This window comes from Saccostrea echinata, unplaced genomic scaffold (assembly GCF_033153115.1).
Source record: "Saccostrea echinata isolate AGI-Se365-2 ecotype Australia unplaced genomic scaffold, CSIRO_AGI_Sech_v1 ptg000033l, whole genome shotgun sequence".
NCBI classification, from domain to species: Eukaryota; Metazoa; Mollusca; class Bivalvia; order Ostreida; family Ostreidae; genus Saccostrea; species Saccostrea echinata.
The window spans coordinates 2,814,123-2,886,211 of NW_026889782.1; the positions used below are offsets into that span (position 1 = coordinate 2,814,123).

The window sequence follows — 72,089 nt, forward strand, 5'->3', positions numbered from 1 at the left end:
GCCTTTCACAGAATATTCCCTTCAAAACAATCCTTTGCCAGATGAATTTGAAGCGTAACCGCTTTTCAAGCCGATTTACACCTAGCGTAATTTGTCAAAATCTACGACGTACAGTTAGTGCAATATTTATATTCGATTACATTCGATTGTCCGTCTCAAATGTATATATAAGTAATAAATAACAAGTTTAAAAACTTCAATGGGAATTGAAGTGGGTCGGTACGTGATCAAATCTTCTGAGAAGGCCTTCGGCCTTCACAGGATTTGATCACGTGACCGACCCACTTCAATTCCCATTGAAGTTTTTAAACTTGTTATTTATTTCTTAAGTGCAATTAAGCACCTCCTACTTTATGTTTTGATCGGACAGATATTTTGGGTTCCCATAGTAAAAAATGGACTTAACCATTATACTTATGTGGGAGCAGGAAATGGTATTATTTTGTGAGCTCACTGCTCACAGTACCTCTAGTTTCAATAAGAAACCTTTGCAAAAAATTGCTTAGTACCTCTAGTTTCGATATAAAACCTTTGCAAAAAAATTACAAAGCTGGCATCATTAAATTTCCCTGTCTTTTAAAACTTGATCACCCTCTTCTATACAAAACTCATACATCTGGGCAAACCAAACGCTTACAACGAGCTTCCCAATACCCAAAAGCTGCTAAGAAAATTAATCCAGTTTTCATGAAGTAAAAGACGGTGTTTCATTTTTAAGCGCTAAGCGCAGAGCAAAGCGCTTACTGGCATCTTAATACTACTTCCGTTCGCGATCCAGCGCCACTAAGCAAGTTAGATAACTCCACTGAGTCTTCTAAAAATATGCAACTGGAAATCCCCAACTCTCTTTCGGCTATTTTAGTGTAATACTGCGTTACGTGCAGTTCTAATAATAGGTGTCAATTAGTAGGGTAGATAGAATACATTGTACGAATATCCGCTGTTAGTGGATAAAGGCGGTTCTTATCTCTATACACTGTAGTTCATTAAAAAATCATGTCGGCACTGTGTAACATGTAGCTAACAATTGCAGCAGTGATAATATCGAAGAAGTAAAAAACCATCAATGGTGCAAATACCTTAAAAAGGGTTAATTATATGTCCTGTAATATAGTGATTGTTTGAAACCCAGATGGGATTTTAATAACTATTTAAAACTCTAACTGGAATAAAGTTATTTATTTATTTAGTAGAAAATTTCGCATAAAATTGATATACAATGTACTTATGTTCTATATGATTTATATCCATATTTACTAATATTTTTTCTTCTAGACCCTTATTTCAGACAATGTAACTAAAACAAGTCTTTCTATTATCACCTTTGCATCATGCAGAGAGCTATCAATGATGTTGATTTTCGCATCTCAGTATCAATTAGTAACAGACTTGAATGCATTCATGGACTGTCTATATTCGTGTAATCTAAACTTGTTTCGCAAGGAAAGGCAGTTTGCGGCTGTACGTACATGTACATTGTAGGACACATAGTGGCTGAATCCACTTAGAGAGGAAAACTAATTTCTCGGAAATATTGATAACAAATATGGTGCTTTTTGTGTGCTGTGCGCAAGATATGGGGAAAATACAAAACCTTACTTAAACGTTCTCAGTAATGGGACAGGTGTGTGTGCGTTGTCGATTTTGTCTGCTTAGCAACTTTATGAGCACTAAATAAAAACAGAGTGAAACAATGTTGTATACCTTCATGAAGATTGGAAAGTGGAGTTTCATATTTGTTAATACTTGAAATCAATATACTATCTTCTCTTTTTTGGGGTTGTTGAATTATATATCATGGAACTAGCAGAAAAAATACGGGTCAATTATTTTCAGGATTTCTTTCCAAGGAACACACCAGTGCTTTGGATATTTTATTCTTATCAGCATGTTTTGAGTGGTAGTTATAATAATATATCATACCTAAACAAGTTAAGATTAACCTAAAGCACCAAATCCGTAAAAATTACCGATGCATTTTAAAGTATTTTAACAATAAAGAGTGAAAAAAAATACTCGAGTTTTTAATGACATATTTTTATTCCGAAGAAAAAAAGCATAAATTTTTATTTAAAAAAAGGTGTTATTTACAAATCAGCTACACATTGTGAGATCAACAGAAAAGACTAATTTTCGACGCAAATACATTATAACACATGTACATGAAAATTAAAGATAAAAGGATAGCACTGAATGTGTTTTCATCAAACGAAGACGACAAATATAATATCCTTATACTTATTGTAAATATACCTATTATCTCTGACAAAACTATGTAAACTCTTCAGGTGCTAATTTCCTAGATTTTGTCACATGTTGATGCCGATATGTTGCACAGCGCGATGAATGTGAAGCGTAAAAAAATGTGTAATGCACAGCTGTAGCATGTTCAAAACAAAATGTAATAGTCTATTCTTATTTATTATTAATTAATACCGGAGATTGTGTAAATATCTTACACACTCCATTGAATGTATTTCTTGTAAAATCCTTTCTATAAAATAATTAAAAAACAATTCAGACAGAATATTTCGTTATTTTAAAGATCTTTTATTCATAACTTTAAAAAAATGTTATCAATAAGGATTTTTTTTATCGATATGCAATAAAAAATAACATCTGCATTTTCTAAAAATAAAATCACAGTCACCATTCATAGGCGCTTGGTTTCAGTTCAAGTCGGCACACGATTGAAGGGCGTTATTCAATCATTTTTGAAGCTAGATCTCATCCTACACCGGTAAGAAAAGTGTATATAATGATTAAAATCAAGTGTGAATCGAGACACCCCCTGAAATCTAAGGTGGCAACTGTCGTACCTTAGTTCTTGGTCCTTTTTTATATACAATAGATATATTTTTAAAACGTGCTAATTTCAGCGATTTTTTATTTTTATTTTAATGAGTGTATTCAGACACACCTAGAAAAACACATAATACACAAAATACACCATGCATGCACCTGAAACCAAGCGCCTATGTCACGTACAGCAAATCTTCATTTTGAAACACTAGTGAACACGTAATGAATTTATTATTAAAAAATTATCACCAGTGCTGTAGTGTCTCAGGCTAATAAACTGATCATGAAACTGAAAGCAACGGATGTGACGATTTCTAATTAATGTAAAATGTAGAGGCGCCTCGGAATTACACGAAAAGCCTAGAGAGGTCAACCTTGTTCTATCTGCAAAGATTTAATGATGTTAAAGAAAAAGAAAACTAGAAGCGAGTGCTGCTCATAACTGCAAACTATCTCTTAAAGGAACGCTGGGGCGAAGAGTAAAATTCGGACTGTGCACATTGCTCCAAATGAACTTTTTTCCATAATAACTTCCGGAAATGCAATTTAACACAAATAGACAGTTTCTCCATAACTGTGGTATTGCTCTTTCTTGCCATAAACAAAGTAAACTTCAAAAATAAAAAAAAGTGAGTTGCTTTAATCGAATTTGCTGAGAGATAGTAAATTTGACGCTCAGGCAAAAAACATTATGAATTTTATCTTGACTTTAAAAACATTTATTCATTTTTTGGCAGTCTGTTGAGTGAAAATGTAAAATTTGTTCCAAAAATATTAATTGACAAATGTATTTCAAATTCCTAGCGTATGATACATGTAACGTGGAGAAATGCCTTGAATAAAAATATGTATGACTAAAATTCCAAGATATTAAATTTAACGAATGTGTAGATTTGTAAAACTTTCTATTAAATATCTTTTCACCACAAGAAACAGTCTCCCATAAATCTTGTTTCTTTATGATCTTATGACCAGTTTTTAAATTGAATGTTTTATAATTTGCATTGTTTAATTTAAATATGTTATAAAAAATGAAATTGTAATAAATACTTTTGGAGTGAGAGGTTATTACTGAACTTTTCTTAAAAGCCAACGAGTAACATACCTTATATAGCAACGTATATACGACATCATGTGATGTCACAGTCTCGAACCTTCAAACATATCCTCGTGCGGTTTGAAGAGGCGGATACAAGGTTTATTTTGAAGTAAATGTGTATCAAACAACTGTGCTCGCCCCTAGCGTTTGCACTGTCAACATATTACTTATTCCAATACAATAGGCAATTTAAATTCAAAATAATTCTAATGAATGTCAAATTGCAAACATTGCTTAGCGCTTTCCAGTACTTTCAGTACTTTGATTATATATTGTTTACATTTCTACAAAAAATGGTACCGTTTGTGATTCTGGTATTTTTTTTTTAATTTTATGGTGGAATTAGCTGATTATTTCTGAATCAATGGAAAAGTTTAACGTCTAAATTTCTTTATTGTACATGCGTCAATTTGTCTTTGTCCTGGATAGCAAGAAATAATATTAGAATTTAAATAAACGAGTGTAAGTATAAATAAGTATGCCAGAGCACATCAGAAAACCAAACTATATGTAGCATAAAATATGTTGAATATTCAAATCAAATTTCCCGGACATTGGTCATTGCATCTTATATGAACGAGTTATGTCAGTAGAGAATGAAATGTAATGTATTGAACTATAATGTTAGCTTATTTTTCCATGACAGTAACCGTTTTAAACGAAGATAGTCTTAACAATAAATTGTTAGGGAGTAAAAAAGCCACTTAACGAGGTTCGCTCCTGAGCTTTTGAGCAGATTTATATCTTAACCTATATCTCAAAAATTCTGCATAAAGTTTTAATTCTTACAATAAATTTGGATTCTACAATGTCAATTAAACTATATTCAGTTAAAACTCCCTATTTTAAGCTTAAAATTTGCACTATTTTAGTAATATCTAAAAATTACCATCACAGACCCCCACTTTTTATTTTATTTTCTGAATATATAAGATACTTTTAACCATTTTTCTTAAATTCAGTAAAATGTCATTACTTTGAAATGATTTTTTTGTTTGTTAAATTTTAACGTTGGTCGCGGGGTTACTGACCTTTTAAAATTGCCCGAAGACATACCATGAAAATTTGCTACATGAATCCTCTGATTTTATTTTATAGTATCTGAAAATTTAAAATTCGTCTGCATCGTTTTCATGTAATTAACCCCCAAACATACCATTGTTTTCGCAGCCTTTTCAACGTTATTCTATTGTTTTATATAGAGAAAACGTATTTTTTACTCGTTTTTCAGACAAGACTTGATATTAAAAAATATCAATATCTCTTAAATGGCGCAGACGAAATTGTTGCTTTTTTTAGCAAATGTCATGGAGATAATTTCGAATAAATACATGTAAAATAATTCATATGTCTTCGGGTTAGTTTTCTCAGAAATTAAATGCAGATATTTGCTTTTGAATAGCGAAAAACACTTTTTTTAAGAATTACGCTACTGACTCTCGCGACGTCATGCTTGACGTCGTGTATATTTGACCGATTTACACTGCATATAAAGGAAATAAAAAACAAATGAAAGAAGAAAGAAGTTTATATCCTTATACATTTTAATAAAGTGCATTTATGAATAAATTTGGAAGGGATTAAAAAGGGGGGATGAAATAACAAATGAATGCGTATATACCCGGTACTCAGCAAATTGACATAAATACGTGACAATAGCTTGAAGAAAATAATTCTCTCTTGTCTTAAAGACTTTTAAATTTTTGTTAGATAAAAGTCATATAAAATACATGTAATCTGCATTAGCTTGATTATCGTGTGAGCATTTCATTAATTCCCAGTTCCAAGAATAGAAAACTTAAAGCTAATGCCATAGATATGATTGATTGTAGACAGGATGTATACATATTCTCTCATTTACTTCCTGGAAGTAAAATCACAATGACGTTCTAAATTAGGATGATGCTTGTGAAAAGTACCGAGCTAGCCTTTCAACAGTTAAACTGATTTTTTTAATTTTCCCTTTCAGTACGTCCTTAAGCCCATCTTCCCCTGCTCTATGAAATGTAATCTGTAGGTGCTTCATGGACAGTCCATGCGACGCTAAGCTTGAACACTGGGTTTTTGTCAAAATATTATCCCTAATCAACTGGTCATAACTGTCTATATTTTTTTGTTTGTTTTGCGCCTTTTTAATATGAAGTGCGACATGTTCGACGGAAAATGCAGACTGGCGAAGAGAATCTGTAGCGCTGGGTATTTTCAGCAACATATGGCGAAGAACCATTACATCGTTAACAGCATTGTGGGCTTGGACCGGTAGCAGGTCTGTACCAAATTGTTGTACCAAATGCTGCAGCGTATAAGATGATTGGTTAGGGAATGCTTTTTTGGAAGACTTTTATAGAGTCGGAAAAACCAACAATAGTTTTAAGATGATTGGCAATTCCATGTCTGTAGAATGCAGATACTAAGATCCGCGCATCAAAAGACGCATTGTGAGCCACGATGAGAACTGAGCTATACTTATCCATCCATTCTGCAAACTTCAACAGTGCCTCCTTTTCCGCTGTGGATCTGACCGGAACCATGTCGGAATACATGGTGAAGCCATGCATTTCGATACCCGTCAGTCTCGAAACAGCTGTAGGAATGTATCCATTTGGAGGTCTTATGTAACTGGAAAAGGTGTCCTCCGTACCACAATTTCTTGCGACTATCTGAATTATTAAACTATCTGACGCTGAAAGGAAAAATACAATATAGTCTTTCAAGCTTGTAAAATACACTGTACACTAAAATTCACACGCACATAAAAAATAATTGCCTTCCTTAATATTTTTGTAACATGATATAGTCCAGTGGTTTCTAAATCAGCAACAATGATATTAGAGTTTTCAGAAGATTGTAGTAGAACATTTGATGGCTGTCTTTCAGATATGGGGATTTCTACAATAAGATCATCTAATTCATCATTCGACGCTGAAAAGTCTATATCTGTTGCGTACGTTGTACCTTCGCAGAGTTCCATTGTTGCCTCCGATGTCTGTGTCTGTTCCCTCAGTTTTAAACGATCTACTTTGGCTTTGTAGGTACTCTGGAAAAGTTGATTCTTTGACCTTTTTTTATCGAGCAAGCTCTGTCGTTTTTCTGTTTGTTTTCCAGGAGACAGGTTGCATGCCGAGTTAACCTTTTGAAGAAAACAAATTAATGCAAAATCTTACCCCTACTTAAGATATTCATTAGCTATCTTATCATTGTAATACGGATTATCTATTTTTAATTGAAAAAAAAATTAGGGTGGAAATTTTGCACTTAAAGTATATTTTGTCATGAATATTTTTACGTACGAGTATACATAGATGCTGAGTACTCTTTGGCAGGGATCCACGCCCCCCCCCCTCCCCTTCCACACCCGATAAAACGTTTGTAATAACCGGATTACTTCAAAAGACTGTTTTTGAACATTCCAAAGGAATGCTTTTTTTTCGTGTTTGGACACAGTTTGTTTGTTTATTTGTGTGCGAGTGTTTTTGTTTGTTTTTTTGTTTGTTTGTTTTTTTTTTGTTTTGTTTGTTTGTTGTTGTTTTTTTGGTTTGTTTGTTTGGTTTGGGTTTTTTTTTTGGTACTTATTTAACAATTTTTGAGTTTGTAATGTTAATTGGTATCATTCAAGGGAAATTCCTGAATTTGCTCTTGGCCTCTTTTGTAATTTGACTGTTTAAAAATGTCACCCCCCCCCCTCCCCCATCCATGAAACGGAAAAATGTTGATCCGCCCCTGTTACCGTATATGATTATAATGTACTTTATTAAAATATTAAAACAGCTTTACCTGCAAAATATATTTGTGACCTCTATGTCATCTTTGTTTTACTGAATAGCATAAGTAAAACATTTCTTGAAGTATTTTATAGTTTTGACAGAGAGACCTCCATGGGTTTCTTTGACCTTGTATAATGCGTTCGACAAGTTCCGAACTACATGGTTTTTATCGCTACATTTTGTTATATTTGAAACTGCCTTTTTAGTTCTCAAAAACGTAGTGCTGTCGTCATCCATAATTAGTTTTCGTACATCCAAGCCTTTCTCTTTCAGCGACTTTATGCATTTCACGGTAAGAAAAGGTTCCATACCTTTAGCTGAACCGCTCCAGTTTTTTCGACAGCTGTGAGATTTACATAAGCCTCTTGATCTCTTTCGATACTGGCATTTTCTGCAAGACTTGCACGCCACACCGAAAGAAAGGCATTTTTTGTGTTCTTTCCAACTACCGTTACATGTCCTTCAAAACAAGCATAACAAAAAATTAGTAATGAGACGAAATTGGAACGATTGTCACTGTATGTTTCATTGATGGAATAGCCACTGCTCAAGGATATGCTTAACGGTGACCAGAAATTTTATACAAGTACATGTATTTAGAAAATAAGGGTGGGGGGGGGTTGTGTTGCTGAAGTTTGATTTTGAAATACAGGTATTTAGTATTAGCTTCACTTTCATATTTACCAGATAAACTATTATAATTGCGTCCCGTTCCTCTCTTTTGCCAGCCACCATCGCATGAAACTTCAGCGCCCTTGTCGCAACGTAGATCCGGTGCGTCTCCGCTGATGAAGAATATTTTTAAGATTAATTTTGAAAATGCAAGAAATGATAATTAGCTAATAAAACACCACTGGAAAATAAATTTTAGACATTTAACTCCTTCTTATATCAATTTTGTTATAAGATGGCCCCACTACAAGTATTTAATGCATTTTATGGAGTAGTGTGTGGAAAGGGGGGGGGGGTAAATAATTTTTTTTATGTATTTGGGAATATGTTATGTAAATATACCTATTAGAGCATAGGATTTCAGTCTGTATTGCAGCATTACAAGAATTCTCTGCAACATCCTCCATAACACATCCTATTTCTCTTTCTCGTTCTTTTAGAGTTTTGTGATGAATGGAAGGGAGGTTTAGCTCAGCGAGAATATTATTAACCTGCTGTTCCCCTATACCAGCATGCAATATTGCTACAATCAATATAAACATCTTTTATCCCCCGTAAACAGCTGTCAAAAAAAAACAAAAAAACCAAAAAAAAAACAAAAAAAAAACCCGAATATTTTCTTTTTATTACCGGTATTTAATAATTGACAATTCTTGATATTTTTATTTTTCTAAATTCTTGTACATAAATACATATTTCAAAGTAAGTTTTATATCTTTTGTAAATAGTATTATTAATGTGCATTAATACGTATTTACGGATTTAAGTACTATAGTACTCTTGTTAAGGGGAAAAATACCTGCAGCAAGCTTTTTGTTAACATCAAAGCATCTTAGCGGTACTTTCCCATTCGAATTCGTCGTGTGTCTCTTGCCGGTAGGCACTGAATTCAAGTTGTTGCATTTAACACACTTTATGTACAGAATAGATGCCAATCCATACTTTCTCTCGTCAACACAAGCATCTAATCTTAAGTTGTCTTTGCAGAAAACGCACTCTTTCAAACCTTGAGCCAATACGCTTAGCTCCACTATTCTTCTCCCCTCAGCCCAGGAATTATTTTTGTCTTCTTGTTCATCTGTACCGCTTTGCTCTTTCTTACCATCATTTACGGAAGTGTTTTCTTTTCGTTTTAGATTTTCGAAGCGATTTCTTTTTCGTTCAGAAATAAATTTTCCTTTGTGCTTCATGGTACCCGAGTCGTTTTTCACTTGTGACGTTGATATATTTTAAAAATGACGTAATAAAATTTGCGCCAAACTTTTTAAATATATTTTGTTCGATTTTTTTTTTTCATTTTGTATCTTAAAACAAATATTCAGCAATAAAATAAAGATGTTTACTAATTTTATTATCATGATAATTATGTTTGTAGTTGTTAAAATTGCTGTATAAATACCTTGTGATCACTTATCGAGATGAACAAACAAAAATAAACAAAGAGAAAAGAAGAAAAAAGAGAAAAGATCGATAAATTAAAAAAAAAAAATACGAATAAATAATTGCAAAACACTAGCTCTTCTTCTTGTAAGTTATTATCTGTGCTTTCGGTCTAAACCATTCAAATATACAATTTTATTTTTTTAATTAACTACAGTTGTATAGCTATAAATTAAAATACTTTTTCCATTACAGAATATATTTCTTACATTTTAATTTAGTATGCATACTGTAGAACTACAAAAACCAAAGGTTTTGTCCTCTAAAATGTGAAGTCATAATCAAATGTGCACAAGAAAGTCACTCGGATCATAAGAATTGCGTACCCAGTTTTAATGACGTCAGCAAACCCGCGACCCTCGTTAATGCCAGAAAAATGAAATTTTTTGAGTGCAAAAAGGTCAAATAATTGAACATGCGGAGTAATTTGAAATGTTTTTTGTTGTCACTAATTTTGATGTGTCTCTTCAAGATGAAATAAGGCTGTGTTTGTTCCCATAATTTATTTGAATAAAAAATGTTGGAGGAAAAACTGTAAAAATTGATTTATGTGTAAGACGTATTTACAGTGCAAAAAGGTCAAACTAAATGCTCTGTAGCGCCAAAAGAAGCGCATTGACCCCCATTTTTAGTTTTGATTTTTAATTAAGCTATGTGTATAAATTCTAAAAATATACTTGATAAAAAATTCTCATTACTTTTGATGGCAGGATCCAACCTCCTTAATGTATTTAAGAAAACCTTTACATCCTGACCATTATCCCGAGTGTTGTTATAACAACTACCTAAGAAGCTTAACAACATTTGGCCAGGACACATGAGGGGAACTTAAGCCGTTTTTACTAGTACCTTCCTTACTTTTACCATACAACTACTTTATTTATCGAGTTAAGTATTATTTAGACTTTACAATGACCTAGTTGCTTAAATACCAACTCTCTGGCTGAAATATGAAGAAACACTTTTTGGGAGACCTATTAAATAAATGTCACTTCCTGGTACGCTGTATTACCGCGTATAAGTTGAAGATCTCTGTGTGATACCAAGTTTAATTGTCCACTGTGGATATTTTGATGTTATTGAAGAGGAAATGGTTCCGTGCAGTATGTATATGCGTATTCTGCGGGATTTTGTTTTGTTTATTTTTTATTTGTTTTTAATAAATTTAATTTCTTTTAGTCCGTTAAATTCTCAACAACAAAGGGGTCCTCTATCCCATTAATGTGAATTAATATCGTAAACATTATTCATGAGAAAATATATATATCATTACAAAAAGCACTTTAAAAGTATGGCTTGATATTGCACGAAAAAATTAAATTTGAAATAAGTGTAAACTGAATAACAGAAGAGACCAAAAAATCTGAAACATAGATTTGTAAGTCCAGGCTAAAATATGTACTCTCATCAACTAGTTTTAAACTACCCACAGGAAGGTGAATAAAAAATATGTATGAAAATAAAATAAGTATTTCAGCATGGTAATTGGAATTTGATTTGAGAGATGGTTCGTGCTCAACGTTGAGGAAAAAGTCATCCATATAATGTTAAGAAATCGAAAGATTGTTTGCTATCCAATAATGTTCAAGATATGACAGATCCCATTTTACATCATGTTTTTAGTTATACGAGTCATATATCATCGTTGTCCATTTTTATTTATTTGAGTACATACATGTACATACATGTTACTAATGTCTTCGGCGCACAAAAATAGTGATGGCTATTTAGAAATCATTTCGGGGAAAGTAATCTTCTTTCATAAAACGCAAGACATGTTCATCAATTCGAGCATAAAATAAAAGATAGCGCTAGTAAACGAACCTTGGAAAATATTTCTATCTTTAAATAAAAAGATAAATTTGTTCTTATGTTTTAATATTAACAAGCACCATATTATATTCTTACTTTTGCCGCAGTTTAGCCCAATAGGGTTTATAATGTTTATATTGTTTAATATAAGCAAACATTTTTGGTATATTTCATTATTGATTTTAAATATTCATGAGATCAATTCCTTTACATTTTTCATTAGATGATATATTTTTCTAAGTTAACTATTTCAAATCCTCGCTATATAAAAAAAAAAAAAAACCCTTAGAATATATAACCAAATTAATCAAGCAAGAATGACGATGGGCTTGCAGAATTAATCCAAGCTCCTCTGAAATACAATTAAAATAATGAGCCTTACAAACCAAGACAATATTGTTACCTGCTTTGTCAGCGGGGTCCAGTACATATTGATGGTGTAATCTATCTCTTTTTTTTCTTCTGAATTATTGAAACCGCACAATCTCTAAATGCGAGATTTCAATATGTATCTGATACTTGTAATCAATTTTGAGAATGAATTAAGGCCTTTCTTTTCATGTTTCGCCCATTGCATGGCGTAGTTTTCCACACAATTCATAATATCATTATCTATGACATTATGACGCTAGTTGTAAGATCGGGATTCCCTGATTTTTTGGCCATTTTAGTATAAGTGATTTAAGGTACTCATTATTAACAATACGTACATCATCAGCAATGATATATCAAGCAAAACTATAGTTGAAGGGTGAAGAAAAACATGATCACATTGGAGGATTATGTTGTCGATGTTCGATATCTAGGCAATGTAGAGTTTTAATCATGATAATCAAGCTAATAATCATGTCTAATAACGTTGGAAACAATGTTCAATAGATTATGAATACAATATTACAAAACTGACGATAACAAATAATTTTCAAAACATGGAACGAAATAAAGCATATTAAATTATATTAAAGATTTATTAATACATGAACACTGCACAAGTACTTCGATCTCTCTAAGTTTCAGGATAAGATTTTTTAAAGTTTCAAATAACAAAGGACATTTTTTATATTTTTTTTTATTTATTTATTTATTTATTTTTTTTGCAATTTTGTTTCTGACTTGTGGTAATCAAGAATTATGTGGATCAAAGAATGAATAACCGGTATTTACGATTATCGTAAAAAGTTGATTTTGCACTTCAATATTTTCAATGAGTGTCTATGATGAAAATTTAGAAAGAAAACCAATTTTTCAGAGCAAGCACAGACAACAATGATTCTTATCACGGTACACTTTCTTCTGTTTGCAGTACATGCAAAGGCCTACGGTAAGATTTAGAATATTTCCTTGATATGTAAATATATTCAGTCATAACAAATATGAATATTGCATTCAATTATGATATATTTAAACAAATGCGTTCTATACATTGTCTAAAAAATAAAAGAACTTCGTAGAAATAATAAAAAAATATTCATAAAGAAAATATCTTTAAAACTTATAAAACGTTTTTGGTGATATGGTCACAATGTTTTATCAATTGTATCATTTAACATATTTAGCGCACAAAAGACAAAATAGGCTAAGACCCCTCTTTTGCCACTGCTTGAAGAACGTTTTAGAATGATGCAAAATTTTGTAATTAAAACAAACTGTAATTATCCTTCTTTTAAAATAAGAATTAATGTATTTTATACACAGAAGCCACAAGAAGATAAAAAAAAAATGTCAACCACCATTTCTCATTTATTTATATTTCAGTCTCGGGTCATAATCAAAATGGCGTCGATTTGAACAAAATACTAGTGAGGTCACCTCAGTTTTATCAATCGTTACGTCTAAATTAAAACTTGTGCAAACCTTATTATTTCTTGAGACAGAATTTTGACTTCAATACTGATAAAATTCTCAGTTAAATTGTCTGGTATAACCCTGAATAAATGGAAGTGGAATGTATTCCCAGGCATGAGGTATCGTTGGTCCTCAGATTGTGAACATTTTTATTACTCCAGTAAGCTCATGTGCTTTCCCGACAATTTTCAATATTATTAAGATCAAGTATTTGGGCTTGCTATTCAAGTGTTTGAATACCCTTTCTGATCATAAAATCGTTGAAAAATCTTGTCTTCCTTAAATACATACCGATTGCCCGGGAAATGCCTGGCTATAACAGGCCCTATATAGTTTTCAATGATTTCAATGTATTTTTCAGCACTTATATTCACATCAACAAAACATTAAGTGCTTACACTGTAAATTGGGAAATATATTCACACCATTAAATCAAGGCGTCCAGGAGAGTATGCTACTAAAGGATGGGGTCCTACTCGTCGTCGTCCTTTCGCTACCCATACACGCCTTGTTCTCCGCAACTGCCTTTCTGCTAATCACATTATATTTCTTGCACTGATATCAGAAATATATTGAGTATCAAAATCTCAAATAAGCAACTCTGCGCTTTGTTTTATACAAAACATGAAAAGTATCTCAGATTTCAAGAAATTACATCAAATTTAGGAAATAAGAAAAAATGTTTTACTTTATCAGCCTCACGTGGTCTCTAAGTTTCTTTCCAGTCTAAATCATAATAGTTTCATAATGGGCATAATCTACAATTCTGAGCTTTTCGCAGTTTCATTGTTACTTTATTTTAGGTTCTTTGTAAACCTCGATTCAATGATTTTTCGATGGAAATTGCATTGGTTAAAGTATTTTCAAGTCCGAAGAATCAGTTTTTTAAATCTTTCATTTTTGTATCGTATTCCAGTCAATTTAGCTTTCAAAAAACCTGCCTGGCAGCAGAACAATTGGCCCAAGAAAGAGATCGACTGGGGAGCGAATAAGTCAGTGGACGGACGGTTTACAGACCGCTCACCAGGAGGAAACCAGTGTACAATATCAGCTCCAGGAAGAACAGCGACACTAAGAGTAGATCTACAGAGTGTGGTCAGGATCAGTCGTATCCGAATCTTCTACAGGACCGATAATACACCTAGTATGCATTTAGTTACGAACACTTTTATTCCATATTTTGATTATATTGCCATAAGAAAAAACCCACAAATAATATATATATATATATATATATATATATATATATATATATATATATATATATATATATATATATATATATATATATATATATATATATATATATATATATATATCACTTGTTTACAATCATATGTATAATAAAACAAATGTTAAACCTGCAATATTTCAGAAAGAATTACCTGCCCAGAAGGCTCATTTGACATTCGAAATTCAAAGCGTTAGGTTCGAAATTCGAATTTGGAGATTGAATATCTAATTAATCAATCAGAAGTCTTTCACGAGATTCTGAATATGAAAAGGGAAATTTGAGTTTCGATACTCAATATCTTTATTAACTTATTAAAATAGAAGTTTTAATAAATTATTGGAAAAAGCAAGGTCGTATAATCCAAAAATGACAGATATGATTTGGACATTAAGCACTTCTTAGAACATGACCGAGATTCGTGTTTAAAATATACAAGACAGGGGTTAATACTCTGCAAAATGACATAAACGAAATGAGCTGTTTGATTTGCTAGAATGAAATGTTTAACTAAAAGGTTACAGGCTAAATAGATGCCATATCCCAGAATATTATTTGAACATATGTTAATACGTTAAAGTATTGAAAAAATTTATTTGTTCTGGTAAAATGTTGTACAGAATTATAAGGGGGCCTATGACAAATCTGTCCAAAATATCAATATAAAATACAACCGATTTATCAGCGGTCATATATATAGCCAAATGTGTACGGTAATTAAGACTTAAAATAATTATATCATTTAATGAATTATTTGCAAAGTTTTTGACGAAATATGTTTTTATAAACAACTGACATTATTATGAAAATCGATTCCAAAAAAGTTTTCAAAGACATTTTTATTCGCGCTGTTTAGCAATAACGGTTGTTCTTATTCGAGTACATTATTATTATTATTATTAGTGAAATATTTTCTTTGTTCATTGAATAACATATGCCCATAATATACAAATCTGTACATTTTAAGATAAAATCAAGGGAGATCAGGAATTATCAGTAAAAGGGGGGGGGATTTAAAATGCTTCATTACAAGGGTCCATTATAAACAAGATTAACCTCAAAGCTTTTAAATTATGTGTATTTTTTTGAAAGAAGAATTGTACTGCTCGTAATGAGTTTTAAAAAAAACAACAAACCGGAAATATATCCCTTCACAAAGTGACGAGAGAGAGAGCATTAAACTGTTTAAATTTTTTTTTAATGTTTTCTGATTTTATGATTTTATGGCGTAGACAAGAAAAAAAAATAAAAAGGATATTACATGCAGGGTTGGTAAAAAACTGGGAAATACTCATATTTCCCAAGACAGTGGGAAATACTGGTAATTACCGGGAATTACTGGTATTTCTCGGGAAATACCGGGAAATAAGAAATAGCTACATATTTCATTCATATTGACACGTAGTCCACCTTATTGGCTAAGATATATACCTGGTTATCACTTCCCTGATTTAAAAATTTCTGGTTTCCAAGTAATTCATTTTATACAATCATAACACAGTAAACCCATATACCAGTCATGAATATCATTTGCTTCATGCTTGAGTCAGAGGTAGTCTATAAAGGTCCATGAAATGAATACAAAGATCCCAATTTGGTTTTTTATGTAACTAAAGAAGGATCTAATAAAATTCTTAATGTAGAGTATGGTGTAAATATCAAATCTAAGAAGAATTCTTTCAGTTCTGCTCAAGGTAATTATCTCTCAAAACAGGAGCACAAAACTGTCCAGAACAATTTGTTAAAACAACATGATTGTTTGTAATAACTACAGTGTTTATAGAAGGATTAAAAACAGTGCGACATTTATCTCCGGACACGACATTTGTCCGGACTTTCGCCAACCACTTTTTTAAAGATATTATATAACTTTTAATATTGTATGGTGGGATTTTGTACTCTCATTATATTTACCAATTATGACACCTGTGTTTTGTATATTGTGGGAGATATAACACCTGAAAAACAAAAATCCCATAGGATTTTGGTGGGATTTCTTATTCTACTTGATATCCCACCATAATCCTATAGGATATTTAAAATCACATAAAATATTGTCTCCCACAGAATTTTTAGTTCCATTTTTGAACTGATATGGGATATTTTGTCCCAAATATGAAGAATTAGGAGAAAATATTCCATTTTTCACATATATAGGAATAAACGTCTCATATCTAATACTTTATAGAATATTTTTATCCCATGGAAATTAATCTAAGATATAACATAGAAATTTTCTTCAATTAATTAGTAATTAGCATTGGATAGTCAAAATGGCAAAGTAAAGCTGTCTTTTTTTTTTTTTTTTTTTGGCAATGTTTTGTTAAATTCTTATTATGTCTTTAAATTACAGTTGTCTAATTCACAGTTGTAAGACTTGTTTATAGACCTAGTTGTTACCAAAATGTAAGCCTACAAGCCTAATTTATGATTTAAGTACACTCATGTACTTATTGTGTTACTGTCTGACTTATATTTGTCATAGCATTCTTAACACTTGTTTCTGTCCAACACACGATCATACTGAAAAACAAAATGTATTTTTTTTATTTACACCTGTGTTGCTATCTCTACCTCAGTACCTGTTCATTAATTGCTTTACCATTACTCACGCGCTTAGATTTGCGTTGAGGTGATTACGGACTAATTCAAGCATATAAACCAATATCTCAATAAAATGATTATAAACGAGACTAAATTGATTTAATTGTACGTGAATTAATCCTTTCAAGCAAAGATCAGCCTTCAACTCTTCTTTCCGAGTTCCTGCATCTCTGTTGCAACAATGCATTTGCAGAATGTATATTTTTCACTACGAATATAAAGCGTAATGGAGACCTTAATCGGTAATGGGTGGATTCGTCCCGACTGTGTGGATTGACTCCAGAAGTTTCGTCCCCTTTTATTGCAGGTTAGTATAACCCTGGTTGAAGAAAGGATATATTGGAGTGGTTTTGCCTCAAAAAGCATACTCCTCTTACAATTATCATTAGGTGTCATAGCATGAGATGTGTGTGTGCGCGCGTCTTTTTTTCGAAGGAGGGGGGGGGGGGGTCTTGCTTGCAGTGACAATGTGGTGACACCAGTTAAATAGAGTATTCAGTGTATAACGATTATATTTTGTACTTTGTAAATGAATGTTCCTAAATTATATCATCATGGTAGCATTTTGAAGGTGTTATCGAAGAAAAGTACTCAACCAAAGGAATTTACAAATTGATTACACTTTGAATTTTACAATGAAATCTTTATCAGCATATGTTATATTAAGATGAAGAAATAAGGACAGTTATGCTGTTTTTTTTCTCATCATTATCCTTCAGAAAAAAGGACTTTGTATTTCATAAACATCTCTTGGTAAAATATGCATAAACTCTCTCTTTATTAAAACGTGAAATAAAATGAATCATCTTCCAGGACCACAGTTTTTCCAGAAGTAAAATTAAAATTTTCTTCTTTTTAACAAGTGAAGATAACTTTTCAAAAACGTTTAAGATGCAAATTGGCCATGCAGCTTCTAATATACTATAAGACATATATGAATTTGATTCGATTCACTTTAATTATCTTGCATTTATAAATATTTAACTAGTTTAAAATAATTCAAAATTGATAAATATCTCCCATGATACTTTTGAACACCTTAAAGGACCAGGCAATATATCAACACCAGTGTGGGATCATGCAGTGGAAAGTATGATGAGACAGGAACTTTTTGGGGAATTCATTAGGTTTATATGCATGAGCAATGTTTTTTTTTTTCAGTTTAATGAAGATGGACATTTATATCTTGTATAAAGCAAACATTATCCCTAAAACAAGCCTTTCTGAGAGTATTCCATTATCTATATTAAAAAAAGTAAAACAAAGTGGGAAAGACTAGCTGACAAACAGATGGAGGGAGAGGCAGACTGTCAGACAAGGATGAAACCTATATTGACCTCAGGGGTCTAATAAATACCTACAAAATGCATGCAGGTACCGGTATCTAACTATATTAAACCTAATATTTATTTTTGAATATTAATTATTATGACTGTGTATTTAAAATGCAGCTCAAGAACACTTCATTCACAAGCTCCTCCTTTTTCAAAAATTTATTAAATTTTTAAGACAGCTGGCCTTTAGTAGAAAAAAGTCTCTCGTTTCCTTAAACATTTCAAAACTATATTACATTTTACATATTATATTACATATTACAAATTCAAATATCAGTTTAGATTTACAAAGTACATGCTAACACAAGAAAATCTATACCAAATTTGCTAAATTTCACTTAAAAGTAAAGAAGTTATGGTCATGTAAGAGAACACATCAGTACGATTGACTGAGTATAACATGATGATGGATTCTCCCTATGAAAATTTAAATCCTTTTACAATTTATCATTTCAGATTTAGAAAGTACATGCTATTGCAAGTAAAAAAAAACAAATTTGCCAAATTTATTTCAAAAGTAAAAAAGTTATGGTCATTTAAGAGAACACTAAAGTGAGTATAACATGATAATGGATTCTCCCTGTGAAAATTTAAACCCTTTTACAATTTATTATTTTAGATTTAAAAAGTATATGCTATTGCAAGAAAAACAACACCAAATTTGCCAAATTTCATTCAAAAGAAAATAAGTTAAGTCATTTAAGGGAACTACTCAGTACGATTGACTGAGTATAACATGATGATGGATTTTAAGTCTTTTTACAATTTATCATTTTAGATTTAGAAAGTACATGCTATTGCAAGAAAAACAAAACCAAATTTGCCAAATTTCATTGAAAAGTAACAAATTTATAGTCATTTAAGAGAACACACCAATATCAATTTACTGAGTTTAAAATGATGATGGATTCTCCTTATGAAAATTTAAGTCTTTTTACAATTTATTATTTTAGATTTAGAAAGTGCATGCTATTGCAAAAAAAAAAAACAAAACAAAACAAAAAACAACACCAAATTTGCCAAATTTAATTCAAAAGTTACTTAAGTAAAAAAGTTATGGTCAATTAAGAGAACACCCATGCCAATTGACTGAGTATATAAACATGATGATGGCTTCTCCCTATGAAAATTTAAATCCTTTAGGTACATTAATTTATCATTTTAGCTTTAGAAAGTACATGGTTTTGCAAGTAAAACAACACCAAATTTTTGGTCATTTTTAAATTTAAAGGATTGTTATAATCTTAACTAAGATATTTCAAGGGTTGTATCAAAAAGCTCAGATGTATAAATCTACCTGCAATTAAAGATGAAATATAACCTAGCTAGATATTCCTCATTTAATTTAATACATTTTACTCATTAAATTTCCCCAACAATTAGTTCTGAAATGAAAAATTAAAATTTCTAGTGAATGGAGTCTGAACTCTATAAGTGGTTGTAATCTACACCACTCATCCAAAAGGCAGTACTTAATTACATGTAAAAGGAAAGGTCCTATATTATATTCGAATGAGCAACCATGAAGCCTTATATTCCTATATTTTGAAATTTTCTTTTGAACAAATATCAATGACTGTTTTCATTTGGTAATAACACTGTAATTAGGAGCCCAACATTTTGTAACCTAACTCCTAATTAAGGAGGTTGGATCCTGCCATCAAAAGTAATGAGAATTTTTTAGCAAGTATATTTTTAGAATTTAGACACATAGCTTAATTAAAAATCAAAACAAAAAATAGGGGTCAATGCGCTCCTTTTGGCGCCACAGAGCATTTAGTTTGACCTTTTTGCACTGCAAATACGTCTTACACATAAATCAAATTTTAAAGTTTTTCCTCCAATATTTTTTATTCAAATAAATTATGGGAACAAACACAGCCTTAATTCAGCTTGAATAGACACATTAAAATTTGTGACTATGAAAAAATTTTCAAATTACTCCGCATGTTCAATTATTTGACCTTTTTGCACTCAAAAATTTCCATTTTTCTGGCATTAAAAATCTAACAAGCAAAAAAATAATTTGAAAGTAATGACATTTTACTGAATTTAAGAAGAATGGTTAAAAGTATCTTATATATTCAGAAAAGAAAATAAAAAGTGGGGGTATGTGATGTTAATTTTTAGATATTACTAAAATAGTGCTAATTTTAAGATTAAAATAGGGATATATATTTTTTTTCTTGATTTTCACAATATATTTACTATATTTATGAAATATGATGATAGAATTCATGACAGTTTATTTGATATATAATTTAGGACCAGTATAAAACAGTTCACTGTACAAAATAACTCTGTGTGCAGGCTGCATGGAAAAATAGTAATCCAAACTTAACATACTTTGAATACTTAGAAAGAGAAAATATGATAATTTTCTTCTAAAAAACATTCCGCCACAAAATATAGTTCCTCACTTAATGCTTTTGGAATGGAATTTAAACATGGAGTTTTAACTGAATATAGTTTAATTGGCATAGTAGAATCCAAATTTATTGTAAGAATTAAAACTTTATGCAGAATTTTTGAAATATAGGTTAAGATATAAATCTGCTCAAAAGCTCAGGAGCGAACCTCGTTAACAGCTAAACAAGGGTAATTGTAGTAATTGTTAGGACTTATCATCTAAGTTGTTATGCGGTTAAAACTACATATTTTTTGTATGTTCATCAATCGACACTTTGAAATATGCTTTTTACTTGGAAAACTTTTTAAAATAATTTTTAAGAGTAGCTACTCCAAAACAAGGTGTACACAAATGGATAATAAACAGGAAATGGCGCGTGTCATGATCAGTAGGTGTGGAGATGAATTGTTGAATATATGTGTATATCATCGTTCAGACTGAAATTCTGAAAGGTGTGACAACATTCCTTCGGGCTAAATTTTCCAATATATTTTCAAAGGTGTGAAATCGGGATCCATTCAACGATTTCAATCTGATCGTTTCTTTACAACGTTGTAAACAATTATGAAGACGATTTTTTTCAGAATCAAGAAATTTCTTTAGATCTCTTGAAAATAAATCTGCAGATAATCTCTTTGAAGTTTCATGACATCTGTGTCTAATAGAAGTGGTTTTAATATATTGAGACTGTTTTTCAAGTTTCAACACTCCTGCAAATAAATTATGATAATCATGTACATTGCATGTCATAATTTTTTATGGTACTAGAAAGATAACATACAGGTCTTTTAATTTTCTGTTAATTTTATATCAACACTCGAGGAAAGCTTGGGATAAATGAAAGAAAAAGCACAAAATTCAGGCCTTAGGAAGCAATTTCAGTTATCTTTTAGGATGGGGGTAGGGGGTACATGTAAGGAGTTGGGATCGACTGATGAAGGTTTTATGCAAGCATATTACTTTTATAATTTTGTTACATAATATTCGTAGCGTGAAAGAGACGTTTAAATGTGGGGGTAGCATTTTTTCGTGTTTTTTTTTTCTTTTTTACCGAAAAACGAAAAAATGTATAAGAAATATTTCCTTCCGTTCTTCATTTGTATTTGGTGTTGATTAACATAGCTGAGTTTGCACAATTCGTAAGATTTAATAGGAGAAAAAAACATTTGGAAGAGACTTCAATCGTAAGTACAGTGGCCTCAGCGACAGATATGTCCATCACGACTGAACTACAAATGTGGTCTGTGTACTTTCAATACACAGCATTAGTTTGTTTGTATAGCACCCGATTGTTGTTTTCTGTGTACACTTCATAGCTTGAAACTTGAAATTTCATTATCACAAATATTGAAGTCACTTATATTCACGTCTTAACATACTCAAGTTCTTTTTAGAAACGTGTTTAGAGAGGGTTTATGGGTTGCAAGATTTAATTGTAATACAAGAAAAGTAAACTAAATGTACAACATTAAAACTGATCCTTACTTATACATTTAACACATTTTATTACTTTCTTTATATACCAACAGTTCTCCGAAGATAGCTTTGACTACTTTAGACAATTTAAATGAAGGAAATATGAATTGTCCTTTTTTATTAATCTTTCAAAGAAAATGTTTCTCGTCCAAACTATGTTAAAATAAAAAATACAATGGCTATTATTGTTAAAATGAAAAAAAACAATTTTAGGTAAACAATTAGAACATACATGTATGTATGTTAAATCTTTATCTTAGATCCTCGAAAGGGACATAACTCTGTAAAGAGGATCGTATTATGTATATAGTGTCCTCAGTAGTAGCAAGATTAGATCGCACATGAGATATTTTGAAAGCGCAAAATTAAAGCTATTATTATTTTTTTTAAAGGTAAATAACAGCTTTTAACAGGGCATCTTCGTAAACGTACTTCGGGATATTGACCATGTTGACTTCTAAACGCTTTAGGTTTGGACGAGACCATATTTTGGACCGGGGGTGTTCTCAGTTAAGCTTAACGTGAACTTACTGTGTTATTTTTCATCTGAGTTTGATTTCACAGAAAATTTACCAACTTTTTCGTGTTATCTCGTTTTCATAATCTTGCATTACGTTTGAATAATAATAAGGCAACTTAAATCTGGTGTTAAACCTACCCCCCCCCCCCTTTGCTAACTTTCGAGAAACCAATCTACACCCACAGATCGAGATGGGGTATGATATGTATATACAGTACCAACCAGACCCGACCTGACACAAAGCAGTCCCAGAGCAGTCCCGGGGACTGCTTTCTGGGACTGCTCTGGGACTGCTAAAGCAGTCCCAGAGCAGTCCCACAGCGGTCCCAGAGCAGTCCCAGCAGTCCCAGCGGTCCCAGAAAGCAGTCCCAGCAGTCCCAGAAAGCAGTCCCAGCAGTCCCAGTGGGCGGGGTTAATTAATTTAATGGGCGGAGCTTACTCAGAAATGACATTACCAATAAACAATGTAACTATAAAAGGCAGTTGAAATTGATGATCCATTTCTTTCTGAGCAGTATCAATTCTCATGCGACAGTCATTTTTTAACTGTTAAGAAAATCACATTACGCGTATAGAAACAAATAATAAATATTGAACAAAGAAGACGTTCACACCTATAAATAACATGAATATTTAAACACAGTTTTGTGGTATATTTATTTTTCACCAAAATAAATCAATTTCTAAATTACTGTGATTGATATTGGTTTCCATATTTATTTATTTTTTTAATTTTTTTTTTATAGATAATTAAGCTTGAGTTATTTATTTTCTATCAAAACTAGCTTTAAATGGGCCTTATAATTATAGAGCAAGGCCGATTTCCATACTATACTCTGAATGCAGTTTTCTTAAGTACTGGAGCTTTTGAAAAATTCTTTGTATATTATATTTCAGTCATGATTATTTTCACTGACTTGCCAATTTAATTATCGTTAAATTATCTATGTAACAGAAAACAATAATACTTTTATTATATAAACGTTTGAGTGTACATCTGTAAATCACGTGAATGGAACCCTCAGATTTTGTTCAAAATTAATTCATCACGAAATGAATTTATACACATTTATTGAAACGAAGATTTTTTGCAGTACATAGATTGAAATTAGTGTCATTGTTGACCAGCATGTTCAGTGATGTGTAACACTGATACCCAAATAACATGCATTGACTTTCTGCTAATCATGCCCGAAGGCGATTGAAACTTCAGGTGTTGACACCATTTTATACATTTGTATTGCTTTTTATTAATCGGCCAGGAAAACACAAACAAAACAAATAAGAAATAAATCACAATTCCCAATATTTTAAAATGTTTATAAATTTACTCTTTTAAATACTTGTTTGTAAATCAAAAACAAATTCATAAATAAATCCCCCAATAATTGTTCACAAATATAATTTTTTAAATAACTGAAGAATGGTAGAATAACTTTATTTCATGGTCATTTAATAAATTATTAGGTTTTATTTGAGGGCAATAAAAAATAGCATGGAATGCTCTTTTTTAGCATGCATATGGTTTTAGCTTTTTCAATTTAAAAAAAATCCAGTACAGTACGTCCCTCTGAATGTCTTATTGTAATGACAAGTTTGTTTGTTTTTTTGTTTGTTTTGAAATAGTGCTAATGCAAACTTTGAGTACATTCCGTAACTTGACAGCATTAATTAATTAAATAGACCTCGATTTTTTTTTTTTTCAAACACCTGTATTAAAGTTTTAATTAGCATTAATTAATTAAATAGGCCTAGATATATTTTTTTTTTCAAACACCTGTATTAAAGTTTAATTTAAAGGATAAAAGTCATCTCCTGACTTCCCTTTTAACTACTTTCATTTTTTAAAATTAATTCTAGACTACAATTGTGTAAATTTACAGCTCCTGAAGACATTTAGTAATTACATGCATATCTATCTCTACTTATTAAAATGTTGTAAAAAATCCTTGTTTTTTTTTTATTCTTTATCTTAAACACCTCTCTGCTGAAAGTAAACAAAACAACAACAGGGAGCCTGCAAATTCAGAATACACAAGGGGCGCAGCTATCATGTCACCCAGAACCTTTTTCATGCATGAGTGAACAAAGCAGTCCCAGAAAGCAGTCCCAGGGACTGCTGGGACTGCTGGGTCTGCTTTCTAGAGCAGTCCCAGAGCAGTCACACAGCAGTCCCAGAGCAGTCCCACAGCAGTCCCACAGCGGTCCCAAAGCAGTCCCGGGGACTGCTTTCTGGGACTGCTTAGGTGTCAGGTTGGGTCTGGTTGGTACTGTACATGTACCTAGATACAAGAGTCTTTTGTTTCTCCCTGGTATCAAAACTGTCTCAATTTGCATAAAACTTACAAAACAAACACAAAGGGGCAAGTCGATTTAACAACTGAATCTACAATAGAAATTCATGAAATGGAAGGCAATTTCCATGCAAATACTCAACCTTCGGATCAAGTTATAATTGTTTCTTTTTTAAAATTAAATTCAAGCATTCATAACTGATAGCAATTCTCAAACAATAAATATATAATTATATATTTTTCCCCTTAATCACAATGTCGTAAAAAAAGAAGAAAAAGGGGTTTTATTGAGGCCACTGACAGCACTTTTATCTGTTGTTTTGTACAGTATACGCTGACTACAAATAAAATTTACTTGACTTGTCAGTGACGTAGCATCGTTTATTTAAGAGATACAGAGTGACTAACCCCCCCCCCCCACACACACACACTTCTCCTCCTTCTTATCATGTTCTCATGTCCTATTTTCATATTTAGATGAACATGTTATAATATTTGGTATCGCACATAAACGCAATCATATTACCATTATTACCCATGACAGTATTTCCCTAATTTACAGAAAAAAAATTAAAAAATAAGAAATAAGGCCACATAATTTAATTCATTTCTTTATTATCTTCTGGAGTGTGCTTTATTTCAATTTAAAAAAGGATTAGCCAATAAAAAAAAAAGAACCAGCAATATTTTATCATACATTGTATTCTCTAGGATGCATATGTTCCTAGAATTACCCAATACCAAAACCGGCGACAGGAATATTTGTAAACAAATTATGACAAAGACCTGTCCTATTTTTTTGTAAGTAGATCTAGAATGATTTCATTTGTTATCTATTTTATTAGAAGTATGGAAATGCATAAAATTATAGGCCTATTTCATATCTTTTTTTAAAAAAAACAAGTTTAAAATTATGTAGATCATGATTAGACAGCCACCATGTCTTCAACTGTTATGAACTTGTCACTGTTTGCAGAGCTAGCAGCTGACTGGGGTATTCTGTAGTACATTATACTAGTTAACAATGTAAACAATCAACGAACAATTATACTCAAAGGAATGTATTATCATTATTTCGTTCGAATTTCCTCAATAAGATCATGTAATGTTCTTTCGTTCGAATTTCCTCAATGTGTACACTAGCTGGTGATTGTACTTATTTGAAATACTGTCGTGTCTTAAATTTTCTGTAACTTACAAGTTTCAGTTCATAAGTAACTTTATCGTAGTCATCAGCATGTCATCACTGACCGAAAAAAAAGTGTTATCTTCTCTTAGACATGGTTAAAAGTGGGTTTAGAAACATATACTGATATAGCATATATATATCGCACGATATAGCAAGTTCTAATTTTTTGCTGTCAAGATAATGAGATATGGGGATCAATGCTTATAGTATGAGGAACCCTACTACATGTAACAAACCCAAAAGGCAATGCCTGAAAATTTTATCTACTTGTATTGGTTGGAAGTAACAATGCAAACATCAAATATTACTATATATTTAAAATATCTATGTTAGAAAATTGGTTGATCCTCTGAAGTCTAAGTCATATATACCAATGCTTTTTTTCAATCTTTGAGGACATTATTAAAAACTTTGAGTGAAAAATCAATCTTTATGCGGCTAAACTCACTTATTTTACCATGAATACAATCATATACTCTGGAATATCAATTTAGTTGCGTGTTCATGACTTTGGAGAAAAAAAATGTATCTACATGTTCTTACAATTGTGTAACTAAATTCCAAAAGACAAAACTGCTAGTAAGAGCACTTTACATATTTATTTGTAATAAAAGATATTTTTCAAATTGTTTTCAAATAAGTTCTAGCTAAATTGCTAATAATATAAATTTTTATTAGAATTAATTGATAGGATATGGGATGGGAGTAGTTTAATTAAGTACAGTGTGCTGTAAAATCAGATAGATCCTGATGTTGCAGGAGTACATCAGTACAATGTACATATTATGTAAGAAATTGGTAACCTGGGCTGAATATGCTAATTTACATAATCTTTGAAAGGAAATTAGGAATTGAAATGTATGCATACCATAAAATTGGGAAACTCCTTACATTTTATTTCATTTTTAGATTTTTTGTGGGATTCAATAAGGATTTTACAGTGATTAGGAGAGAAGTTTTTGAGAAAATGTTAACACTGTAACCATTACTTATGGGAAATGTTTTTGTGGAATCAACAGACAGAGCTATTAGCCTCCAAGGTAAAAAAAAAAATTACTGTAACAATGGTTTTATTTTGTCTTAAAGTTGTTCATAACAATTCATCAGTGTTTGAATTTCTGAGATAATTATTTTTTCTTCCTTTTTTTTGTATAATTTATGTTCTGTAGCCATTTTTTTTAGGAACAGGTTAATTTTGATAAATCAATTATAAAACTAAGTGGAAAGCATTGCAGTATTAATTTCTTTATTTAAGTTTGTGTACAGCGCTATGACAAAAGTATTCGCGATTTTTACGCAATGGCGTCGTTCTCGCTGTTCGCTTCGCTCGGGGAATGGGCAATAACTCTAATTAAATGCCGTGTTGACATCCCAAATTTTTACAGAGTTGTCTTCACATCGGAAGTGACGTTATATCTAATTTTTTTTATCGTCTGCTGTCTGGAATTTCATGTAAACAAACGGGGATTACGATGGGTAGAAAATCGACAGAAATATCAAATGATGTCAAAAAAAATAATTGTGGACATGAAACTGGAGGGGCAAAAAACATCGGTAATAGTGAATTTATTACAAATACCTGAATCAACCATCAGATCTATTTGGAAAAAATATTTGTTGACTGGTGAAGTCAGAACCTTGAAAAGAAAAGGACACCCTCGGAAGCTGTCAAAAAGGGATCAAAACTGGATAATAAGACATACTAAAACTAACAGAGGACGAGTTTTAAGGGACATTACTAACGAATTTAATGAAAGCAGGGATGCTAATGACTCTGTTCACCCACGGACAGTCCAAAGATTTTTGCGTGATCACGAATTTAAGCGACGAATTGTTAGAAAAAAAATGGTCGTTTCCGAGATCAACAGAAAAAGGCGTGTTGCCTGGTGTTTAGAGAAAAGAAAACTCACAATAAATAATTATTGGAACACTATCATATTTTCCGATGAAAGTCAGATGGTTTTAGGAGAAAATCATAGAGTGTATGTGTGGAGAACATCTAAAGAGTCCTACAATCACCGGACATTAATATTATAGAGAATTTATGGCTAAAAATAAAAAAAAATCTGCAAAATCGAGCTCCAAATATTAAGACTCCTGAAGAATTGTTCGATACGATTTTACACATCTGGAATTCCTTCGATGAAAACTATATCAAATCTCTGTACGAATCCATTCCCAGTCGACTATTAGCTGTAATCAAGTCTAAGGGCCATTTCACCAAGTATTAATAAGGTAAGTCTGTTAATTGTTTCACAATTTATTATTTATTTTTACGAAGCGCGTCGTGTTTACGTCCGCCATTTTGAAAAATCGCGAATACTTTTGTCATAGCGCTGTATATGTGACAATTTGTGTATGTGAGCATTATAAAGCTTACCTAAACTGAAAGCTCAAGAAAACTTTTCTGATCACCCTTGTTCATCATCCAGTCAGACATCTATTTGTTTGTCTGTATGTCTGTCTGTATAGCTAATCTTCCATCTGTAAACTTTTCACATGTTTGATTTTTTCTTTAAAACCACTTGTTGTCGCCCGCATGGCACAGTGCTTAGAGCGTCTGCTCTAGAGTCGCGAAGTAAGGAGTTGATCCTTATATCTTGGATTCGAATCCCACTGTGGGAACTGGAGACTGGTCCTTCGGATTAGACTGTATAAACCGAGGTCCCGTGTCGCAGTAGGTGCTGACACGAAAAAGATCCCTCACTGCTCAATGGCCGTAAGTGCCGAGTATAGGACAACATTTGCAGATCTCCACCGGCAATTGGTGGCGTTCCCATATGAGTTAAAAATTCTCTTGAGGGACATTAAACAACATACAAATAAACATAAAACCACTTGTTTGATTTTGATATAATGTACAGGGAGACAATTATGGTGACTCCCTCACATGCAGTGAGAAGACTGTGTTGTCTATACCTTCAGATGACAATGAAATAATGCAAGTGAATGTGCATGGTAACAACAGATATGTGTTCTCTCCCTTAGATGAAAATAAAATGTTGTATTTAATCAAGATAACTCAAAATTGTCTGTATGTTGACATATGTTGAAAGTACATGTATGGAATCAGAGCAGATGGTAGAACACAGGAAGTTTGACTGATATATTTTTCACTCTACCTTTTTTAATTTTGAAATTTTCAGGATAATGAAACTATTATGGGTTATTTAGAAGGAAAAAAATCACAACTATAAGATCTGGGTAGGGTTGAAGTCAGAAATCACAAATCATGAAGTTTAAGTAGGGTTGTCACCCTTGGGCACAATTGCCAGAGGGAGACAACCCTACTTAGACCTCATAATTTGTGAAGTCTTCATTCTAAACACTCCATAATTGTATATAGTGCCATTTAACTCACATGAACCAAAGGTTCAAGTTAGATTTTCTTGATGAATTAGTTTGTCCATTGACCATCAGTCTTTACATTTTTAACATCTTCTCAAGAACCACTGAGCTTATTTCAGCCAATAGGGTGAGGCTACCATATGGAGTCAAAATTAATGTTTTGATTAATAGCACTGCAAAGATGACTCAGCTGAGCATTAATTGTTGCCTTTCGACTTCTTGTATTTTTTTTCTTTTTTTTTCAGAGTTGGGGGAACAGGAGGGCCTGGAGTTTCATGCTGATCAAAGTTTAAGAAAAGTCAGCCAGTAAGACATAAGCAATTTTCACCACATATCCTCACCAACTGGAAATTGGCTGTAATTTTTGGCGATCAAGTTGATTTTGGGGAAACGAAAGCATCGAATATGTAGGTACACTGTATATATTTGTGTAAATTATGGCAGTAATGATTTTTATAACTAATCTGTATAATTATGACTTAATTTATAATATACAGCTAAAATGTTTTTCAGATGAATATGAGAAGAGATTCAGTTCTCTTAACATTATTATATGTGTACTGTAACAGCTAGGATTTAGAGTGATTATCAATTATAAATAGTAAGGCACATGAATACTAGTACTAGCAATTGGATTAACAAATCCATTATTATGACATCATCTGACATCGTGACAAATTCCAAAAGACATAAAATTACTTCAAAACAGATACCGGTAAATGTATGCAGAATATACACAAAGTTTATTTATGGTATATTGATAGATGAAAAATAATACTTTTAAGTCTTTTATACATTGACTTTAGGGGTGAATTTTAGTCAGTCATTTTGACTGAATCAGAAATTTTGAGTGATATTCAATTCATTCTCTTATTTTAGTGAAAAATTTAATCCATGCTTTGTTATATGGTATAATTGAATGATTTATTCTATTTTTTTTTTCTTTCACAGAAAATAAAGGCAAATTACATGTATCATTTGAAGATTTATCCCCCTTGTAAAAACAAGAAATGCAAAGGTAATTCTTTGTAAGAATAGAGAGACTGAATAATAAAATTTTACAAACCATACTTAAGTCAACAAAAACTACTTTGATTGATTAGTACCCAACAAACCATTTACAATTGAATTTTGCAGTCTTATATCGTTAACCTTAAAAAAAAATCAAATTTGAAATTTTTTAACCCTTTTCCTCACACAGCAACTGTTCTCTTTTTTCAGTATACACAGATACATGTTCATAAAAGGAGAAATAATCTCATGATCTGTGGATCCATGGAAAACTTTAAGGACAACATTTTTGTAAAGAGTGTTGACTTGAACATTGAATATCTAATAATTAAAACCAAGAGAATTAAGTAATTATGCATTTTTAATTACTCTTTTTATTCATGTGTCAAATTTCCTAATTCAAAAATAAAGGTTTAAATAAAGACTTTTTTTTCATTAATTAAAACAAGTTCCTTAATTTATTTTCTTTTACATAAACAGACATTTAAATATAAAATGAATGAATGTGTACATGTACCTTTATTCAATGAGGGAATACATGTAGTGTGGCTTAATTAATGTTCAATTATTGAGGGCATTATAACAGTTATAAATGATAATCATTATGATTTAATATCAACATGCATTTCTGAAAAAAAAAATGAAAATCTTCCAGACAAAAGTAACCGGATAAATCCACTGAACTCTGAGTTAATTTGGTACCAATTAGGATTATTCGGATATATTTGCATCAGAGTGAGGGTATTACCAGTGAGCATTAACTCACAGTGGACCTCTTATTTTATGTGTTACGGGGTGTTCAAAACCAAGGTGCCTGCTGACGCAAAACATAGAAGAAACTTGCAATGGCCTTAAGATGAATTGCCTATAATCAATTGAATTCATGTCAGTAATGGTGCATAACGGCTTGGCCAAGATCAGGTGCCCATGTTGGTTGCAGATTAACAAAAAAATGAAGTCAAACGAAATGTATTACAAATATGTTCTATGTAACACTACATCCTTTTGGCAGATTGTCTGAAATTTCTGTCCATTTCTGTCAAGCGGTTAAAAAGATTTCACTCTTAATATAGCAGAGACCCAAATGGGCTACGGACTATACATATTCAGGCATAACATTTATCTTTATCATATTCAACTAAACAAAAAAAGTATAATTCAAATACAAACTCTTCACAAAACATTGTCTGAGCAAGAAAAATCACATAAGTCATTTCGATTAAAATGTTACAGTGTATAAAGGACATGGGTAAATTTGTTAATCTTTGGGAGTTTTTCTACTTTTATTATTTGGACATCTGAAGTAAAAATACATTAAAGTACTTTCATTTTTTTCTAAAGATATTGTATGTGGGGATGAAAATTTCAAACTTATTTGGTAATATTCAGAGAAAAACTGTGTCAAACATTTTTTGATTGACTATTTTGAGACCCCGGGCTACGGACTATACATATAGTATTTTTCATTTATTGAGAGACCATAGAAAAATACCTGTTTGTATCAGTAAATATTTGTTAAAAGTGTCATCATGGAGTTCACACGTGTTTAATAAATCATTTCATTTGGATATTAAATCAATTTATACAAAAATCCCGTGAAATTTTACAAAATAAAACGAAAAACTTCAAATAAATTCAAAATACGAGTAAAATATAAATTGTCAGAACAAAATAATACATGTCAGAATTACATGTAATTGGTGTTTTGATAACAAAATATAGTTCAAGACCATCTGGAGACCAAGAATGGGCTTTAATTTAGCATCTGTGATGGCTGGATTTCATGTGAGCACTGGGGCTACGGACTATACCGTTAAACATCTCTATTGTGGACAATCAACTTAAAGAAAATATAATTGAATAATTAAATTTTGGGCATTTTTTTTTTATTATTATTTTGCATTCTGTAAAAGTTCACGCTCCTGAGTTTGAGTATTTAAAAATTAATTGTCTAATGTATTGTGTACTTTCAATGCCAAATGAAATTCCAGATCAACTAATTAATGCATTATTGAGGTTCAAACTATAATAAATAAAAGCAAAAGGAGCTGTATTTAAATCAAGGCATGATTTTTTTTAGGAGGGGGGGGGGGGGGTTACAGACTATATTGCTTCATTTTTTTTTTAATTTTAATGTAATACATGGAGCTCAAGGTGTTCATTCAAAAGGTATATTGGTATATAATATCTTATGATCATATGGTGTAATTCATAAAAAAGTTACAAAATATGATTTGAAGTAAAAACATGATTAGTACAATATTTATCCATCAAGAATCAATGCTTTTTTTAAATTAACAATTCAGTGACAAGTAGATTGAGTGGCAAAATTGTAAGAGTGAAGGTCTCACTTTGTACTAAATTGCAAAGTAAGGAGTTGATCCTTATGTTTTGGGATCAAATCCCACTATGGGATGTTAAGACTGGTTGATGAGAAGTAATAAACCATTGAAGCCCAATTTTGCAGTAGATGCAGGCAGGAAAAAAAATCTTGCTAATACAGAAGTACGGCTATATGGTCTGTAAATTTGCTAAATTCATTTGTAGAGTCCGTAGCCCTTTTGTAAGTAGGATTTTTGTGGTCAAATATCCTTTTAAAAATATTACAATGCAAATTATTCTAAATGGATTGACAGTATGTATCACAAGAAGGGAAACTTGTTCATGTATATTTAAAAATATGTTGTGACCACAAACATAACAGGACAGACTACAGAAGCAAGCCTTTAGTTGAAAAATATTAATTTTCAGACATCTCATCTTTAATTACAGTGGTATTTGTATTTAAAAACATTGCATTTGTTTGAATAAAGATATTATTGTATTGTAGTTATTGTATCAATAATGTATATGACTTTTTCTGGAAGCTTTTATATTAGGGCTACGGACTATACAGGGCTACGGACACCAATTATTCTTTAATAACTTCTTTTGATGTTAGCGCAAAAGCTATTCATTACTGTTTTTTTATTTGACTGGTAACTGTGAAAATATCAAACAAGAGCATGATTAATTATACATTCTTTTGTTGAACACAAACTATAATGAAATATGGGGCTACGGACTATACAAAAACTTTGACCAGTATATGGGAAAAAATTACAAAATGTGCACACATTTTACCATATAACCACCATATTTTTCTCATAGTACTTTTTTCTTAAGTAAGATAAACAAAATTTAAACACATTATATTTGCTCTTTTTTTGCTAAAAATTATGCATTTATTCCAACATTGAAATTTCTTTCATGAAATCTTAAATTATATAACAAAGGTATATCTGAACACATTTATTCATAATTTCCACAATTTTTATCCTTTTTCTTTTCTGTAAAAAACAAACTAAACCAGAGTGATTTTTCTATAAGTAAGTATATTTATTTTTAAATGTTTCATTCAAAATAATTTTAATTAACCATTTTTCAAAATGTAAAAAATCAAGTGCAACAGCATAACGCTTCAAAAATTATGAATCTGTGACTTTATTCTGTTGTTTTTTCAAAGACGCAGATACTATATATATGATATTATATACCAATGGAAAGCTCTCATTCTGCTCTTTGCAATGCAACAAAAGACATTTAGATTAGATGTAACTATAAAGAGTTTCATCTATATAACAGCATTTAGTTGGAAATGGGCACCTGATCTTGGCCAAGCCGATAGGTATTGTATTATAGGTACCAAAGAAAAATAAAAGATCAGCAGTTACTATTATTTAAGAAGTAACACAACCAAGGAAAACTTTTTTTCTACTGTATAATGAAACAATTAGAGTACCACCGCAAATATTTCTGGATCCATGCCCTTTCATCATGTTTATTTTTGAAAGGGTTCACTGTTCAAAATTCTTATGATTGTAAGATTAATATAAACAGTTATAAAATTAGTTAAAAAGGTGTCAAATATTTTTTTTTAATGCAAACTACGAGTAAATGTGCATAATGAAGACGGTTAGATTGTTTTCAACATTATTTTCTGTTCATTTGATCGGGTTCGTTGTGTATAAAATAATTTTCAGCTGTCTTTGGAGCAAGTCATGTTACAAAGAAAATTAAAAGTGAAAATGTGGTAAATTATTACAGCTTGTGCAATTGAATAAGTTTTTATACTTTCTTAGAAACTCTGAGTAACTGATACAATCCAATTCCATGTGATTTTTCAGCTTATAATTTAGTGTAGCAAAGTAGAACAACGTGCATGGATTTGATCGTGTTGTGAAACTTGACAAATGACATTTATCCGGTATGCAATAAATTAACCTATCTTAGGTAAATGTTTAGAGGGGGGGATAAACAAAGCAGTAATTTCTTCTTTCTTACATACTTTCTACTTTCCCATTCAAATTTGTGGTATTTAACAAAATAAGGTAATCATGGTAATGTAGTCTTGATACAGAGGAATTTTTTTTTACTTGAAAACTCAGTGTCATAGAGAATTATCATAAAAGAATTTTTGATTTTTAGTGCTATTATAATCTTTAATTATATTGGATTTTTTTAAACATTACCCCAAATTGTTTAAATTTAAGAAATAAAAAAAATGGTTTAGGAAACACAAAACTTTAATCAAAATAAATGATAGTTAAACTGTTCAATAAATGACTTGTTTCTTTATTTGGGTTAAAACTGTTGTTTCTTTATCCCATGGGAGAAAATTTGACCATTTTTTTATGAATATGGGATACATCCCATATTTATAAAAAGATGGGAGATTATCTCCTATATTGAAGTATATGGGAGATTTTGTTCCATTATAAAGAATTAATGGGATTTTCAAACTTCTATGGGAGAAAAAATCCCACATGATACCCTTTCTCCCCTTAGGATAATGGTGGGATATTGGTTAAGAGAAGAAATCCCACCATTATCCTATGGGATTTCCTGATTACAGGTAGAATATCTTTTTACCTAGAAGATAATCAGGTGAAAATTTTGGTTCATGTGTTAAGTTTTAAAAAATTCCATCAGATGACATAAATGGTTCACATGTATCTTTATAAAAGTGGTTGGCGAAAGTCCGGACAAATGTCGTGTCCGGAGTTAAATGTCGCACTGTTTAAAACATTTTTTGTTCTTGGATTTATAATTAATAAACTTAATAGTGTTACAGAATGATAAGAAACTTGAATTGGAAAACTTCAGTTCTATACAGCAAAGGAAATGTTTCAGAATGCTTATGGGTATGGGACCTGGAGTAGTGATACATTATGAATATGTTAAATTGCAATTTGAGACATTTTCCATATTATTCATCTTCTGTTTTTATGTTTATTTTATTTTTGAATTTTGTATAAGATTGAATGAATTAAAGAAATAAAAAAACTTTAACTTTGTATTTCCCAGTATTTCCCAATATTTCCCAGTTTAGAGAAAATTTGTAGTATTTCCCAGGACGGGAAATACCGGCATTTACCACTGGTATTTCCCGGCCAAACCTGATTTGTGTAGTTTGATTTTAAGTACATAATTCTGTTTCAAATAGGTCCTGGTGCCTATTATGGTCGCTTTGCTGGGTTTTTTATTTATGTGTCAAATACTACAGTCAAAGAAGACGGTTATCTTTGTTTCCATGAGAAACAAGATATAAATGGGACTCCGTTAGCAAATCAAACAATAAACTGTCCTGTTTATGGACGATATTTCATATACTACAATGAACGGAGATATGGTGATGTATATCCGGCTTACTATTCTAAATACGCATACAGTGAAGTGTGTGAATTGCAGATATATGGTGAGTTTTAGATATGCAGTTTTGATACTTTAACTTTTCAAAAACTTTTTAATGTTTTTTTTAAGGTTTACAATATTTTTATTTAAACTTTAACTTTGTACATATGTATACCTATCGTTTAAATGGACTTTTGCGCTTGATTACTGATCGATATCCCCATACTTCATGTTAATAATGAATAAAAAAATGTCCAGTAAGTTGTTATTTACTTTCTGAACAAAAGGATGTGGTAATCCAGGACTCTATCCGGAAAATTGTAATCCTCAGTGTTCGGAAAACTGCCAAGAGGGAAGATGTAATATCGCAACAGGAAACTGTTTTGGCTGTATACCGGGATATCGGGGCCTTTGGTGTGATAGATGTAAGTCATTTGTAAATAAACTAACACTAACATTGTAGGGTCGCCCGCGTGGCGCAGTGGTTAGAGAGTTCGCTCTACAGTCGCTGAGTAAGAGTTGATCCTTACGAATTCCACTGTGGGACGTCGAAACCGGTCCTTCGGTAGAGACCGTTTAAACTGAGGTTCCGTGTCGCAGTAGATCCCTCACTGCTCAATGGCCCTGAGTGCCGAGTATAGGTCAAAATTTGCAGCTCTCCGCCGGCAAACGGTGGTGTCTCCATATGAGTAAAAAAATTCTCGAGAAGGACGTTAAACAATAAACAAACAGAACAAATAACATTGTAGGCACTGTCAGGGCAATCTTTATTTTTTTTATTTCGTATATATTTAAGTTATGTACATGTAGCATAGAGATGTTTTGCCATTCCTGTATAAGGATTGATTTATATTGAGGAAGAAAAGTGAATGTGATGAAAACAATGCACCTAGATGTAGGCGTAGTCATGGACATTGATCATACAATGAGCCAAATATATACATTCACTTACATTTTGCATCAATAAACAATTAGGCCTTTATGACATTTACACTTAGCTTTACTCGATTTCCTGGAAACTTTTGGATGGCCTATTCGAAGATGCTAAAGCAAGTCCATACTTTGTTTTTTTAATGTCAGAAGACAAACTAGTGTTTGCAATTATTGGTGTTGGTCAGCACAGACTCCTTAAGCCATCACGTGCAAAACGTCGGAAAAAATTCACATTCCAAAAGTCAATTCTTAAACTTACATTTACCAACGAAATAATAGGTACTGTGAACTTCATCATAAAAAAATTCTTGCATTCCATCATATTTCAAGTTGAATTCTACACCCTATATTTTCTATAGATATTTTCCAGGTGTTGCTTTGTTGCTTCTACACTTTTCAATTAAACTTAATTAACAGTGCTTAGGTATTGAGCATCTAAAATAAATTATAATCATATCATTATAAGGACCATTAAATTTAGAAAATGTTGACTTTAAACGAGGCTGTTGAAATACAACTAACATCAACTTATCAGTCAGTAGCCTACCTCGCTTTAAAAATTTATCGTACTCAGAGCAAGCTCTTAAATAACGAATATGCTGGGAGACATTATAAGCAGATGATAGTGGAATATGACTACATAAATAAGGAAAGTTGACGATGGAAAAGCTTAGGTCATCTCGTTTGTTATACAGTTCAGTTGTAATTGCCCTTTATCATTCGTATGTTAATTGCCCTTATTCAGTAAAACATCCAAATATGAAACAGATATGGCAGACTCTGTGGTATCTTTTATTTCAAGTTCACTGGGATATATCGAGTCGACATACGAATGAAAATAAGTACTGTTAATCGATAAATCATCATCGATATATCTGAATGTCGAATTGAAGGCCACAGCTGTGTATTACTACAACTGTTTTCAAGAGGAAGCTTTAATTCTACATTTCGAAATCCCCATAGTACACTTTCTTAGGATGAAATTCCTAGAAATCACCTTTCAGTCTTTAATAGTTATAACATCCCTATCAACGAAAATGACTTCTGGATTTCTTAACTTCATTAGAATTCTCACAAACAAAGATATATTGCCGGGACCATACAGGAAAAGTTCTACCAACCCCCTATCCTTACTCTATTCTAAAATTTTAACTGCTGTAAAGATCATATGCAGATGTTCCTTGCATATTCGAGATGTGGTGTAAATCCATTGTGTATTCTCGAAACGTCAAGGAACTTTTTGGATATTTTAAAATAATTTTTTACCCCAGAGCTAGTAAGATAAAAAACTTTTTGAAACCTTTCCTCGCAAAAATTAATAAAAAGGGTTTATGATACATGTATCATATACTTCTAATAAAAATGCACCCTAAAGTTGAAATTAAAAGGAAGTCGGAGTTTCTCATTCCGCACTAAGAAATTATTCGAATCCTTTACATAAGAAGGAGAAAGCACTTGTGGGGATCAACTCTACATTCACTTTACCTTGAAACAATTAACCAGAGTTACTTCTAGATCCCAGTGAACTCGAACTAGAAAATAATTGACATCGCAGAGTATGGCCCATCTGTTTCATACTCGGAATTTTTACTGACTGCAGACGAAAACTATGAAAAATGAGATGACTTAAGCTTTTCTATCGTCAACTTACCTTAACTATGTAGTAAAATTCCTCTATCACCCAAATTCGGTGTTTTATGTCACCCATCTTATTTGATTCTCAAGAGCATGCTTTGAGAACGATTAATTTTTAAAGCGAGGCAGGCTACTGACAAATAGTAAATATAGTCTTACAATAAATCCAACAACCTCTATTATTTACATTTGCAAATATTTTTTCTTAGATGAACCTATTGAAGAGACAATATGTTCAATTCTGTATGAACTTATTAGGGGGTCAGAGGTCATGGCGTGACCGAATCACACAGCGAGGTGATATCATGTCTACATATTTCTGTCCCGGTGACACTGGTTTCGGAACTTCTAAGCCGTTAAAGCGATGAAAAAAGATAAAATTATTGAAACATATATGTTTTTTTTTTCATTCAACAAATGATCACTAGTTCTTTCTTCGGTGTGAAGAATGTTTTTAATTATCCTACAATCACGCTTACCTTTTTAACCCGAAATTCCTTTGAAGGTATGTAAACTGAAGACGATACCACCGCTTTTGACTTCATGTATAAAGAATTCATACAATAATAGCAAGATTATTCTCAGTAGCGATCATTATTTTTTTCATTACGTACAGATATTTCCTGAACTGGACTGCTGAACATCAATGTAAGTATTCAAATGTTGGAGCGAGGCGAACTCTCAAGACCAAACAGCTTGTAGGTCATTGCGCGTCACAACATAGCAATACGGCGGGCCGTTCGTGTAATAAATGCAGTTCTATTCAGAATATTCGTTTCAAATGTAAATAAAAGTAATAAACAACAATGTTAAAAAGTTCACTGGGAAATGAACTTGGTTGGTTACGTGATCAAATCTTCTGAGACGCCCTTCGGGCTTCACAGGATTTGATCACGTGACCAACCAAGTTCATATCCCAGAGAACTTTTTAACATTGTTGTTTATTTCTTAATTAAATTCAGCATTTCAGAAATTCTACGGTCGTTATAATTACCTTGTAATAGAGCAAGTAACACTGTTAACTGGGTCATATTTCGACTGACATACTGTATACCAATTGTTAGATCATTGTTTTAAACTTGACTGCAGATTATTACGACTACTGGATCAATACATAAGGCCCAGGGCAGGTCTGATTTCTCCTCAGGAATTTCTTTTGGTCTGAGTTTTTAATGTCCTGTTCACTGCCTTGTATTTATTGGTTGTCTTTTACCGGTCACGGCGGCCTAGTGGTAGGGCATTTGCTTCGTGACTGGATGGCCCGGGTTCGACTTTTTTTGCCACGCCCTGTAAAATCTAAGACATAAACAAGATAGTGACTGTTCCTTCGCAAAGCGCCCTGCACTAGAAGTGAAAGTCACGGGTGGGTCTTACGGATGATACCTTAAAAACTGACTTCCCGTGTCACGATAGGCGTTGGCACGATAAAGAACTCTCACTGCTCAATAGCCGTCTGTGCCGATATAGGTCTAAATTTAAAGCCTTTCACTGGTATTATGGTGACGTCTCTATATGGGTGAAACATTTTACGTTTTGATGTAAAAGAACATACAATCAATCAATCAAGAAAATCTGTCACTGTTATCTTAACCTTTTTCATTCAGTGTGTGACAAACAAACATACGGCTTGGAGTGTTCTCTATCATGTGGTAACTGTAGTGACGGAGAAACCTGTCACCATGTCAACGGCACGTGTTTGAATGGTTGTAATGCGGGAGCGCGGGGAGAACTTTGTCTAAAAGGTAAGAAATAGTTCTTTACTATATGCGTTAAGCTTTTTTCCTATTAAGAGTTTGTTTATCATTTAAAAATCATAAGCTTAGTCTCAAAGAAATCAAGATGTTACTCTCCTTAGTCCCACAAAATGATTCTGCATCAGTCAGTCAATAGAATATAAAATGAAATATATGGAAAGGTGGCTAAATGACAGACGCATTCATTCACCTTTCAACAATTTTTAGTTAGATTTCCCTAACCTGTCTGGGTACTTTTGTCTTGTGGGATCCGAACTGGTAGTGTGGGAATCTTTATTTTTATTGACTGTTCTCCTCCTCAAAGTAATTTATTTGCATATGTTTGCCCTATGCCATTTTCCATTAGAGGATTGAAAATGTGTTTTCAAAATCTTTTATATGCTTGTCACTGCATCGTTTCCTTCATGTTCACTGCTGTTTAGGAATGAACCCTTTATGTAATGAATGGTTGTTTCATATATACTTAATAATTACAAGATTAACCTTTCTTTCTTAAAGGAATTTATAGGCATGTAAATACATGTATTACCGATCTAATTATTTTAATATTTTAGGTTGGTAGTTAAACTCCTAATAGGTGTATAATTGTAAATCATAAAACCAGTTTTGCTGTCTTGTTGTGAAACATAACATCGCATTCCTAATTACACCGAAATGATTTTAGGATGATACCTGGCAGACCACAAATAATAAAGTCCCAGTAAGATCAACTTTATTCTGAACAAGTTAACAAGAATAATTTGTTTCGAGCGCTGCTTTCCAGCTAAAACCTCTCCGAATTTATCTAAATGTTTAATATCTTGAAGACCTCAGTAGACCCAAAACGAGATCCTTAAGACGAAGTCTTTGTAGGGATTTCTGTCTGGTTTCATCCTGATAACGTTTCATTTTGAGAGATCACTTTACCCGACATCTGGCTATCCGTCCGTCCGTCTGTCTGTCCGTCACACCTTAAATCTCGAAAACTGTAATAGGTATTGACTTGATATTGTGCACAAATATTGCTTGGCCCTATGTTTTTAGTAAATGACCACGATTACCGAACTCGTGACTCTTGAACTTTGACCTACTTTTCAAAAAAGTTCATAGTGTCAACAAACAGCATATTTTATATTTTATCGAAATGCGCATCTGGTGAATTAAATTTTGTACCGTATAAGATTAACACTGAAACACTCTAGATTATGAACAAGGTATTTGTTTACCTGTTTACTTTGGTTAAGATTTTCATACATGCACTGTCCACTCAAGAGTTCAATAAAAGTTGCTTTATTATCATATTAATGAAAGATTTAGCCTTTAATTCGCACCATTTACACTTGTTTTAATCAACAAAAAATGTAAAACCCACTTGCCAGAATATTTAACTTACAATTGTTTGAATAATAAAATAAATAGTTTAATAACGAAACGACGGTCATAAAATCAAACAATTGCACATAAATATGTGGTCAATTAGAATTTTATATGATCTATAATATACTTTAATTAATTCATATTTAAAGCGTGTCAGCCAGGTAACTATGGGAAGAACTGTCGATATGAGTGCAGTGCAAACTGTGGAGTGACCAGAGGATGCAACAGGTTTACCGGGGAGTGTGAGGGAGGTTGTAAAATAGGATGGAAGGGGGTCAAGTGTGACGAAGGTATGTACTGTTATAAGTATGAGTTCTTCTAGGTTATGCAGAGTGAAATAAAGTGTACAGCATTGATAGTGTAATGCATAATTCTACGTAAATAAATAATAGGAAAAGGCGCAAAAAACGTCTTGAGACAAACGAATTATTCGAAAAATGTAAGTGGATTTTTTTATGGATTTTATGAATACAAAAGGTAGATATGAGATAAGTTGTTTCGTTTTCTAATTTTCATGAATAAAAATGTTTGTACGAAAAAATACTTTTTCACGTTAGAAAGCGGTAATGACAGTATGTGATTTTTGCTAGGAATGCTGCGTCATTTCTATACGTTTTCACTTGTAATCATATTTGGAAAGTATTTGTCACCCCGGGGTTTCAGTTTGTTTCATGTCACTTATGTAAAAACACGAACATCTATCTCGAAAGGTGTTAATTGCATTGTAATGGCTCAGTTAATATTGTGTGAGCGGATTTATGAGCGGTTGGGACCAATATGGCCGTTCGGAATACAAAATAGACAGTATCCAGATTACACAGATTTTTTTTTTTTATATTTGAAAAAGAAGTACATGGGACTAAAATTCAAAGCTGAGATGGAAAAAAATCCGGAGTTCTCAGAATCTAGCTAGATTATACTCTCTCTCTCTCTCTCTCTCTCTCTCTCTCTCTCTCTCTCTCTCTCTCTCTATACATATAAATCTTTACTATAACAAACGCTTTTTTCAATAATCATATCTTTCTTTTTATTAACATGAAAAGAATGTGACGATGGCATGTTTGGCTATAATTGTAATCAGAGATGTGGACACTGTCTAAATGACACTCACTGTCACCATATCAACGGTACTTGTTTACATGGATGTTCTTTTGGATACAAAGGACCTCCTTGTGTTAAAGGTAGAGCCATAAAATTCTGTCTAGGCATGTCTTATTTTCTTAATGTGAAATAAACGTATATAGTGATCAAGGTAGAAAACTATTTTGTTTTTATGTTTCAAAGTTGACCGTCACGGTAGCTCAGTCGGAAGAGCTCTCGCCCCGTGATCGAAACGTCGTGTGTTTGAATCATGGCCACGACGGACCTAAATCGGTAAAAAAATAGGTAGCAACTGTTCTTTCGCCAAGCGCTCAGCACTTTGAAGTGAAAGTTGCGGGTCTTAAAGAGATCCTAAAAACCGAGGCCCCGTGTCACGTTAGGCGTTGGCAGGATAAAGAACCCTCACTGCTCAATAGCCCTCATTGCCGAGTAAAGGTCTAAATTTGAAGCCATTCAACGGTATATGGTGACGTCTCTATATGAGTGGAAAAATCTCGAACGGGTCGTAAAACAACATACAAACATACAATCAATCAATCAAAGTTGATAAAGACAGTGAGCATTATTTATTAGAGGTCAGGAAAATAACATTTGAATTAATAAGAATGTGTTCTGTACGTGCTTTAATTAAAAAAAAATTGTTCCTCTTATTGCTGTATTTTGACAATTTCTTTATATATTCCCAGCAAACGAAGTTCGATGGAATTCAAAATTTCCCTTGTCCATCTGTCCATCCGTCTATTGATCAGTCTGTCTACGCAAATGTATCCAGGTCAAAACCTTGGGAAAAGACAGGAATCTTATATCTGGCAAAAGGATTGCTTATGACCAAGATTGTGTTTTGACATTGATTCAAGATCTTTCCGAAAAGCTCAATATCACTGGCGAAGAACGTGTCAAATGACATGAAAACATGTCATAAACTTAATTCAAGTCATTTGATAAATTTCAAGGTCACTTAAAAATAGTCCCTGTCTAGCCCACATCTTGTAATGGTGGAGAATTTGCAGCTAATAATTAATAGAAAAATTGTTTGTGACTAGAGCGTGTATCATAAGTGCAAAGTTCATGCAAGAAAAATTGTAAAATGTATGGTTTGTCCATAGCTTTGTAATAGCGAAACAGTGTAAGTTCATACATCATACAAGTATGGCTCATGTCTTGAAGATATCTTACGGATTTGACCCAATTTCACTTTCTAAATTCAAGAGCATTAAAGTTAACGCAGAAAAGTTGCGTCTAGATCATAATTCTGTAAGAAATAGCAACAGAATAGTGCCAAATTTATGTAATGCCCAGAACTCTTATGGTGAAACATTCATACTTTTCACAAAGATGACAAGTCTAGATGTTGGGCCCTTGTTTTTTCCCAAAGAATTGTTATATTAATGAATTTTGGTTGTTGTGCATTTACTTCGGTTTGTCTAGTAGTGTAGAGTAGGCGATCTTCATTACAACTCGCAAATACGTCCCATTCCTTAGCCGGCGTACCGCAACTATATTCGATGCATCAGTCATCTAAGAATGAAAATGCACAGCACCTTTGAAAGAAACAGTGAAAACCTGTTCAATGATAAGTTATTTCTCAACATAAAGTCTTTCGCTGTTTATATTCAAGCTTGTCTGCCGGGTTACTACGGGAAAGACTGTGCTTATGAATGCAGTGATCACTGTAAAGTGTCCAGACGTTGTAACAGGTTTACTGGGGAGTGTGAGATGGGTTGTCAGCCAGGATGGAAAGGGAGTTTATGTAAAAAAGGTGCCAATTCATACAAGTATCAAGAGACATTCAGAGAGATCATTGTAATGCTGTAACAATCTTATGCTCGACACTTATAAAAATTAACTGAATTGCAACATTCTCTTTACAAATATATGTTAGAGGAAAGTGAAAAATACACGGATTATAGCAGTAGCTAATTACATAGTAATTTGTTAATAATAGTATTTGGAGAAATATTTTCAAATTATACTTTTTCAATTGCATTTTTTGTAGAAAAAACCCTTTATCGTAGAAGGAAACATGAATTACATATGTGACTTATGTTATTTTATCAAAGACGCCCTTTTTCTTTTTTATCAGTTTATTCATATATGATAAAGATGTAAATACAAATGAATGAAAATATATACATCACTGTTTGAATCTTTTTTTTCTTTTCCTTGAAATGTAAAGAATGTGACGGTGGAATGTATGGAATTATCTGCAATCAGAGCTGTGGCCATTGTCTTTATGACACTCAGTGTCACCATGGAAACGGAACATGTTTAGGCGGTTGTTCTCCTGGATACGAAGGCTTTCTCTGTATCAGAGGTAAACAAAAGAAATATTAGGAACACCGTCAGCATATTACTGCATCACTATTTATTTTGTGTCTGATGTATATGGAAATAAAAATAGCATTACTGGATTAGTTAATTACGGTTCAAATGAATAAAATTTTCACAAATAAAGATTGTTACTTTTACGGTTAAATGTTGTGACTGAAATCATATTAATGTCAAATGTGGAAATGAACTACAATGACGTAGTAAAAGATGTGTTTAGAGTGGGATTGTTTCTCTAATAAATGTTATGGAAAGTAATTGACATCTTTATATGTATTCAAAACAGATATATTTAAAGCCTATGTTTGTTCTTACACAAAACTGATAAGCATTATTACGTTTTTGGTTTTTTAATGATTGTCTACAAATATTTATCAGGTTGATAAATCTCTTAGACAGTGAAGCGAACCCAAGCCGCTTTTAAGACTGATCGACCCGATATACCATTATTTCATTTTTTGTTTATCCATCATTCTACGATAAAAAGACTAATACAGGGTACATGTATATAACATGAAAAAAAACAAAACATTATTACGTTTTTTGTTTTCTTAATGACTGTCTACAGATATTTATCAGGTTGATAAATCTCTTAGACAGTGAAGCGAACCCAAGCCGCTTTTCAGACTGATCGACCCGATATACCATTATTTCATTTTTTGTTTATCCATCATTCTACGATAAAAAGACTAATACAGGGTACATGTATATAACATGAAAAAAAATGTTTCAAATAACCAGTTTAACAACACTAACCACCAAGGGATAAATCTGTACACTTGCAAAAATTATCTCCAAAACTGGTATCGTAAACTCGTGACAATAATTTCATTTTACCATTGGTTTTAAGGTAATGTTTCGAAAATAAATGCTTGAACAGGATATATATATTTTTAAATGAACCTGAATTTTACGAATTTATCGTTGCATATCTGATTTTCAGTATAGAATAATTAAATATGTGAATTAAAGTCTCACATGAATCCGTTTTTAAATTTAAAAAAAATGTCGCCGCGGATATTAATCTTTACATAAGTAAATAATGAAATAATTAAAAAAAAATTTATAACTTTAATACAGAAACATTCCTGATCAATTACCGTTACATAAACTAATTTGTTAAGGGAGACAACTGTTTTTGTCTAATTCATTTTGTTATGTCTAAAATGTAATGGCCTACATTACCTGACAAGCAACTAGAATCGATTATATAAGGTCCCATGGACACTTTCAGGTTAGTTTTAGTTCTTTGTGAAATTTACATTCTGTGTGTGCAATTTAAAATGAAATATATAATGATAACAAACAATATCCAAACTCAAAAGTCCATTAAACAAAACAAATTTTGAGTAGAACAAAATCGTTACGGAAATTGGTTAATTTTAAGCTACATTATATAGTTTTGTTTGAAAGAAGATCCATAAATTTCTTCGCAAATAGTGGTTTGCTTTCTTTATATCTGGGGATAAAAATTCTGTAACATTCGATGCAATCTATTTGGATCGCTGAGCGACATACGACTAGCAGTGGAATACGTTTTAAATCTTATGTTGTGTTCATAACAAAACTTTTTTTCTGCATATATATAGCTAAATCTTTTACATAACCACGTTTGTATGTTTAATTTAAGAGTTGAAATAAATCGTTTAAGTTATAGTTAAGACATTACAACGGTAAAGGATGACTGCTTTTAACGCCGGTTTTTGGATCTTTTTCGGTTGCTTCTGTTGCTTTTATATTTAAACCTTATTTCACTTTTGTATGTTTATGAAAGAATCCCGTCAATTTGGAACCAAATTTAAATCTTAAAATAATTTAAGACTGTGATACAATAAAATGATTCAATGTTTTTGTCATTGCTGCTTTCCAAATATATAGAATTTACACTTACTCGCCCTTGATTGAACATAAGGTATGCATGAGAGGTGGCGCTAACATTGTTAGAATGGGTCTAAATTTAGATTTGATAAATAACAATGACTTGTTTGAAAAAAAGAACGTGATCTCTCTTTCCAATCTTCCTCTCCATTCTGTTGACCGTTCACGGTAGCTCAGTCGGTAGAGCGCTCGCTCCGTGATCGGGAGGTCGTGAGTTCGAATCTCGGCCGCTACAGACCTAAGTCGATAAAAAATAGGTAGCAACTGTTCCTTCGCCATGCGCTCGGCACTTTGAAGTGAAAGTTGCGGGTCCTTCGGATGAGACCTTAAAAACCGAGGTCCCGTGTCACGGCAGGCGTTGGCACGATAAAGATCCCTCACTGCTCAATGGCCCTGAGTGCCGAGTAAAGGTCAAAATTTGAAGCCCTTCACCGGTATATGGTGACGTCTCTATATGAGTGAAAAATTCTCGAATGGGACGCAAAACAATATACAATCAATCAATCAATCCATTCTGTTGGCACAAATACACGTCTGACATAGGTTTCAAAACGAAATTAACAATATGAGCATGGCAATGTAATTAAAGCAGATTTTATATAAGATGAAACCAGATGACTTAACGTGTTCGAACACAATGTCCCAGTTAGCAAAAAAACATGCTACCCTTTAAGTCACGTGATGGACTTTACTATTCACAAAGTTACCTTAGGTAAAAAAGAATCACGTGGTGCATTATAATAGTCAACATGTCACAACCCTTGGTAACAACAGGGAGCGAGTGTAAGAAGAAGCAGATTTTTTTCTATTTTTAACCATGAGCGCATGTTTGTCTATTAATCTCGTTTTGACGCATCATTATTTATGCAAATATACAACTACTGTTAAATGTAGAACAATAGACAAACATGCGCTGACTATGTATGAAGTCAATAAAAAGTGGACGTCCTCATTATCGAACGGGATTCAAGAAATTGTGATGACCCCTGCCTTTGAAAACAGATTATAACTTCGTAAATACACACTTTTATTAAACGTAATTACATAAAGTTCTAGATTGGATGTTGACCGTTCTTGTAATGAAAAGAAAATGCTTGTTTTGAAAGTTTATTTTATCGCAAATTTCGCATGTCCTTAATTGCAGTCATCCTTTGTCAGCAACATAAAACATTGTTAATTTGGCATGTTCTTGTAGAATGACTGTCAAGTGCTGTATCCTGTCAACATTATATGCTGACAGTAGAACTTGACTCACATTGAGTTTATAAACCTTGTCCGAGGGACATTTTTCTTTAAGTTCAAGGTCATGACAGGAGAAGTGCTAAACTTATGTAAAACCCGTAACTTTTATTGGGAACCACATAAAGTTAATACTTTTCACAAAGATTACAAATAACCAGACGTGATTTTGTTTCTGTTCCAAAGTCATTCTCATACTGATGCATTTGACTTCTTACATATTTAGTTCGACTTTCCTTATTGTATAAAGTAGGCGGGCTTCATTAATACTCACAAAATGTCCAGTTTTGTAATTAGCTTACCACCTATATATGCAATGCATCAGTCGTCTAAGTTAAAAAAAGCACAACACTATTAATAGAAATAGTGGAAACCTGCTCAATGATCAGGTGTTTACCCAAGTCAAGTCTTTCATAATTATGCTGTATATATTGAAGCCTGTCTGCCGGATAACTATGGGAAAGACTGTGTTTATGAATGCAGTGATCACTGTAAAGTGTCCAGACGTTGTAACAGGTTTACTGGGGAGTGTGAGATGGGTTGTCAGCCAGGTTGGAGGGGGACTTTATGTAATAAAGGTACCAATTCAGACAAGTATCAAGAGACATTCAAAGAGATCATTGTACATGTTATATTGCTGTATCAATCTAATGCTCAGAGTATACATTTAGCTTATAAAAAATAAACAGAATTGCGAAAGTCTCAAAACAAATATTTGTTAGATGAAAGTGAAAAATACACGGATTATAACTGTAACGAATTACATAATGTGTTATTAATAGTTATTGGAGAAATAATTTCAAATTCTACTTTTTCAAAAGCATTTTCTTTTTGCAGAAAAAATCCTTTATCATAGTTGGAAACATGAGTTACATCTGTGCCTAATGTTATTTTATCAAATACGTCTTTTCTTTCTGTTGTCAATTCTTTTCATACATGATAAAGATGTAAATTCAAAAAAAAAATGAAAAAATATATACATTACTGTTTGAATCTTTATTTTTTTTTCATCGAAATGTAAAGAATGTGACGGTGGAATGTATGGAATTATCTGCAATCAGAGCTGTGGACATTGTCTTAATGAAGCTCAGTGTCACCATGGAAACGGAACATGTTTAGGCGGTTGTTCTCCGGGATACGAAGGCTTTCTCTGTATCAAAGGTAAATAAAAATGTTAGAAACACCTTCAGCTTAATATTACATCGTCAGTATTCATTTTGTGTCTGATATATATTGAAATGAAAAAAATAAAACATTCGTCGAATAGTTAATTGCCGTTCAACTAGATAAAATTTTTACAAATAAACATGATAACAGTTAAGTTTTAATGTTGAATTATAACTAAAATCCTATCGTTCTCAAATGTCAAAATGAGCTGCATTGTCTTAATGAAAAAAATGAAAAATGTGCAGAAGGGGGATTCTTTTTTTTTAAATAAATGTTATGGAAAGTAATTGAAATCTTCATATGTATTCAAAACATATATATTTTAGGCCGATAAATCTTTTTTGCTCATATAAATCTGATAGGCATTATAACTTACATGTAATTGGTTTGTAGCTGATTGTCAACAGAAATATATCGGGTTGATTAATCTCATTGTCAGCGAGGTGAAGCTGAGCCGTCTATTAGACTGATCGACCCGATATGCCATTATTAGGTCTTTCCACCTTTCTGTGGAAAGACCTATTGAAATTGTTCTGTTTATTATTATTATTTTCCCGCCAAGTGTGTTTTTGAGTTTCAAGATTTATCGAAAAGATTTATAGTCCATGAGAATGTACTCCTTAAAAGATTTTTGCAGTTGACCCTGCGTATATGAACTTTGACCCCTCCAAGAGTTATTACCCCTTTCGCTATAAAAGCTTGTTATGGCTACTCCTCCGAAACCGTAAACCATGGAGATACTAATCCATCACCAATATCTTCGACTAAGTCAGTAGACGCTCTGACCTTTTGAGTGGGAAGGATTCATCAACCCCTTTAAGTAGTTATTGCCCCTAAAAGTTTTTGAAGTTTACGAATAATGAAAAATTTTCAAAACGATAAATCATAGAGACATGGAACCAACTGCATTAGATTCCTTAACCTTAGACATTGAAATGTAGGTCAAAGGTCAAGGTCATTCCAAATATGAGAAATTAAGCTCTTTTATAGCTCTTTTGTCTTTCAACATATACTGTATATCTTTGCATCTTTAAGATGTACTTTTAAAACTAATTCAAAGATTTTAATCTTATCCCCTAAGCTTAACCCCTTTAAAAGTTATTCTCCATGTGCAATAAAACTTGTTATCGCTACTCCTCAGAAACTGCAAACCGTAGAGACACGAAACCTTCACTAATGTCTTCAGGGTCTTTAGACACAACTTCAATCTTTTCAGTGCAAAAGGATCTGAAGACCCCTTGTATGAGTTATCGCCCTTTAACGTCTTTGTGCTTGCTATTAACCCTTATAACTTTAAATGTAAAAGTCATAGAGGTATGGGGTCAATTGCAATGTGACCCTTGACCTTGAACATTTAATGAAGGTCAAAGGTCAAGGTCATTTCAAAATTATTAGCATCATTTTTTCTATCTTTCAAACAATTTCTGGAATCTTTTTGCATAAAAAATTAACTTTACAGAGTAAAATATAGAAAATTTAAGCAATTTAATGAAGGTGGAAAGACCTCTAATTGTTCGAGAACAATTAGTCTACTTGTTTTATCTTTCGTTTTTTCATCATTCTACTACGATAAAAGCACCAATTAAGGGCAAATAACATGTAAAAATAATTGTTTCAAATAGCCAATTGAACAATATTATTCAAAGAGGAATAGATCGGTGCACTTGAAATGGATATCCACCAAACTGGTATCGTTTACTTTGTACAAAAGTTTCAATTTACCATTGGTTTTAAGGTAATGTTACAGAAGTTAATGTTGGATCAGGACGAATTGTTTTTTAAATAAACCTGAATTTGATGAACTTTCGCTGTCTGATGTTCAATTTAAAATGCTAAAATATGTTTTAAGGTCTCACATGAATGCTTCATTAAGTTTAAAAACATATCTTTAAGGACGTTAATTATTAAGATTGATTGTATGTTGTTTTACGTCCCATTCCAGAATTTTAGCTCATATAGAGACGTGGTTTCTTTTTCTATGGGAAAAAAACTCCGTAATATTCCATGTAATTTATTTGGAGAGCTTATATAGCTGAAAATTTCGTCTTGAAATGTGTTAATTGGTGAAGCGACATAGCATTTGCAGTAGAATTCGATTTAAACATTGTATTTTGTTCATATTAATTCTTTCACTGCATATCTAATCGCTAAATATTTACATAACCATGTATGTCTGTTAAATCTTAGAGCTGAAATCGATCTTTAAAATTATAGTTAAGATAATAAAACAGTAAATCTATACGCGAGTAAAAAAATTGTTATTTGAGAATGTTTTTTTAGAATGACTGTTATGTGTTGTATCCTGTTATATGCTTACACTACTACTTGCCTCCCTTTTATGATTTTGACAGAGTGTAACCCGGGTTACTATGGCAAAGATTGTAAACAGGAGTGTAGTGAAAACTGCGCAGCGCCCAGACGTTGTAACAAATTTACTGGAGAATGTGTGATTGGATGTAACAGAAGTACTGGAGGATGTAATGGAAGATGTCAGCCAGGATGGAAAGGAAAACGATGTGAAGAGAGTACGTTAGATCATATGTAATTAATGGACGACCTTTACACAGAGATGATTTGTCTTATAAAAAAAACTTTAATAAATCTGGGGTAAAGAAAATCAGGAGCAATTTATTCGTTACTTCAGTGGTTAGAGCGTCAGCTCTAGAGTCGCGAAGTAAGGAGTTGATCCTTACGTCGCGGGTTCGAATCCCACTGTGGGACGTGGAGACCGGTCCTTCGGATGAGACCGTATAAACCGAGGTCCCGTGTCGCAGTAGGTGCTGGCACGAAAAAGATCCCTCACTGCTCAATGGCCGTAAGTGCCGAGTATAGGACAAAATTTGCAGCTCTTCACCGGCAAGTGGTGGCGTCTCCATATGAGTGAAAAATTCTCGAGAGAGACGTTAAACAACATACAAACAAACAAACAAATGATAAAAGACAGTAGCTTTGAACTTTCTCGGCGTACTTAGTACTAAAAATTAAACATACTTTCAACTTCAATTTAAAATAGAGAATCTTGACATTGTACAAGGACGATAATTTGATTGGGGGGCTGTATGGTAAAATTATCGGATTACATAATTCATACAAGTCAAGGAAAGAATAGTTATTTTCAAGATGACTGAAAACAGGTTATTTGTGTTCTCTCATTCACCGAAAAAAAAGTTTTACAAAAAAGTAAATGCCTACCCCCCTCCCCCCCCCCCCGAAAAAGAAATCTCTTTTTGGTTCGGTAGGATGGGATAGGAAACGGTGTAAGTAGCACAAGTCAAGGACAGATTATTGATTTATTCAACATTTTTCAGGACAGATTATTTATTTCCTAAATCTGCTTCCTTGGAATCGAATGGTTATTCCTTAACCGATTCAAAAATAAAATAATAATCGGAAAGATACATATATTTATTACATGATAAATCATGCAGGGAATTATCTGGGTTACATCCATTGACTCTTTGCTCAAGTGTTCTAAGAACATACAGTGTGTTAAGAAGATACCTAATTGTCATCGTTGGCGCTATATCAATTAGCTGTATTCTTTTAAGGTCAAGTAAGTGACTCAGATGACCTATTGCCATCTGTTTTTGTCCGTCGTTGTGCGAAAATTTTTCAAATTTTTTAATTCTTCTCAAGAATCACTGTGTCAATTACAATTCAACTTGTCACAAAGTATCATTGGCTGTAGTGGATTCAAGACAGATCAAATAAATAGTCAAGAAAAGGTATAAATAAAGTTGTGTCATTAAATAAAATCTTCTCAGGAACCATTCCACCAGTGGAGTTAAAAAGTTCTATGATAGTTTCTTGACAAAGTGTTGATACAAGTAATTTTTTTTTAAATTGCATTACCCCCCTCCCCCCTCCCCCGGGAGAGGGGGGAGGGATTCACAGTGGGCAATCATGGATTCACATAGAAATATATAAACATGTATATAAGAAAAAAACTTCTCAAGAATTAATAGCAAAACTATTAGTCATTTTATATGGAAGCATCTGCAAGTAGATTAATGACTGTTCAAATCATAACCCTGAGTGTAGGATGGGGCCACCATTTGAGATCAAAAGTTTTACATAGCAATATATAGGGAAAATCTTTAAAAATCTTCGTCTTAAGAACAGCGCATCCTTTATCTTTCATATTTATGTGGAAGCATCATTAATTAGTATACTTTCGTTTTGTTTTTTGTTTTGTTTGTTTTTTTTTTTTTTTACAAAGGCCCCGGGGTAGGGCGGGCCACAGAAGTTGAACAAAGTTTACATATAAATATAAAGGATTTTTTTAAAAAAAATCTTCTCAAGAATAGCAGAGCTAAATTAGTCATATTAATAGATGAAAGCATCCCTATGTAGAGCATATTAAGATTTGCGCAAATAATGACCCTTAGGGATGGGGTTTGGCCACAATAAGGGATCAAAGTTTTAATAGTGAATCTATAAGAGATATCTTTAAAAATCTTCTCAAGAACGGAAGGGCAACGAGTAGTCATATAAATATGTAAACATTTTCCAGCTAATGCAGATTGAAATTCTTTTGCTCTCGCTCCTCGTGGAAGAGTGGGCTTGTGCCACAAAAAGGGATAAGAAATGTATGTAGGAATATATAAAAGAAATATCTGTATAATTTTTTTGGATTTCGCTCTATAATACTGTTCGTTTTTCTTCACCTTTTATTAAGATAGATTGTAACGAGGGAATTTATGGTGTTCATTGCAACCAAACCTGTGGCCATTGCTTTAATGATACAAAGTGTCACAAGATCAACGGTACCTGTCTAGACGGCTGTTCCTCTGGCTACTAGGGTTCCTTGTGTATAAAAGGTAAAGCATGTACATATATATTACAATATTATTTCTTTTTTTCAAATTTCAGACATAATTTTTTTCTCTCTGAATTTCCTGCCTTGTATGTTCATGTAATTCTATGTTTTAAAGTTCCACTATTACTTTATGAACCTATTTTTTCTTGATACATGTAGCTTGTAGTCAATTCTATTGGGGTGAAAATTGTAAAAGGACCTGTAGCACAGAATGTGTCAACAGGACATGCCATCACGTGACAGGAGTATGTGAAAGTTATCTTAAGGTAAGCTATCAAATAAATATAAAAAAAACTGTACCGAAATGTATGCCTTATTTTAATTTTTTTGCTTTATTTTTTTTTTCTGAATTGGATTTTAAAAATATACGCTACTGTTTTATTATTATATTAGAGTGCATAAGCACTCATGAAAAAGAGCACTTAAAAACACTTCAATGTATATAATACGTAATAATTAAGATATTTCTTCTCCCCAATTTTGATAAATTTTGCAGCCACAGATGTGTGACCGTTGTAGCGGTGTTTACACTTTGACCGTTGCAATTGCTGTTGTCGTTGTTCTTATTGTTCTCACCGGAAGTGTCTTAAATTTTGTTATCTTGAAAAGAAATCAGCGTAAGTATACAATATATTTTGGTTATATATTACATCCTTGAATAATTGCTCTTTTCTCTTGATAAGGTATAACATAACTTTGAAAACATTGACAACCAGCATTTATATGTTGACATTTTTTTTTAAAAAAGTGACTTTATAATGAATTAATTTATGCGTGTATTCACAGTTATCAAGCTTTTTCATTTTTTCTAGATAAAGGTACGGATGTCAATACAATCAAACCGATGGAAAATTTGAACGAAATTCCAGTTGCCAATATTGAAGGTCATAACATTTGCATACACAACTAAGAATTCAAAATATATCATCTAGGATCGGAATTTTTATTTAAATAAAAAAAGGTTTATATATATATATATATATATATATATATATATATATATATATATATATATATATATATATATATATATATATACAGGTTCCGTTGGTCGAGAGTTCAACCCCGGGCTAGGGCGGAAGTGGGTATCCTTATAAAAGTGAATTTCTTTGTGCTTTCTATATTAATATTTCTTCACTTAGGGCAGTTATGTTAGTTTAAGAGTTGTTGTAAAATGTGCTTTATGAATAAAAATTAATTTCATTACAACGTGTATTGGTAACGATCCTCTAATAAAACTAATGTCTAAATAACTGTATCTCACTTCCATTCTCAATGACCGTGTAGTGTAGGGCAGCGCCGCGAGAATTCCATCGGCATCGAAAGCAAGTTTTTTGTCTTGCCTAGATAGCCGAGCGGTCTAGCGCGCTGTTCCTGTACTGCTAGGAGACAGGTTCCGTTGGTCGAGAGTTCAACCCCGGGCTGGGGCGGAAGTGGGTATCCTTATAAAAGTGAATTTCTTTGTGCTTTCTATATATATATATATATATATATATATATATATATATATATATATATATATTTATATATAGAGAGAGAAAAACATACAAGAAGGTCAAACCTTAAAGAAGTATCTTCAGAGTTAAAACATTACTGAATAGAAGAATCGTGTTTAGAATTATCATTGAATAAAACAAAGGCTTAGAGAATGTCACAAATAAAATGTTTAATGAATTCATTACAAACCTTAATTCAATGTTCAAGCACCCAAGCATGCTATTTTTCGACAAATCTCAGGTATTTATACTTCCTAAGACCTTGTCAGTGGCTTTCTGTCTGTGAACTTTCTTATGTCAGGGTCTTTTCTGGAAAACTCCATTGGAAAATTTTTGGATTGGAATTTCTTACAGAACTTTTTTAAACACAGTTTTTGTGTTAAGCTGGCTTTACAACAGAAATCTTTTATTTTGTTTATAACGATAAGTTTTAATGCATATCTTTTTCTTTTTAAATAATATTTAGATCAACCTAACATTGGAGACAAGTATGTATTAATTCTGATATTAAACATTTGACTCAATTTAAAACTATTGTAAAATATAAAGATGGACATATTTTATATAACTGTTTTATCAATTATAGCATTATGTCCTCCCGTTATGCAGAACTTGGAGCTCTTGATCAACCTAACACATACGACGAACTTCACCTCTATGCGAAATCCTCTGAATAAATGTAATTCGGTATCTTTCTAATATATACCTGAAGCATTAGTATTTTTTAGTATTATAAAATGTTAATTAATATTATAAGTAAACTGTAACATTTTGGTCTATCAGTATGTAATCTATTAACTGATTGCTCTTTGTATAACGTATTCCCTAATAAAAATGGTTCTGACGAACTGTTTTCCATAAAAAACTCATCTGTATTACATGCATTAGAACATGTATCACACGTTTTTAAGACTGTTTTTGAGAAGAATCCTAAATCGAATCAGTTACTGACTTCAGCCGTGAAGAAGGCGGGTTAAAATATATATACGGAAAATGTTGACAATCTCATAATATCAAAAAACAATAATGTAGATTTTAAACTGAATAACTTCACAGCTATATCAATGCTCTCCGAACCTCTATAAAACATGATTGAATTGGTAAGTTATGTTATGAAATATAAATAAGTAACGTGGAGGGTTTCTCGGTAACATATTAACACATTGGTTGTGACATCATATCGCTTTGTTGATTACCTGACAGTCAAGTATAAAAGTAGTTGTGTTGATGTCCAATCACAATATATATAACAATTTCTCAGTTCATTTTTATGGAAGATGCAGTTGTCCATAATTTCAAAAAGCAAGTTTTTATTTAATCATGAAAATTGGCTGTATGAAGTGTTGAAAAGTCATACGTTTTGACGTAATCTAGGTCATGCTACAGAGAACTTTTCAAAAATAAATTTCTCCTTATCGTATTGATCATGCTGAATTTCAATTAATGGTAATGAATCAAATAAGTTTTTAAATCCTCGGCTTTATAACAAGACCCTCGTATCAATACACATGAATTTTGTAAGAGCCTTATTCCAAGTTACAAGTGGCTTGAAATACATGTAAATTGCAGAGTTTATGACACTATCCCCATCATAAGACAGCTCAAAGATGTAGCGACGCAATTATTTATAATTATGGTACATAGTTCAAAGACAGATTGCACTGTAATATTCTGTGGTTACCCTTTTTATGATGTGTAAATCAAATTTAGAGTAGAATTTATTTTCGCCGTTAGTAATATTGCACATAATGTTATAAACTGCAGTGCATTTGTCGACATGACTGCATCGCATAAAAATTGACGCATTATTATGTAGAGAAGGGGAATCTTGTATTTTTTTACAGTGAAAAATGAACTTTATTAATAAGCAGAATATTATATGAACACGATAACTAGATCATTAATATCAATGCCTAATCCTTGATTAATGATATCATTTTATCATTATCGAAAGAAAATGTAGAATTAAATCTACCGTGTTTCAGTTGTGTAAGCCGATGGCGTTAACTACACCATAAATACTTATGCGAAATCCTTGTTTTATGACATCATTTTATTATTATCGAAAGGTGTATGGAATTTATTCTACCGTGTTTTATGCATGCATAACATTTAATATCAGTGTAAGTAGCCCTTTCCTAAGGACATACATGTACAGCTTACATATTTTGGCCATTGTCTTACACAGAGAAAGGAAATTTCCTTAACTTCAAAATCGCTGCTGCTTTCATGAAATCTTGAAAACAACAACGTAAATAAATACATAAAATACTATGTGGAAATAATAAATACTTCTGCTGGAATCCCATTACTTGAAATTTGAAGAAATAAGACTCGAATTCTTTTTAAAGAAGCAACACCTTTGGAAACTACAAGATGTTTCAAAACAAACAATAATCATTTCAAATTTGATTTCAATTGGGGTATACCTATGCAATATTTAAATTTGTAATCTATGCAGTGCACATTATCTTCCTTGTTTACCTGCGTTACTTGACTGTTATATCAGGAGACCAAACTGAATTCAATACAGAGAGGGATATACAATGTTATTACAATCAATATTAAATTTATTTGGAAATATGATAGCTTTTCAAAAATTAATCCAATTTAAGAAGGCGACTATGTATTTGTGCAATTCTGTGTTCTGTTGATCCTCTCATAGTTCGCTTTAACAATGATGCCCACTCGTTTGAAGTGAATTTAACATCATAGTGAGAACACGGTCTTCATTATCATATTTCATAAAGCTTAAATCTTTTCTCAAAAAAGCATATATTAAATATAACTTGTATTTAAATATGATTAGCTAAGGGAACGACCATTAGTGAATTGTCAGTTTATTTATTTTCTTGCCAGTAGATGACAAATTATTTATTTCCAAATTAATCTGTTAGCCACCACACCCTTCAGAATTACACGTTCGTTCCAAAGTCCAACCTGGCCTTAGGTTTGATATCATAAAACAGTTCATTCAAGGAAATAAGTAAGTTTTGCTCAATTGGTGGAAAATTCAAAAAAAAAAAAAAAAAATTAAAGACTGCATTACCACTATTACCTGACATCTTTCAATATAAGGTCAAAGCTAACAAGTTTTCGTAGGATTTGCTTGCTGGTGTCAAAGAATAGATGAGATCTACAGTAAATGTTTAAGAAATCAAATTATCCAAACCCAGGGGTAAATTTCGCAATTCGTGTAGAGGAATATCCGCTCTTTATAAGCATGCAAACAGTATCTGCTCAGATCCCTGTTTCTCATCTATGGACATTTGTGGAGGCATTTGAAACCCTACTTGAAGAAAATGGTGAGCGGCTTTGTCATGAATTTGCACCGTTCAACACGATGCTCTTCGTGGTACTTTTTTTCAACATTCCTCTAGTGCATGTCTACCTACAAGAGTTTTCTGACAATAAAAATGTTAAAATAAACGAACAGCTTGTTTCTTTGCTGTCAAGTAAAGTATGTTAGATGTCAATAATTAAAGAAGACTTCCGAGGATTTTTTTTTTCAAATTTGACCAATTGGATATGGAACATGAAATTTACAGTTGTGAAAAAGGATAAAATCTTTTTGTTACAATGAGTTTACTTGCTAGATGTCAATGATCAAAGAAGACAGAGTATGACTCACTTTGCATCACCACATTGAGCCGAAGGTTTTGAAATTTACAACCTTGGCAGAGGTCTGTGCGGTCATTATAACCATACAAAAAACTTGTCTGTCCGGTATCCAGAGCGAACAAAATCAACATATTACCCCGTATCCCTAAAATTTTGCCTCAACCCTTTCCTCGGGGTTAAAGAATCTTAAGTTTCAGTTAAGTATAAGTATTCAAAATAAATGTGAAATAATTTTCCTGTGTAATATTAATGAATAAAACATCCAAAATGATATTTAAAGGTTCCAACCATTTCATCCCACCTGAGGCATTAACATTGAACAGTGTACATTTACTTTACAATCATGGAAAACGGTTCCAACGGTTTTAATCATACATACAGTATATCTACTGTTCACGAGATAGAAAAAAAATCACTTATTTTCATTTTATGTCCAATTGAACCACTGTTTGTTATTTTCACCTTTCTCATTTAGTAGGTTCATCTTTTTCAATTTCATTGTTCTCAACTGTCAGGCTTATCGATATATTTCAACAGCCATACATTGTAATACATTCAGTTCAGTTGCAAACTTTTATTTTAACTAATCACTAGAACAGTTTATTACTGGAATATATTTTGAATTGCTAAAGTATGCCAGTTTTGCTACTGAATTTCGTCTCAGATATGAATTTTCATGCAAAAAATGAGACGAATCTCCTTTCCATGGTTAATTACAGTGTATAGTTGTGGTCATTTTGTCTTCTTAATGTGTTGCCTTCTTAATGTCTTAATTGGTCTCATAAATAACCACTTATCACGTACAAGACCAGTTCACCTATCCTCATCCCAAGAACCTCGGGTGACACAATAATTTCACAAGTAAATGAACATAATATTAAAATTCACAGGATATATTTATATATGATATCAAGAATATACGCACCTCGATAGAAATATTTAAGTTTATCCCGTTAAGATAAACTCAGTTAAAATCAAAGACTTTGCTTAGTGTCATGTATTATTTGTACATTTCGGAAATTCGAGAATTGGTTTGTATTGAGGAAATAATATCGCTAGTTTTTAGTCACTCCTGATACCGGAAACAATTTAACTAATACAAGATGAAGTAATCGAAAATAAGATGATTTACACACACACAACAGAAAAAGCATCACGGAAGCGAAATATAAACTAACACATTAGGAAAACTTGATTTTACTCCAGCATTGAATCGTTTTTTTTTAAAGATATAGTCTCATAACTGCAACGGTGTGTGCAAACAAATAGAGTGTACTTGCAAATATTTTCACTTGAATAAACTTAAATAAATGAATTTCAGATATTAAAAATAAATACCATTGCTGTTATAGCAAGTCCTTTTCAATACTTTGTCAACCGAAAAAATACAATTTAACTTGCACTTAGAGGAATACTTTCAATAGATTTCATGGAGTAAACTATATAAAAGGGTCGATTTTACGTATTTTGTTTTTTACGTTTGTTTTAGGAATTCTGCTATCTTTATATATAAATAATGTAATTTCATTATTTCCATTTTGTGAAATGCTTCATAATTATCAATGCAAATCAAAAAATGAATGAATGAAATATGTGGAGATAACGAAGAGTATTCGAACTCAAAAGCCCATAAAACATTGCAAAATAAGAGCAGAGCAAACTCGGACTTCTAAAAAGTAAGAGAATATTATAAAAATTAATTTTGATATAGTTAAAACATATTCTAATATAATAAAAATCAAATAATTGTGTAGATTCAATTTCTATAATTATCTCGTTTAAATCAATGAAACCTAACAATGAAACGAAAGAATCAAAGTCAAGGGGGTTGAGGGAAAAAAAATTAAGACGTCTTGCATTGATATCGATTAAGCACCTACATTGACTAAGAAATCAAGCTTTTTGGGCACTTATCCAAACGTATCTTAACTAGGACAAGAAATTTTTAGAGGATATTGAAGTCGTACTATAAGTTTATTTTAAGAGTCAGTTTGTTTACATAAAATAATTAGCTATATTTGGACATGAAAATAAACTCTACTTTAGCGATTTAATGAACATGTTATAAAAAAGTTATAAAAAAAAGGTTGACGTGTTGTAAAACGTAAATTGAACGCAATAACTTTTAGGTGTAATCTGTTTCCTTTTTGATTTACCAGTTGCAAAAGAAATGTACACAAAATAATTCTTACTTAAACTCTTCTTAGTTCCACCGAAATATGGCTGAAATATTGCCGACTCGGCGTTAAACTCTAATCAATCAATCAATCCATCTTAATATCTGAAAGTGCTGGAGGAACCAGGAAATATATAAACCAGAAGTCTCTGATGAGACTGTAGCTCTACTGGTCTGTACGTATAACCAAAAAACGTAGCACTTGGATTTGAAACTTTGCAACATGCAACAATAAATAGAACTAGAAACTCATTGCGAGCAATGAGAGGTCTTCCGTCCGATTCTGAAAATAAAAACGAAAATTCAAGCTGAAAAAGTGATAAAAGGAATTCAGACACTCTGGAGATTTAATCCTGGTCGTCAGTGTGAAAATCCAACATGCTAACCATTAACCATTCACTCTTTTGCATCACTTCCTGTCACGACCGGAAGTAACAGCGATACAAGATTTTCTCACAATTCAAATAAACTTATGAGTGACCATCAGTCCTGATAGTTTTAGACTTCAGTCCTTTACTGTTGCCGAGCAATATTGTGAAAACAAATTCTAGTTTTGAGGACAGTTAAACACGCGACCAGAAATGAATTTTATAAAAATCTCTAACTTTTCTCTAGACATTTGCAGTATATACAACATACATAAAATTATTTTTTAAAGTACTTTATCGATAAGCAATATTCATGAGAAAGTTAAATATCAAAATAACGTCATTTATCTCCTAAAACCGGAAGTCGACGTTTTTGTTTCCTGTGGAATCTAACATATTTCAAAACAGTGAAAGAGATGCAATAAAGTGATGCAAGTTTTAATTTAAAAAAGAAAAATTAAATTTTTTGATTTCTTTGATCACTTCCTGTGACAAGCGGAAGTGACGACGGACGCGTTTAACCCAATTGGTTTCGCGTACTCCTCAAGGTCTTTTATCCATTAAAGTTTGGTGTTTTAATCTTTTACCTGTTTTTGAGATCTTGTTCAGACAACTTCACATTTTGAGGACAGGAAAATACGCGACCGGAAGTGCATTTTTGAAAGATATATAAGGATACACTAGACATTTGCACTCTGAATAACATATTTAAAATTGTTTCCAAATACTTTATCTAAAAAGAATATATATGGGAAAGTAAAATACTCAAATTATTCAATTTTTCTCTTATAACCGGAAGTTGTCGTTTTTGCTTCCGGTGGGACCAACGTCTTTCGAATCTGCGAAAAAGATGCAATAAAGTGATGCAATTTTTAATTCAAAAAAGAAAAGTTGAAATTTTCGATTTCTTTGATCACTTCCTGTGATGACCGGAAGTGACGACTGACGCTCTTAATCCAAATGGTTTTGCCTACATCTTAAGGTCTGTTCCTCATATAAGTTTGGTGTCTTAATCTCTTACCGTTTCCGAAATCTTGCTCAGACAACTTCTCATTTTGAGGACAGAAAAACACGCGACCGGAAGTGAATTTTTCAAAGATATTTGAGGTCACTCTAGACATTTGCAGTCTGAATAAGATATTTAAATTTCATTTCAAATACTTTATCTACAAAAAACATTAATGGGAAAAAAAATTATCAAATTATGTAGTTTTTCTCTTATAACCGGAAGTTGACGTTTTTGTTTCCTTTGGGACCAACATATTTCGAAACTACAAAAGAGATGCAATAATGTGATGTAAGTATTGATTTTAAAGAGGAAAGTTGAAATTTAACGATTTCTTTGATCACTTCCGTAAGCGACCGGAAGTGGAGACGACGAAAAAAAAGATAGATTTGCATATCTAAATGTCATGTTCTATCATCTCTAATAAGTCTCCAGTTCATATGTTTAGCTGTTCTTTAGATATCCCGCGGACAAAATTTCATTTTAAAATCAGAAAAATGGCCATAACATGGAACCGGAAGCGAATTTTTCCAAAATTCTTTGAAATGTAACAATGTCATTTTATGGCGTGTTACCCCTGAGAGTTTGACGAAAAGCCACTGAAAAGTTCTCGAGATATTGCTTGGACAAAATATGTCTAAAAAATAAGAATAATAACTAGAAACTCGTTGCCATGGCAACAAGAAGGTCTTCCGTCCCTTCTCTGTCATCAGACGTCATAGGAGAATTCATTCCTCACTTATAACACACCATGTATTACCTTTGTGCAATCCTTTTAACTCCTTCGTATAAAAAATATATTAAAATTTAAAAAGTGTGAAAATATCCAAAATTCAAACAGCAATTAATACCAGACAACACTTTAAAAATAAAATCGTAAATTTAAGCAAAAGAAAAGTGATGAAAAATTTCAGACATTCTTGAGATTGAACCCGACTCGCCTGCGTTAGAGGCACAACGTTAATCACTATGCTATTGGGGACGCACGCTTTGAGAGGAAAGGTGACTAATTTCTAGAATAAAGATTTATTAATTTTGAAATAAAGTATATATTTAGCATTCAGGTAAGACTTTCTATTATCCTTACTTAAATCATTAAAAAATATTAAAAAGAAAAAAAAATTGAAAACCTATTCTCGAAATTCGCTTCAGATGGTGACCGGAAGCATCGAAGACGCATTAAAAATTAAATAAACATTTACAAGTCATCGTCTAAGATCTCTGATATGTCTTACATTCACATCTTTAGCCGTTCTGGAGGAGTTTGGAAGACAAAAATCCATTTTAAAATCAGGAAATTGTCCATATCTTGGAACAGGAAGTAAATTTTCCAAAATTTCTTTGTGATAAACAAATTTATCATTGTCCATTACCTATGAAAATTTTACTGAAATCCACTTTTCGAGAAATCGCCTACACAAATATGTTGGAATAAAAAGAATAATAAAGAGATAAATTGATTTTAAATCAAATTATTTATTTTTTTCTCAAATGAAAGTCTCTATTATCAATACTAATATCATTAAAAAAATGGAAAAAACAAAAAGTTTGAAAAAATTGACTTTTAAAGTTTGCTTCCGGCGGCGACCGGAAGTAATGACGACGCCAAAAAAAATGATTTTGAACATCTACAACTCATGCTCTATCATCTTTGACATGTCTCAAGTTCATATCTTTAGCCATTTTGGAGGAGTTGCGAAAACAAAAATCCTTTTTAAAATCAGGAAATTGTTCATAACCTGGAACCTGAACGGAATTTTCCAAATTTTCTTTGTGATGAACAAAGTTCATATCATTGCCCGTTAACTCTTAAAGTTTCATTTAAATCCAAAAAATACTGTTTGAGAAATCGCCTGCACGAAATTTGGGGGGGGGGGGGGGATAATACCTGGAATATGGATAAATTAAGTTTAAACAAATTATATATTTAGATTTCAAATGAGAGTCTCTATCATCCCTACTAATATCATTAAAAGAATTGGGGAAAATAGTTGGAAAAAATGACATTTGAAATTCGCTTCCGGTGGCAACCGGAAGTTATGACGATGCCAAGAAAAAAAAAATCTCATGCTCTATCATCTTTGACATGTCTCCAGTTCATTTCTTTAACTGTTCTGGAGGAGTTGTGAAAACAGAAATCCATTTTAAAATCAGGAAATTGGCCATAACATGGAACCGGAAGGGAATTTTCAAAATTTTCTTTGTGATCAACAAAGATCATTCCATTGCCCATTACCTCTTAAAGTTTCACTTCCAATAAATACTGTTTGAGAAATCGACTGCACAATTTTCTTGGGGGGGGGGAGGTAATAACTGGGATATGGATAAATTAATTTTAAACCAAATGATATATTTAGTTTTCAAATGAAAGTCTCTATTATCCCTACTAATATCATTAAAAGAATTGGAAAAAAAAAGTTGGAAAAATTGACTTTTGAAATTCGCTTTTGATGGCGACCGGAAGTAATGACGACACCAAATAAAATAACGTTCCAGATCTTCTACTCATGCTTTATCATCTTTGACATGTCTCCAGTTCATATCTTTAGCCGTTCTGGAGGAGATGCGAAGACAACAATCCATTTTAAAATCAGGAAATTGGCCATTTTATGGAACCGGAAGGGAATTTTCCATTTTTTTGGGGGGGGGGGGATAAACAAAGTTCATATCATTGTCCATTACCTCTGAAAGATTCACTGAAATCCAATAAATACTGTTTGAGAAATCGCCTGCACAAATTTGGGGGGAGCCGAATATAATTAATGAAATATGGATATATTAATTTCAAACCAAATTATATATTTAGTTTTTTAATGAAAATCTCTAATATCCCTACTAATATCATTAAGAAAACTGGAAAAACCAAAAAGTTGGAAAAATTTACTTTTGAAATTCGCTTCCGGCGGCGACCAGAAGTAATGACGACGCCAAAAAATAACGTTGCAGATCTACAACTCATGCTCTATCATCTTTGACATGTCTCCAGTTTATATCTTTAGCCGTTCTTGAGGAGATGGGAAGACAAAAATTCATTTTAAAATCAGGAAATTGGCCATAACTTGGAACCGGAAGGGAATTTTTCAAATTTTCTTTGTGATGAACAAAGTTCATATCATTGTCCATTATCTCTGAAAGTTTCACTGAAATCCAGTGAATAGTGTTTGAGAAATCGCGTGCACAAATTTTTGGAAAAAAAAGAATAATAATAATAACTAGACTCTTGTTGCCATGGCAACAAAAAGGTCTTCTGTTCCTATATGATACCGTTTGCATTGTTTTTTATGTAGAGAAACGTTACAATATGTAATAATTAAGTTGTAAAGAATCTAAAATTTGTCCTTTCGGTACTTGCCGTCCATTGATTTTTTACTGCAAAAATGAATGTATCTGTTGTCCTTATATATGAAATTATATGCATATTTTTTCATTAGTAGAAGCATATTTAAACTATTTTTAAATTTAAAAGTTAAATGGGGGGGGGGGGTATCTAGAAAACAACCTGTCAGTTCTTACAGTATTTTGATTTTCACTACTAAAATGAAGGTATACACCTTACTTATATATAAACATGAGAAATTATAAAACATGTAGTGTATGAACTGAATTTTGCATTTAGAGAAAAATCTATATATAAGTCAAAGTAAAAAAACAATACTAAATATCCTTTGAGTCCTCACGGTACTTTCATTTTTATTGGCTGAAGAAAATAGCTTCCATAGGTAACTTATTGTGTGTGCATTGATTTTTATGTATAGAAAAACATGCCTGTTATACTACACTGTAGTTAGAAAAAAAAGTTGGTATCTAAAACAGTCCTCTCAGTACTTCAGGTACTTTGATATTTACTGCAATTAAATGTAGTCTTCATTCTTATATATGATACTGTATGTATTATATATGATACATGTATGTATTTACATGTAAACAAAACCTTCATGTAAGTTAAAGTAAGAAATGCCCTCTCAGTACTTTCAGTACTTTGATTTTTTTAATCAAAACGAAAATAGCTAAAATCTACAAAACGGGTGATTTCATTTCAAAACAAATCATATATTTGGCACTTATGGACGTATCTCTATTATACCTAAAAATATCTCGAAAATATTTTAAAAACAAAAAAGTCGAAAATTGACTGAAACACAAATTCACTTCCGGTTCAGACAGGAAGTTCCAGACACAAACAAAAATCACGTAGAAACAAAAAGAATGTCATGATCTATTATTCCTGTAAATTTCACATCTTTACCTCAAACCCCTTCTGAGAAAAACACCGGACAAAAGTGCATTTTAAAATTCGAAATTCAATCATAACTTCGGACTGGAAGTGAATTTTTCAAAAAACGGAATTTTATATAAACTTCACATATCAACCTATTATCCTGTAAAAAATTGTGAAAATCTATCGAAACATCTCTGAGTAATCGCGCTCACAAAATTTGGGAGGAATAATAATAATAATAACTAGACTCTTGTTGCCATGGCAACAAAAAAGTCTTCCGTTCTACTAAATCTGTAAGAATTTGCTTTTTTCTGTGTAAAAAACATACATATCATATTTACTGTGAAAGAAAGAAATAACTGGAGGAAAGTCCTTTCAGTACTTAAGGTACTTTGATTTTCATGATCAATCTTGTATAATGCATTTGGCACCTATGAGATATTTACGTATATCATAGAGCAAGGATAATTAGCATTTAAAAAAAAATGTTTGAAATCAATTCTAAGACAAACAAACAGACGAACGAACACCGTACTATCATAAACTTTACTGTGTATATGTTCTGGCATAGTTGTGATGGTGTTATAAAAAAAATTATAATGTATTAAGTTAGTATCAAATTAAACGTAAAGTCACTGAGTTTTGAATATAATATATTAAGATTTGACAGCATACCTATAAGAAAGATTATTCAATTACAGTAATTATTCAGCAATCGATTGATTGATTGATTGACTATTCATCTTCTTCTCTTAGAATCATTTGGCCCATTTATCACACTGGTCAAATCCTCACATTATATGACAAGAAAAACATTTAGCGTATTAGATAATCAAACGCTCTCGTGTTATGATCAATCCATTCTATTCATGTGAATGATATGTAGAATTCAAACGTATGCTGGAGATGCCCGTTTTCATAATTGTATTAAATGTTTAGTCAGTAACACGTCTTTCCGATGATGGCAAATTCACAGCTAATTAATTACCTATTTAAAATTCTAATATAAGCCTCGTATTGCACCACCGAAACACTAAATCTGTGTCAGAGTCAAGTGATTTTAGTGCGTTACTGTTGGGACCCACTTTCTTTGAAACAGGTCAAAGTGTTAACAATGGGTAGGTTGTTTGCTTAGTTCATTAAAATTTCTAATTAAATTTTTCTTGGTCATCCCCAAAGTTTAAATAAAAGTGATGCACCAACTACGGGTGTATATATGATAAATTCTCAAATTTGATTTTTTTTTTGTTTGTTTGTTTGTTCTTTAACGTCCCTCTCGAGAATTTATCACTCACATGGAGACGCCACCACTCGCCGGTGGAGACTGCAAATTTTTGTCCTATACTTTGGCACTTATCGCCATTGATCAGTGAGGAATCTTTTTTGTGCCAGCACCTTCTGCGACACGGGACCTCGATTTAAAGGATCCAAAGGACCGGTCTCCACGTCCCACAATCGAAGTTTATAATACCGAGATATTTTATTTATTTTATTTTATTTTATTTTTTCACAAGTTTGTTGCATTGGATTTACTTAAAGATCATACTTCAAGATCATTTCGAACTCAGGCTATTTTATTGCAGTGCAGACAGCGCGGGTGATCTTGATTGACAGGTCAACACACGTGCACTTCGTGTGATACTTTTTAAGCAGAAAAATATACAGAATGTGACCATGACTGACTATGAAATCAGAAAACATTTAATAAAGAATGGGTGTGACTGATATAGAACTAATTTTCGGTCTATGTAAATAGATAGGAGGATCGGGATTAAGAGGGAATCTCTCTCCCCCCCTCCCTCTCTCTCAGACGTAAATTGAACATTTCATGACAAATCTACCATTATAGAATATGAAATTCTGTATACATGTAAATGGTAATTATATTCACATGTTCCAGATTTAAATCTAAAACGAATATATAATTCAAATGCCTAGCTGCACGAACGTCTCCAAATATTAATCAAGACGGGGGGGGGGGGGGAGCTTCAAAGGAATTAGATAGTTGCATTATAAATTTATGAATTATAAGGAAAAGTACGGACGTCAGTTGCATGTACATAATTATATATCATTACATAAAATTGTGTTCATTCAGGTACATGTATATACTTATCCCACATATCAACAGGACCTGTGCAATTTTTTTATCATGTTTTTTTTTTTCTCAAAAGAAACATACAGAGTAGCATTATTTCACACAGAATCGCATTTTCACATATTTTTTTTTTTAACTCTGGAGTATTTGACAAGAATCCAAGAATCGCCTTTTCACATCTTTTATTACTCCTTGGGTATATAGAATATAGATCATGTGACATAATTAATTTAACTTTTTATCAAAAATACATGTAATAACCAAATCTAATCTACATGTATATACTGATTTTCTTTCTTTTAAGTGACAAATATCAATTTATTTCCAAAGGCTTTAATACAGTCTGTATTACAAATTTCTATCGCTCAGTTCCTTTTTAAGTGTACTTAATATTTTTTAATATCGAAAATAAAACTCGGAAATCGGGATAATTTCGCATTCAAATCATAGAGAATAATAAATCGTCTGCATTATAGAAGGCTTAGTAACTATCTTATTCCGAACTTACTATACGAGATAGATAAAACTGCATGCCTGTCCATCACTATAAATGTATATTCAGTGCTTATAATATATTTACTTGAATTACATACCTAGCAGATATAGTAATTTTTTTTTTTACATATATTCATGTGTAAATCAATTAACTGTCAATACAGACTTACACTACACTGACAACTTCAAACTTTACGTGCACTGGAAGCGGTAACCAACGTACTCTTAAATTTTGAAGAGTGAATATAGAACGTCTAAATATTTTGATATGGAGAGTGTATATGTCCCTGACGTCATCGATACTATTTCCGCCTTTATCTCGAAAGTTCTATTCTCACTTACAAGTCAGAGTTATCTTTCTTTGCCCATTGTCTACACACTAGGTAAATAGGGAAAATGACGGTACCGAAAATCTGCAAAATGTGGAATCTGATTTTAAAACAAATTATATATTTAGTATCTGTAGAATAACCTCTGTTATACATAATAATATCTTGAAAAAATATTAAAAAACAAAAAAGTTGAAAATTGACCAAACACAAGTTCACTTCCGGTTCGGACAGGAAGTACCGGAAACACACGAAAATAACTTCGAAACAAAGAGAATGTCATGATCTAATACCCCTGTTAATTTCACATCTTTACCTCAAACCGTTTCCGAGAAAAATTCCGGACAAAAGTCCATTTAAAAATTGGAAACTCGGCCGTAACTTCGGACCGGAAGTGAATTTTTCAAAAAACGGAATTTTATATAAACTTCATATATTAGCCTACTATCATGTGAAAAATTTTGAAAATCTATCCAACCATCTCTGAGTAATCGCGCTCACAAAATTTGGGAGGAATAATAATAATAATAACTAGACTCTTGTTGCCATGGCAACAAAAAAGTCTTCCGTTCTTCTAAATCTGTAAGAATTTGCTTTTTTTCTGTGTAAAAAACATATATATCATATTTACTGTGAAAGAAAAAAATAACTGGAAAAAAGTCCTTTCAGTACTTAAGGTACTTTGATTTTCATTATCAATCTTGTATAAAACATTTGGCACCTATAAGAGATATACGTATATCATTAGCAATTTAAAAAAAAAATTGTTGCAATCATTTCTAAGACAAACAATCCGTACTATCATAAACTTCACTGTGTGTATGTTTTGGCATAATTGTGATGGTGTTATAAAAAAAATATAATGAATTAAGTTAGTATCACATTAAACGTAAAGTCACTGAGTTTTGGAAAGTTATAATATCAAGATTTGACAGCATACCTATAAGACAGATTATTCAATTACAGTAATTCTTCAGCAATCGATTGATTGATTATACGTATGTTGTTTAACGTCCCTCTCCAGAAATTTTTCACTCACATGGAGACGCCACCACTCGCCGGTGGAGACTGCAAATTTTTGTCCTATACTTTGGCACTTATCGCAATTGAGCAGAGGGGAATCTTTTCTATGCCAGCACCTTCTGCGACAAGGGACCTCCATTTATACGATCTCATCCAAAGGACCGATCTCCACGTCCCACAATCGAAGTTCATAATACCGAGATATTTTATTTTTTATTTTATTCTATTTTTTCACAAGTTTGTTGCATCAGATTTACGTAAAGATCATACTTCAAGATCATTTCGAACTCAGGCTACTTAATTGCAGTGCATACAGCGTCAAGTGATTTTGATTGACAGGTCAACACAGGTGCACTTTGTGTGATACTTTTTAAGCTGAAAAATATACAGGATATGACCATGACTGACTATGAAATCAGAAAACATTTAATAAAGAATGGGTGTGACCGATATAGAACTAATTTTTGGTCTATGTAAATGGATAGGAGGATCGGGATTAAGAGGGAATCTCTCTCCCCCCCCTC

The 72,089-nt window shown here is 32.2% G+C and overlaps 2 protein-coding genes across 2 annotated transcripts; one reads left to right on the forward strand and one right to left on the reverse strand.

Moving 5' to 3' along the window:
- Positions 1-6,216: 6,216 nt before the first annotated feature.
- Positions 6,217-9,527, reverse strand: LOC133199267 (uncharacterized). The gene is made up of 6 exons (XM_061335101.1): positions 9,137-9,527; positions 8,680-8,860; positions 8,350-8,450; positions 7,977-8,125; positions 6,857-7,031; positions 6,217-6,584 (listed from the first exon to the last, which is right to left on the reverse strand). The coding sequence occupies exons 1-6, from the start codon at positions 9,525-9,527 to the stop codon at positions 6,217-6,219; spliced, it is 1,365 nt and encodes a 454-aa protein (XP_061191085.1).
- Positions 9,528-12,855: 3,328 nt separating this feature from the next.
- LOC133199268 (multiple epidermal growth factor-like domains protein 10) lies at positions 12,856-54,716 on the forward strand. Its single transcript, XM_061335102.1, has 12 exons — positions 12,856-12,910; positions 14,351-14,578; positions 36,337-36,588; positions 36,812-36,949; positions 40,697-40,834; positions 42,352-42,492; positions 43,246-43,383; positions 44,922-45,062; positions 45,480-45,617; positions 49,186-49,299; positions 49,772-49,909; positions 54,598-54,716. Exons 1-12 carry the CDS (start codon positions 12,856-12,858, stop codon positions 54,714-54,716), a joined length of 1,740 nt encoding a protein of 579 aa, XP_061191086.1.
- Positions 54,717-72,089: the final 17,373 nt, after the last annotated feature.

Excerpts from the sequence above, each read along its gene's own strand:
- LOC133199268 (XM_061335102.1), top strand. The coding sequence starts at position 12,856 with ATGATTCTTATCACGGTACACTTTCTTCTGTTTGCAGTACATGCAAAG. Across the intron at positions 40,835-42,351 it reads GGGAGAACTTTGTCTAAAAG|CGTGTCAGCCAGGTAACTAT; the intron begins GTAAGAAATAGT and ends TCATATTTAAAG. Across the intron at positions 49,300-49,771 it reads TGAGATGGGTTGTCAGCCAG|AATGTGACGGTGGAATGTAT; the intron begins GTTGGAGGGGGA and ends CGAAATGTAAAG.
- LOC133199267 (XM_061335101.1), bottom strand. The coding sequence starts at position 9,527 with ATGAAGCACAAAGGAAAATTTATTTCTGAACGAAAAAGAAATCGCTTC. Across the intron at positions 8,451-8,679 it reads GAAATCCTATGCTCTAATAG|CGGAGACGCACCGGATCTAC; the intron begins GTATATTTACAT and ends ATTCTTCATCAG. Across the intron at positions 6,585-6,856 it reads AACAATGGAACTCTGCGAAG|CGTCAGATAGTTTAATAATT; the intron begins GTACAACGTACG and ends TTTTCCTTTCAG.